This window comes from Triplophysa dalaica, chromosome 9 (genome assembly GCF_015846415.1).
Source record: "Triplophysa dalaica isolate WHDGS20190420 chromosome 9, ASM1584641v1, whole genome shotgun sequence".
In the NCBI taxonomy this organism is placed as follows: Eukaryota; Metazoa; Chordata; class Actinopteri; order Cypriniformes; family Nemacheilidae; genus Triplophysa; species Triplophysa dalaica.
In genome coordinates this window covers 1-71,567 of record NC_079550.1, presented here as the reverse complement: position 1 = coordinate 71,567, position 71,567 = coordinate 1, and the positions used below count along the sequence as shown (strand labels likewise).

Genomic DNA, 71,567 nt, shown 5'->3' with positions numbered 1-71,567 from the left:
AAGATAAAGCGACACGGAATTAGCTTTCACTGTTATGCTGATGATACTCAACTTTATATTTCCGTGAAGCCTCATGAAACTCAGCAGTTTCATCGAATAAAGGATTGCATAGCTGACTTAAAAATGTGGATGAGTAACAATTTTTTACTACTAAACTCGGACAAAACAGAAGTGTTACTTACTGGACCGAAAACTGCAATGCGTAACAACCAAGAATACTGCTTAGCGATTGACGGATGCTCCATAAAATCCTCGTCATCAGCTAAGAATCTTGGTGTTGTATTCGATAGTACTCTGTCATTTGAAAGCCATGTCGCCAACACCTGTAAAATTGCATTTTTCCATTTTAAGAATATATCCAAATTACGTCATATGCTGTCACTGTCAGATGCAGAGAAATTAATTCATGCATTCATGACATCAAGACTAGATTACTGTAATGCACTTCTAGGTGGTTGCCCTGCGGGCCTATTACAAAAACTGCAACTGGTTCAAAACGCGGCAGCTCGAGTTCTTACACGTACAAAAAAGTATGAGCATATAACCCCAGTTCTGTCAACCTTGCACTGGTTACCTATAAAGCATTGCATTAACTTTAAGATCATGCTTATTACCTATAAAGCCCTACATGGTCTAGCGCCGCAGTATTTGAATGAACTTCTATTGTATTACAGACCTCCATGTACATTATGCTCTCAGGCGTCCTGTCAGTTGGTAATACCTAGAATTTCAAAATCAAGTGCAGGTGGTAGATCCTTTTCTTATCTAGCGCCTAAACTTTGGAATATTCTTCCCTGCACGGTCCAGCAGGCAGACACACTCTGTCAGTTTATATCTAGACTAAAGACGCATCTTTTTAATCTTGCATACACTATACCTCCATAATATTAATCCTCAGAGGATTTAGGCTGCATTATTTAGATCTACCGGAACCAGGAACACATCCTACAACAAATGATGTACTTGTTGCATCAAAGAGTGCAGAACAGTACTCTACTCTCAGCCAGTCTTGTCTCTTTGTTCCAAGGTTACCGCAGCATGCAGTTCATGCCCAGACCTGATGGCAGAGCTGAGAATGGGAAGCGGTGACGTGAAAAGAGCTAAGAGGATATAGCTGGATAAAGGACGCGACAACTTTGTTTTTCCTACAACATTTAAAATGCTATTAGATTGTTAATGATAATCTTAAATCCTTAATTTTTATATTTTATTAAGCCTTGTTGTGCAAGCACTGTTGAGCCTGTGCAGAGGCAGCAGCTTTTGCCAGAGGGGAACTGGAATCCCCTGGTTGGGCCCGGGTTCCCCTGAGGTTTTTTTTCTTGATGGGGGTTTTGGGTTCCTCACCACCGTTTGCATATTGTTTTGCACTTCCTGGCCAGGGGGGCTGCTTTCGAATTCATACTTGTATTCAATGTGTCTCATGTACAGCTGCTTTGTAACAATGATAATTGTAAAAAGCGCTATATAAATAAAGTTGAGTTGAGTTGAGTTGAGTCGTAACCTGAGCGTCGTTGCGCTGTCATGTGTTGTGTTTGCATGTTGTGTAATATTACACCTACCTGATGGGATGCATATAATATCAAAGGGTGTGACAGCACAGTTTTCTCAGCCATCTGTACAATCAGAGCAGCTGCAGCCACAGCACGAAGACATGCTGGCATACCTGTGACTATGTTATCTAACTTTTTAGACAGATATGCAACTGGCCTATATGTTGAGCCATGAAGTTGCAAAAGGACCCCTAGAGCTGCACCCACTGTCTCCCTAACATGCAAGTGAAAAGGCTTAGTCTGGCAGGCACAATGCTGGTGCTGTCGTGATGGCTGCTTTCAAAGCATTGAAATGTTCATCAGCTTCCGCAGTCCACACCAATGCTGTGTTTGGCGGAGCTTTGTGATCTATCACACACCTCAGGTGCCTAATCGTGCTCTTTCGAGGCTTTAAAACCTGTTTCAGCAAGTACATTGCAAACAATTATAGATGCTTTTTCACAGTTTTTGGCAAGGGGCAGTGTATCCCGGCGGCTTTTCTAATGGCCACCGGTTTTGATTTGCATACGCAACAATTTTTGTTTTTTCCGGACCCTGGTCCCAAACCTTTTTCATGTCTTTCCATACTGCATAAGCTTTATTCATGTATGGATAATCCCATATTGGGTCTCCCTGACATTCCCTTTGCCAATAACATACACTCATCAGAAAAGGACCCTTCCCTCGGATAGGGAATATACATTTTCGGTTTTATTCCCTCCGGCCATCCTGCAAGATTGCTAACATATGGATCTGTATAAAATCCCTGATTATTTCTGTACATACAGGCGACTTTATTTATATAGCGCTTATCCGAACTACCTCGGGTCACGGGGTAAGAATGTTATCTTTTAGAATAAACATTAAATTTTTTAAATTAGATTTTATTTTTTGTGAGTAAAAAAGCCTCCTCAAAGCTAACACTTTGATCCCAAATTACAGTGTGATCAAGACTGCATATACCATTCATATTCGTGTGTTAATAATTATTTTATTAATTACTGTTGCCAGCCTAGCTGTCACAACAATGGGAAGTCGAAGCCCACTAACATGAATTGAAACCTATTCATATTCGTTAATAATTATTTTATTAATTACTGTTGCCAGCCTCGCTGTCACAACAATGGGAAGTCGAATCCCACTAACATGAATTGAAACCGATTCATATTCGTTAATAATTATTTTTTTAATTTCTGTTGCCAGCCTCGCTGTCACAACAATGGGAGAATCAACTCCCACTAACATGAATTTAAACACACAAGAATCCTACAGGGTAAGCGTTAGATTTCTGTAAGTCATAAAGAACTGTATAGAAAAACACTTACCCCTTTTAATGTAGGTCTGTGAGCGATCGTCAGTGCGCCCCAGAGGTCTTTGTTCTCTTTGGTTCAATGAGAGAAGAGTCTCCCCTCAGACGAGCCCCCGACTGTAAGAATGTAAACTTCTAATGTCCCCTTGTCTAAACAATATTCTACGGTTGAAGGGTCTAATCGACTGAACACCCAGAGTTTCAGGCCTGGAGACAAAGTTTGACACAGACACAAGTGCTTGTTCAATCAGAGTCCAAAGTTTATTGTATTAAGGACTAATACTTATAAGTTTGCATCAGGAGGCGTCATATAAAACCACCAGAGTGGAAAATCACCAGAATTTCTGTTTAGTCTTTCCTCCTGAACAATCAGATATGATTACATATTTAATATTACAATAACAAAACAATCGTCCATAGGCATCATTAGGAACCTTGATATGGAGAACAACAGATACTTATATCAACATAAGACAGCATAAGACAACTTTCACCGAGGTTAAACAACAAGAAAGTAAGGCACATCTTATGTGAATAGAAGCTAATATTAATAGGAATGAATACGAATGAATACATATGATATATGAACTTTGTATTAAACACAGATGCAATATTTGTAGAGGACAGGACAAAATCCAGATTCTCACAGATATATATTACAGTAATAGTTTACACCGCATTCTAACTAAACACGACTGCTATAAGCAATTTGTTTGTCCATACCGAACGCAAAAAAGGTGCGGGAGGCATCAATCAATCAGAAGACGCTAATCAGAACAGTTTTTCTCTGTCCACACAGCCTCGCACGCTGCATCCGAAGAGAGCACAAAGAGAGATATTATGCGTCCCGTTTGTAAAATAGAAACAGCCGTTGCTCGTCACGCAGCGCTATCACGGCTGGTTAGGACTAAACCTTTGGTTAACATAGAAAAGATACCTTTTATCAGGTGTCACATCGCGTTTGGATAGGACACGGTGTAAAGGGGTTCATTTAAACATATGGTGGTATTTTTGCTGTTTAAACTTATCAGAATGTTCCCAAAGCGTTCTGGAAAGAAAAAAAAAATGTCTGGAGATAATCAGTCAACAATGATAACTAATCAACTTAAATATGTTCCTATGCCGTGCAAAATGATAGAATATCATAACCCACAAACAACAAAGTACATAAAACTCTTGTGAAATACTTTTGAGGTCAAACAGATCTGCCATCAGTGAGCAACCACTGAATTCAAATATTGGCGCCCTGCTCGAACAAAGTATTCAACAAAGTTCAACAAAGTATTCAATAAAAGAAAAGAGTGACTGAAATCGATAATGAAACATTTACTTATTTTACTGCACTTTCGGAAGGTTAAAAAAGATAAATATACTTTGGTATCTTTTGAGCTGAAATAGGCTTACTCATATGCTAGATTTAAATGTAAAATATACTTCAAAACACGTCAATATAAGGTAATGTAATATCCAGTCGCATCTTAATTTAGGAATAATCGCATTAAACACATGAAGATAAGACTAAATAAGAAAACATGCTCTGTACTCACCTAGTGAAGCACCATGTGGAGTGAACAAACGTTCGTTGTGCGCAGGCGCGATCCGTTTTGGGCGCCATACTCTTAAAAAGCTAGCTTACATTTTATAATATGAGCTTCATAATATTTCTGATTTCCCATGATGGATGGATGGATAAATGAGTGAGTGTGTGTGCCCTGCGATGGGTTGGCACTCCATCCAGGGTGTATCCTGCCTTGATGCCCAAAGACTCCTGAGATAGGCGCAGGCTCCCCGTGACCCGAGGTAGTTCGGATAAGCGGTAGAAAATGGATGGATGGATGGATGGATGGATAATGCATTGATTGATTACTTAATAGACACTTAAAATATGATTACACAATTAATAATCTAATATTTTATCACATGCCATCAATTATTCTAATAAAGTAAATACAATATTTTCTAAGATTTATATAATAAAAAATATGTTAATTAATGTTAATGTAAATTTAATAAATATACCACTAGCCAGACTGCTCAACAAACACAGACTTTGTGCCAGGACCATCTATAAATTGTCCTCCATTTATAATTTAGAGCCATGAAAAGCTATATTTGTGCTATATTTTTGTCCCAGGTTATGTGCAGCGGTGTTTTGTCACTCACTGATGCATAAAAGAGCAAACATTGAATAGTCCATTAAGTTAAAATGTTGCTATAGGAGAAAATGATGCAGGTCTCAATCATTTGTAGTCAGGGCAGCATTACTGTAAATTCAGCCATAAACATGTTACACTGTGAACAAAGCATGGTGCACAAGATGACAGGACATGGTGCATCTGCATAGGACACGATGCCTCAAATGTCAATTTTGAGTGACACAGAGATCCTATAGAGGTCTCAACTGGAAATACTAATCGTAGACATTTACATTTTCTAGGAACATTTTCTACCATAATTATGTAGTTATTTCTTTCTTAGAAGTGTCGTTTGGCCAAGTACATGTTTTCCATACTCATAATTTGAGCTGTGCATTTCACCCATCCAAGTGCCCACACACAGCAGTGAGAGTTTATATACAGTTTTTGCAGCCATTTTTGCTGTGGTGCCCACGGAGCATGCATGCGTTATTTCCCTGTTAAATAGGAAGAACCCTCATCAGTTTCCGGTTTGCAAGACTTAAAGCAGGGAGAAATGGGAAACTGAGAAAATGTATAAATTTAGCAGATACCTTACATTGCAGCACAGCGCAGGGGTGTATAGAAGTGCTGGTCTAATTTAAGTCTCCCCAACTAGAAACTGCAGTGGGTGCTTGCGTTAAACGCAGAAGTCACACGTGCTCAAGGGCTCCTTTGGTTGTTGGAACGAGAGTGGAGGGAGTGGTGTTTATTCACTCCCCCCAATTACATTTTCTGGGGGTCCTAAGACTCACAACTTTCGGGTTACAAGTCAAACTCTTTAGCCAATGTCTATCACCTACATTTATCACCTACAAATAACATCAAAACAACGTTCTAAAAAGATTGTTCTTGAAACGTTTTCTCTTAATATTATGAAAACCTTCATCAAGTGTAGAAAAACATCAAAACAATATTACAAGAATGTTGTTCTAAGAACATTTTCCTTTAACATTACAAGAGCATTCGTTGAGTAAAAATAACATAAATATAACGTTTCTAGAATGTTGTTCTAAAGACGTTTTTTCTTAACATTAAAGGAACGTTACTCATACATTGAAAACATTATAAAAACTTCCCATAAACATTATTTTAAGAATGTTTTCCCCTAACCTTTAAATACCTTCAAAACAACGTTAGTGAAAGTTTTGGGAACATTCCCTGTTAGCTGGGTCATAGAGGAGTTATAGATTCTTTGTGGTGCCTAAAAATACAGAGCATAGAGCTGATGTCTGTAGTCATAGGACATATGTTCCCAGGATCACAAAACAGTTTTAAGTAGCACAAGAACATTTTTAGTAAATTACAAATATACATTGTATGGGTCAAAATTATACATTTTTCTTTTATTACAAAAATCATCAGGATACGAAGTGAAGATCATGTTCCATGAAGATATTTTGTAATTTTCCTACTTTTAATATTTTAAAACTTGCTCAGACTTGTTCTATTCTTACAACTCACACATCCATAGAAATCACATTTATATATGATTGTATAACAAGTCAGTGTATTTAAGTGCTGAAGTACAAGAGCTTTTGATTGTGTACAGCTGCTGCTCATCATCATCATCAGATCTTATGTGTTCTCATTGGTGAAAGAAGAACTGATGACATCACACATCAATTTACTCATTAAACTGGACATTAAAGAGCAGCTGTGTCTCATACAAACACTATTAGATTGAAGCTTTATAAGAGCACCTCATAGCACATGTCTGGTTCTTCTGAGAGCACATTATTCAACCAGAATGTATAAGTTGTTCCTCCATCTCAGAACACTCACAACATTAGAAAGTAAACTGTGGAAAATATGTGATTTCAGTGGTGTCTCAAAACACCTGGGCAGTTGGGAAGCAATGAGAGTTGCAAGGTTTCGCCATTTTGAAGTTTTACCAAAATGAGTATATTAACCAATTATATTTTCCTATTTGAGTTTATCCCAATATATATAACCAAGTAATTTTTATTTATTAATATAAAATGGTCACTTTCGTTTGGAATAATGAAACTGAGAATTAAGATCTACATGCAGCAAACTTAAACAGAAGGTGGGATGGGTCTTGTAGAGAACTAAAGCAGAAGGTGGGATGGGTCTTGTAGAGAACTAAAGCAGAAGGTGGGATGGGTCTTGTAGAGAACTAAAGCAGAAGGTGGGATGGGTCTTGTAGAGAACTAAAGCAGAAGGTGGGATGGGTCTTGTAGAGAACTAAAGCAGAAGGTGGGATGGGTCTTGTAGAGAACTAAAGCAGAAGGTGGGATGGGTCTTGTAGAGAACTAAAGCAGAAGGTGGGATGGGTCTTGTAGAGAACTAAAGCAGAAGGTGGGATGGGTCTTGTAGAGAACTAAAGCAGAAGGTGGGATGGGTCTTGTAGAGAACTAAAGCAGAAGGTGGGATGGGTCTTGTAGAGAACTAAAGCAGAAGGTGGGATGGGTCTTGTAGAGAACTAAAGAAGGTGGGATGGGTCTGCCTCATCATCCAACATTAAAGGAGGATTATCCATTATATGTAATAAATGATCACAGATAGTGTAATGTTTAGGGGTTAAAGCAAAAACAAATCCTGAGCCTGAACTTTCTTTTTGCAGGGTTATGAGAGTAGACACATATGCAGGATTATTTGTCAAACTAAAAAGAACATTTAAACATTATTTCCCTTCAAACTAACTAGTAACATGACGTTTTTGAGCTTCTCAGATAGACCTTTTATAAACTTTGATGCTATGTGTATCGACCACAGAATGACTCGAAAGAAGTGGGGGCGAAATTATAACCCACAAAACCATACTTTTATGCATTTTCGGTATGTAAAAACATATCTTAATATATCAAATTCATCATAATAAAAATCCTACTTTTTAAAAAGAAAACAAATAAGACTTTTCGCCTGTCGAGGGTGGCATTTTGAGAGCAAAATAAATTGACCAGATCTATGATGAATTTTGTACTCTTCACAACTATTTTGTGCTCTAGTAATTTGTAGTAGCATGTCGTAGTACCATGCCTGTTAGTTATTGTAGATTGGGGTATGTTAAGTAAAGCAAATGTCTCCAAAAACTCTGTCAATCCTAAAGGTCGGTTTCTATTGTGGTGTATTTCGGGGGAAAACTATGAATTTTATCACGGTCAAATACGGATAATTAATGATGATTAACTATACCTATTTTATACACTTATCGGATTCAGCAGTCCTAATAAATAGCGACAAACTAAATTCACTCGTCCAGCGAGTGATCAGCAGATTGTATATCAAATCTAAGAAATATTACTTTCCTGGCCTTGGAAACAGATAACGAAATCAAGCAGTTTAAGTGACGTTAATATGTGATAAAGAAACACAGCAACAATTCGACCGTGCAGACAAATGCAAGTTTATTGACCACACTAAAGGGAAAACAAACCGACTAACTAAGAAATAACATACAAACATGAAACGTAAAAGCAGCAAAGAAATTGAAGAAATAGACAAAGCAAAGAGTGGCAGTATTACAAACAACTATTCACATGTGCATGAACCATCGAGGACCGTCTCCTTAGCTACAAGGGTTACAGCTTAAACCGCCTATTTAGGAAATAGTTGATACTTGCATTGGTTTCCTTTTGAGTGCACTTGGACAAAGTTTTGTGCCCGTGGAAAAGTTTTCTCAGAGTCCTGATTGTTTCAAAGCAAGCGGGTGAGTCCGTCTACTTCTTTCTAAGAGCCGGGATTGGCTGACGAAGTTAGCCGAAGTAATTCTGCCGAAAGGAAAAACTGTCTCCGAAGAGAGAGACAGGTCTCAGGAGGTGTTCTTGAACTGGAATGCGCAAACACACGGAAGAGCGTCGATTGCTCCATTCACGGATGCTTTAAGCTTGGGGGTTTCACGCCCCTCCAAAGTGGGCGATCCAATGCGATGAGATGATTTTAGGCTCGAAATCAAGTTTCTTTGTTTCGCTTATTAGCTCATTTTCATTTAGGGTCACTTAGAAGTTTGGCACTGTAAAACTCTTAGAATGACATAAAATGATTATGGTATGAACACATTACTGTGCTATACATAATTTTTCAAGGAATGAAGAGAGAAACATTTAGATATAAAACTATCCAGGATTATAAGTACATTGACCTGAAGTTTGTACAAGAATGAAAATATAAACAGAATAACTAAACACACATGCTTTTGAGGTTATAGGCGAGACCGAATAACATGGGGACAAACATACAATGTGGAGATATAGAGATATATCCATTTAGACCATTCATTTTTTGATTAAGGAAAAAAACGGACAATATCAAGAGGAGATGAAAACATAGGCCACATTCCTTTTAGGCCAAATGGTCCATCGTTGGAGACGCACCCCGTCCTCCCCGTTGGGACTTCTTTGAAGGAGGTGTTAGAAACTATCCTGACCAAATGTCTGACCTGACCTGACTTAATCGAACGATGATTGTTTGGATCGTAATAGTCAAAGTGGCAGGTGGGTCTTATTGGTCCTCCGTGCTGTGGCGCACTGGCAGTGGGTCGATCTCGATGAGGCAAGTTTCCCATGCAGTGCTGCCCTCTGGGTTGTCAGACGGGCGTGGTCTGCTCCAAGGTCTCTCGGGGCGTCCTGTCGGATGCATGGTTGGAGCACCAGTGTTATCATACCGTTCCTGACTGGTGGTACAGTCCCTTGCCTCTCTGTTGACAGGCCTAGCATTGTGACATGGTTGGGAGCCCTCTAGAGTCAGCTCGGGGTATTGCTCTGAGACAGGAAGGATAACAGGAATTTTAACAGTCTTTTCAGAGGCAGTCTTGTGCTCTACATAGGTCTTATGGGCTAGATCCCGCAGCTGTTGAGTGGTCATGGTGCGGGGGCATGCCGTGACTCCTAAGTGGTGTCTCACACTAGGATGCAGGTTGCGCAGGAAAAGAGTTCTAAAGTTAAAATCCTCCTCCATCTCTGGCTCATTTCTGGCCCCAAAATAGGTTCGTCTCAGTCTGTTGTAATAGGTCTGTGGGGTTTTGAGGCGGCCCTGTTAAAGTTCCATGGCACCAACCAGTCCCTGTTCAGACTCGGGGTCTGAAAACTCCTTTATCAGAGCCTGCTGCAGTTGCTTGTAATCCCCTTTGACAGTGTCTGACTGCCGGTCCAGGAAGCTGCGCACCTCGTGGCTGGAGGTAATCCTGAGCAAGTACAGAGTGTCTCTGGTGGAAACATTTGCCATGTTTTTAAGATGAAAGTTAATATCCTGCAGGTAAGCGTGTACATCGTGTCCTCCTGGAGGGTTTGGTGTAAACGTGGGGATGTTTCTGGCTAGCTTGTCCAGGTCCTTGGGAGCCATGCTGTGGGTTGTTGAAGGGATTCCCTGAAGACGCTCCCATCCCTCAGTGGCGGTTAAGGGCTCTTGGATGCTGGCAGGTGATGTCTTAAACCAACGGCTATCAGCTTCCTCTTTCCCGGATGATGCTTGGCTGGGAAATCTGGTCCTGCTTGTCGGGGGAAGTTCAGTGGTTGCTCTTCCCCCCCTTGGTTCAGCTTGAAATTGATAGGCGTACTTTAGTTCTCTTTGCACGGTATCAAATTCAGATTGGAGTTGGTCGTGTTGCAGAGCCAAGGCTTGGGCTTCTGCTCGGGCTACTTGAAAGTGTTTCTCTTTGGCTCAGCGATGTGATGTTATTTTTGAAATTGTAGAAAATCAAATATTCTTTGAGAGGATCCTCTAAATAGTTTTATTTGGTATTGTCTCCAATAATGTTGTATCTTGAAAAGGACAAAGATCTCTCAGCAAACTTAAAAGTAAAGAAAAATTTAAAGACATATACATACTGAAACAGATGATGTAATAAGGGCTACACATCGTCTGCATTCCTCATTGACTGTAATGTATTTTTTTGTCTTTATGTTTTTGCTTATTCATTGTTGTTATTTATAACTTTTTATTAAATAATTTTTATATGTAAAAAAAAATAATTACATTTGTTTTTTAATGAGGGAGGGGGTATTGGGAGAAAATTTCTAAAACCATGAGGAACATTAGTAACGTGTTTGAAATATAATACTCTGTTCTTCCTCAATAAAAATACTATTGGAAAATAAGAACATACACACTAATCTTACTGTCCGACTGATGATATCGGTGGGTGCCTATAAAATATAATACAAAACAATACGATTTCAAGTATATATTTACAATTGAACATCTGTATGTTTACCATTTAAAATGTCAACGTGTGTCAACAAATGTCAAGGCCGGCTGGACAGGGCTTGACGACGGTCGGAAGGCCCGAATAAACACGGACTGGATCGCCGGCTGAGACACGGGCTGGATCACCAGCTGACGAATATACTGGACTGGCAACTGGGCAGAGCTCTCCGGCGGCTGCTGGACCGGACAGGGTTTGGTGCCGGCTGCTGTTCCGGACCGGGCTGGGTGGCGGCTGCTGGTCCGGACCGGGCCGGGTGCCGGCTGCAGGACCGGACCGGAACGGGCCGGCTGCAGGACCGGACCGGAACGGGCCGGGTGCCGGCTGCAGGACCGGGCCGGACGCCGGCTGCTGGGCCGGACGCCGGTTGCTGGGCCGGACGCCGGCTGCAGGACCGGACCGGGCCGGCTGCAGGACCGGACCGGGCCGGCTGCAGGACCGGGCCGGGCCGGCTGCAGGACCGGGCCAGACGCCGGCTGCTGGGCCGGACGCCGGCTGCTGGACTGGACCGGGCCGGCTGCTGGACCGGACGCCGGCTGCTGGAACGGACGCCGGCTGCTGGACCGGCCGGTTGCTGGCTGCTGGACCGGCCCGGGATTTGGTGAGGCAGCAGTTAAAAATAACTTTGAGCTCTGCTTCACCGAACTCAGTTTTCCCGGATGCAGCCACAAATTCCCGGGCGAAGTCTCTGATCCCGCGATCCCCCTGTTTAAGCCCAAAAAGTAGGCCGGCCTGGTGGGACCGCAAGGAGCTGTTCATGGCTGCCTGCTGGGTTCTGTTTGGCTTGTTCATTCTGTCATAGATCGACATGGCAGGAGAACCCAATTGCAGGCAGACAAGGCGAGACTATGGTATGGGGTAAACAGATATTTATTATACAAATAGACACTACAAAAAGACAAAACAAAACCCACGATGAGGAAAACAAGACAGGATTATATATAATTGAAAACAAGGACACGGAATAACTAGACTAGAAAAATAAAACTTGAACAACACTAGACTACACTTACTAAGACTACACAGATGCAAGGAAAAGCAGCAACAAGGGTAACAGGAACTACTTAATAAAGGTTTTACACTACAAGAGAACCAAGACAAGATACAGGGTAAAGCTACAATGAACGAGAACAGGACAATGAACACGAGGGTGTTTTAAAGAGGAGACAAACAAAGGATAATTAACCAGGAACAGGTGCTGGGGATTAAACACTAATGGGAAGGTAACAAGGAAACGAGATGGCGGGAAACACTTAAGAGACACGAGAAAGAGCACGCCAAGCCAAAATATAAACAAAGCCATGTCTTTCTCACACAAAACCCTAAGGCTATGCCATGACTCCACTGCAAGACAAGAATAAACATGACATGATAGTGGAATCATGACAACTTAAACATGGCCTACTCATCCAGCCATTCCAGGTTCAAGTTACCAAGAGTTGATCTTCTCCACATCTGCTGGTGTTTCAGTAAAGTTCGTCTGTGAGACACTAAAAAAAGGTGTGCTTATAAAGGTGTGCCAACATAAATGAAACGAATGTGGGTGATTGAAGTCTTTCTGACATTGTGTTCTGACTTGACGAAGTCTTATGTATGTGATACCTGTGCTTTCAGATGTAGTAAAGTCAGCGTGTGCATGATGCCTAGCTGTATGCGCGAGCAGGGAGATGCGGAGAGTGAGCATATATTCATCCAGGATACATTTACTCTTGGCACCTGACAGCATTGCAATCTCGTGCAAAATGTCCCCTTTCATCACATTTGTAGCAAACAAAATTGCAAATACCTATGTATAAATGTATAGGATAAAGCAATGTAAGTCGCTTTGGATAAAAGCGTCTGCTAAATGGGTAAATGTAAATAAAATATCACAAGTCTTCCTCACTTTCTGGAAATTTCCACTTAAAAGCTTTTAAAAGACAATATACTTGTTCTGATCATTCTAGTAGTCATTCAACTTTTTTTTCCCATTTAAAATACTCATGCAGTCTTTTCATGTACAATACTGTTTTTCTTTTCATCACAGCCCAGACATCCAAAACAGTTTGTTCCTTTTTAGCTAAAGTTCTTCGTGCCCAGATTGCACTTTTCATTAGCATTATCCACAGATTTATAAACTTTTTATTTACACACTTCTTTTCCCATCCAAACATCACCACTCTGTCCCATTCTATTATATTTGCATCCCACTCCTCATTCAGATCCTTAACTACTGTGTTATTACAAATTTATAAAATGTTATATCTAGGTTCCAATGTAATAGTATATAAACTAAGAAAGTTATGTACATTGCGTTTTACTTCCTGACCATTAGGCAGAGTCCCCAGTTAAAGGTGAATGCTAAACTCACGACACTGCTAAACCTTTGTCTCTATGATAATGTAAAGGTATGGACAGTACTGTCAGGCTGACTGGATTAGCACCTATGCATGAATGACACTGTTATGCTGATGAGATCGTGGCTGGGATTCCTATAGTGCATTTACATGCTATGTTTAAATCGTCTCCACCTCCATGTGTCCCGCCCGCTTGAAAGGTATAAAACTCTATATAGAACTTCTATATGAAAGAAATCCCAACGTCTCCTTGTCTCTGCTTCGACGAGATAAAGGTTTCCTACAATGCAAATTTACATTTTTTAAAAATCCCTTCACAATGTAAAAACATATGTAATAACCATTCTTCTTTTTCTTGGCACACTTTACACACAGCACTTCGTTCCATCACAATCTTATTTAAAATTACATCAGTAAAAACCACCCTATGTCTTAAAAAATATTCCAAACATTCTAACTTAATCTCCACACATTTCCCTCTCAAATTTCTCCATATACATTCTCCTTTTAGATCTTTGAATTTTTCTACCCAGTATTTATTTGTAGTTGGCTCTTTAAAGACATCATCTCTAAAAACACAATTAAACATCTTTACAGTACATTCTTTGTAAAATCGGGAGAACAAATGAATGATTTTAGTGATTTTTTTTTTCTTTTGTCTCTTTTTCAATCCATTCTTTTGGTATTGTTTTCTTTATGATTTCATATTTATTTGTTTTTTCCTGTACATTATTTTCTTCCTTAGACTCCTCCATCTCGTCTATAAAATATTGTGATTTTAAAATACCTTTTTTAAACTCATACAGAACATCTCTTAAAACTGGCTCAGATTAGAGGATTCTCGACAGATTTTACCCCAATTTCACCTCCGGAGAATCTGTGAAAAAATCGGTGCCAGAGGTTCGTCCCATATTATCACGTAATGTGAGGCGTTCACAGATCGAATCTTACACCTCCCGGTCTGCTCTGAGAGAAATCTTAGCCGGCCGATCATATCAAACATGTTTGATATTTAGGATTTTAAATCGGTGTGATGACGTTGGTACTTTCGCTACAGCCAATGAGAGACACATCTGCACGGTGACGGAGATGACTGACAGACCTTTAAAAATGTCGACCGCAAAACCTCCTGCAAGGGTACATTGTAGAGCGGAGATGGCACAACTTGTGGCAACAACATGATCGTCTTTATAATGTATCCTCAAAAACATACCACAACCGCATAGATAAGTGTAATCTTTCTTATTTCAGTAAAGAAACTGTTTTATAACAGAACTGTCTTTTATTAACTCTCAGGATGCAAGCATGAACATTAACAACTTCACTTCACTAATTCCCAGTCTGAACACTCTTAGAGGTCAGTGTAATGCTACTGACACCTAGTGGTAAGTTTCTGTACTAACATCTACAATCACACTATCACTACAATAAGGAAAAGAGCTGGGGAGAATTCACGGCGGTTTTATATGTCAGTTATTTACTAACGTGCAGCTTGTAGTTTCGTTCAATAGATTGTTATTTGGCTATAGGCAGTGAAGTGCTCAGGAATTTTAGGGGCAGTTGCTCTGACCTGAAAAAAGGGCACCCCCCCAAAAAAAACTGAAAACTAACTCACTCATATGAAGGACTGAGAAAAACAGGGTCTTTATTAAAATATATTTACACAAAGTAAAACACATGTGTAAACAGGTTCTTTGTTGTGGAAAGAAGGAGATGTGGTCGGCGTGGCTGATAGAGTATCTTTATTCAGCGATCTCAACAAAACATAAAGCAAATGTAAATAATCCTGGCACATAAACATTCACGATAATCCTCATGCTCGTATCCGTACGTCTCGGCTTCTCGCCCAGCCTCTCTTTCCCCAATCTCTCCTCGTGCTGGCTTTTGTACTCTTCTCACCAATCACTGAAATTACAGACAGGCGTTTACAATTGGACTTTGACCTACTTACTTCCCGTCGATTTCCTGTCTCTCTCTATCCAGACTCCGCTAGACCACGCCCCCCCTGCCACATACCCCCCGCCCGACTCAGGCCGGAGCCCCATCCGGCCTGCAGCTCCCCCCCCCTCTCCTGGAGAGGAAGTCGGCCACCACCATCTGGGTCCCCGGTCTGTGGACCACCTGGAACTTGAAGGGTTGTAAGGCCAGATACCAACGGGTGTGCCGTGCGTTGGTATCCTTCATGCGGTGGAGCCATTGGAGGGGTGCGTGGTCCGAACAGAGGGTGAACTCCCGCCCGAGGAGGTAATAGCGGAGGGTGAGAACGGCCCACTGGATCGCCAAGCATTCCTTCTCAATGGTGCTGTACATCGTCTCCCTCCTGGAGAGCTTGCGACTGATGTACAGCACCGGCCGCTCCGCCCCCTCCACCTCCTGGGACAGGACCGCTCCTAGCCCCCTGTCCGATGCGTCCGTCTGTAAAAGAAAGGGGAGAGAGAAATCCGGAGCGTGCAATAACGGGGCACCACACAGAGCAGCCTTAACTTGGGTGAACTCCGACCATTGGAGGGGATCTGGTGCCTCCTTTTTAGTGAGGTCCGTCAAGGGGCTGGTGAGGGTTGAATAGTCGGGAACAAACCTTCTGTAATAACCTGCCAACCCTAGGAATTGCCTCACCTCCTTTTTTGTCTTGGGACTCGGAGAGGTTGCAATTGCTGCTGTCTTATCAATTTGGGGACGCACCTGCCCGTGACCCAAGTGGAAGCCCAGATACCTGACCTCCACTCGCCCAATTGCACACTTCTTCGGGTTAGCCGTGAGCCCCGCTCCTCTCAGCGAATCCAATACCACATTGAGGGGCTGCATATGCCGCTGCCAATCATTACTATATATATATTATCATTACAAATGACAATGTCATCCAAGTAAGCAGCGGCATATGCCGCATGTGGACGTAGGATACGGTCCATGAGACGCTGAAAGGTAGCTGGGGCTCCGAATAAGCCGCACGGAAGTGTGAAAAATTTGGTGTAATCCAAACGGCGTAGTGAAAGCTGTAGTCCCGAGATCATCCTCCCTTCCTACCACCGTCGCCAGCATCACTGCGTCCGCCTCACTCCATTTTTTAAGGAGGTTGAGGTGGTATAATATATGTGCGCAGCCTCTGTCTGGTCTTACTACCTCATAATTGAGATCCCCCACTCGTCGTGTAACCACAAAGGGTCCTTGCCACTTGGCGAGTAATTTTGAGCTGGATGTTGGGAGTAATACGAGAACTTTCTCTCCCGGTGTAAATTGACGTAATCTGGCGCCCTTATTATATTGCCGGCTTTGTCTGTCCTGGGCCGGTAACAAATTCTCCATAGAGAGGCGCCCCAGGGTGTGGAGTTTTGTTTTCAGGTCCATTACATACTGAATTTCGTTCTTACTAGAGGTAGGTCCGTCCTCCCAATTTTCTCTTAGGACATCCAGCACCCCAAGGGGCTGACGTCCATATAGCAACTCGAAAGGGGAAAACCCTTAGGAGGCTTGGGGAACCTTGCGCACAGCAAATAAAAAAGGGCTCCAGCCATTTATCCCAATTTTTGGCGTCCTCGTGAACGAACTTTCGGATCATGGTTTTTAAAGTGCGGTTAAAACGTTTGACCAGTCCGTCCGTTTGTGGGTGATAGACGCTGGTTCGAATCGTTTTCACCCCGAACAACGCGTATAGTTCGTGGATTGTCCGTGACATGAACGTCGTGCCTTCATCCGTGAGAATCTCTTTCGGGATTCCCACGCGGGAGATCAACGAGGACAGTGCGTCCGCCACGCTTTTAGAGGAAATATTGCGGAGCGCCACTGCCTCGTGGTATCGGGTTGCATAGTCCAATCCAAATCGATGCCCTCGTGTGGAACGTTCTAATGGCCCGACCAGGTCCATACCAATTCGTTCGAAGGGAACCTGGATTAAAGGAAGCGGGCACAATGGTGCTTTTGGATTGGCCGGTGGGTTTACCAACTGGTATTCACGACATGCTGCACACCATCTGCGCACATTCTCATGGATGCCCGGCCAAAAGAAACGGGCCATTAAGCGCTTCAGTGTTGTGGTATGCCCCAAGTGACCTGCCATCGGATTACCATGAGCCGCCTGAAAAAGCATTTCCCGGCGGCTCTTTGGAATGACCAATTGTGTTGTATCCTTCTTTGAATGAGTGTCTTGGGTCACTCGATGCAACCTGTCTTTTATTATGGCAAAATATGGATAGGTGAGCGGCTGTGCCGGTTGGAGAGACTACCTCAACTGTATGCTTTTTTTCCCCTTAATTTAATCACCAGGGCGACTAAGGGATAACTCACCACCTCCCCGTGCACACACCTTACCTTAACCTCGTGGCCCGTATCCAATGCCGTAGTTTGAATCACGCCTGGGTGGATCGAGGTTTGGTTGCAGCCTGAATCCACCAAGGCCTGATAAGTACCCCCCTCAATACTCACAGGTATTTGGTACCACCCAGCCTGATCAAGGGCGGTCCGCGGGGCGTCAGGGATCCGGATCACCGCTCCAACCTCCATAACCGGACATGACCGGATGAGATGATCCAGGTTCCCGCACCGCCAACAGACTGGCCCAGGCCGACCTACTGCTCCGGTGATCGGAAGTAGGCCAATGGATTGGCGAGAAGAGGAGGATGTGGGAAAACGGGAGGGCTCTCTCCCTCTGGTCATTCCCCCACGCTGGAGGTTGGCCCTGATGTCCGGTAAAAACCGGGCTGCCTCGAACATGGGCCGCTGTCTGCGGTGCCAGACGAGACCTAGGAGAGGAAACAGGAAGGGAAAGGGGAATAAACGATACCTGAGATCTGCCGACCCCACAGCACGACGCCATGTGATCCTCCGCCAACTGGACGGCCTGTGTCAGCGACGTCGGCCGGTGGCAGTGGACCCACTGGGCAGTTCCTGCGGGCAGCTCCTGCAGGCAGCCTCCCCACAAACTGCTCCAGCGTCACCTTCTCCACTGTATCCTTTCGAAAAGGTCTATGAAAGCCTCCTGGTCATCCTGGGGCCCCATTTTATGGAGCAGCACGGGAGTCTGAGGGCCGGTAGCCGTTGGTGTCTCCCCTCGGGTAAGCCAGCACCGGAACAACTCGTGGTCATCCGACTGCACTTTGAAGAGCCTCTGAAACCTTACTTTCTCGTAGTAGCCTATATCCGTCTTATTATTTAGGCTAAACGTGGCAAACTCAGCCTGGATTTATGAAGATTTTAATTCATTTCATAAAACTTGATGATGATGATCGTTCGTTTGTTGTACATCACAAACTAACCTTTTCTGACAACGTTGAGTCGTCTCACCCGACAACAGCGACAATCTCCTTCTAGGACCGCTCATGCAGGCTCAGCTCAGGTGCGGGCGCATGCAGCGCTGCAGCCATGTAAACAGAGTTTGCCCTTCCCCTACTGACTTTCATTTTCGGTGCCCGAATATGGAAGTGAATGAGGCTTTGCATTGTTTTTTTATCTAGGCCTACGTGAAATTCTCCATCCATTGTACAATTTATTTATTTTATTTTTTTCCACCTTGGAAGGGCAACGTGAGTTGAGAGAATATCTGTAGATTACAGATATAAACAGTCTTTGACAAATTAAATTATGAAGGAGTCATTTATTTGTTTATGAAAAAAGGGCAAATAAAAACGTCTTGGTTACGAACGTAACCTCAGTTCCCATTCTGTCGGTCCCTCGACGTTGTGTCGAGAACGACAGATGGGGTTCGCCCTTGAGAACCAATCAACTCTGACTACTATAGAAAAGGCCAATGAAATTTGGCAAATGAAATTTGCATGCCGGGCTCCGCCCCCGGATGTCCGGCACAAAAGGAAGCCTTCATTGCAGCATTCATTTACCTCTTGTTCTTAAGAGCCTGAGAGCCTCTCACGACCGCAGCAGAATACGATACGTGTTTGTGGCATAAGGGACACAACGTCTCATTCCCTCCATCAGGGAACTGAGGTTACATACGTAACCAAGACGTTCCCTTTCTGTCGGTCTCTCGACGTTGTGTCGAGAACGACAGTTGGGGTTGCCAATGGAAAACGCCTCACCGCTGTATCGCCTCAGAATCTCTAGCGAAGCGACGGTAACAAGCCTTGGCGTGTCAGCTCGATGCTTTCGCGAAAATGTAACCTTCCAGTGTGGTGGTTGGGGGGTTCCAGAGCTTTCTTGGAGAAAGATGTGTACAGCCCTGACCAGTAACCTTTCACGGACGGGGCATTAGCTCTCTACTGGCGAGAGGCTGTCCGGCTCGGGTTTACACCGGGTGAGCGCAACTCTTAATCAGAGAAGCGCTGCAGAGGCCACCTCCTACCCGTGGGGAGGAATATGGTGGATATAGGTATGGTCTCGTCCTTGGAGGAGAACACATGGAACGTGCGGACTGAGTAGTTAACCGCGAGGTGGAGGTCCACCTGGGGAAGCTCATGGGTTACCAGGAGTGGGAACCATTCTCATGAGGATACATCAGACGGAACAGCCCACGGAGGGGGTGCTACAAACGTCCGGTTAGAGCTATCTGTGATAGTTCATATGGTATCCCGGCCTAAGGGGGAAGGCTGCTCTGCCCAGCCAGCCCCCCAGGGGGTGCTTGATTAGTGATGGATGGAATGCCTCTTCCTAACCAGTGTCTGGGTAAGAAGGGAGGTTGGTGAGGTACCAGTTTCTTAGCCATGTGTTTGGGTAAGAAGAAAAGGTAGATAGCTCACTGACCCAACCTGTTAGAGGGTGGAAAGGTGCTTTTGCAGGCATACGCCCCCCGGATGCCAGTCCTACATCTCGCCACGCAGGACGTGGGCTGACACCGGGTTTACGCGAAGGTTGTTAACCCTTGCGAAGGTGTTTGGGCGTAGCCCAACCCGCAGCTCTACAGATGTCTGCTAGAGAGGCGCTTCTGCCAGTGCCCAGGAGGTGGCTAAACTCCGTGTGGAGTGAGCCCTCACTGCCAATGGGCATGGGAGAGTCTGAGATCGGAATGCCATTGTAACGGCGTCCACGACCCAGTGTGCCAGCCTCTGTTTGGAGACAGCCTTCCCTTCTGCTGTCCACCAACAGACACGGTCAGCTGGTCAGAGCTTCATAGCTCTGCTTGCGGTCCAGCGCGTACTGGACACAACACTGATCGGGTTGGGTCATCCTCCCCTATGGGGAGCGCCTGCAAGTTCACCACTTGGCCCCGGAGGGAGTAGTGGGAACTTCTTGGGCACGCATCCGGGCCTGGGTCACGGAGGATGCTCGGTGGTCCCCTTCTCTCTTGAAGAAGGTGAGCGCCGTCAAGAGGGCCGTCTTACTCTGTGAGGAAGATCGGAACCTCCGAGGGGCTCTTGGGGGGCACTGAGGCTCCCCAGGACCAATTCAATTCAATTCAAGTTTATTTATTTTGCGCTTTTCACAATGTGTATTGTTTCAAAGCAGCTTTACAGGGGCAAACAGGAAAACAGAAAAGTTAAAACACAGCACAGTGCATGGTATTTATACAACGAGTAAGATCATTCTAATAAATAATATCGAATTTCTAATTAAATAAATAAATGAATGAATGAATGCAGTCTCCCGGTGAGCAGGCCAACACTGCCCTGCTGTCGCGAGGAACCAAAACTCCAATGATTGATTAATGGAGAAAAAACCTCGGGAGAAACCAGGCTCAACCGGGAGGGCCAGATCCCTGTGTCATAGCTGCACTCAAACTGGTGACATGTGATTTTAGTTTAGCATTTAATACCAAATATTGTAACTTCAGCATTAATAAGACAAATAGTCCATCTTTGCTCTTGGTTGGGGATGTAGTGGTCTGAGCTGGGATGGTCTGATGGTCATATTTCTCTTGGCTGGTGGTGGAATTGTCTTAGATGGAGCTGGGATGGTCAGTCAGTCTGCAGCTGTAGCTGGCGTAATCTCAAATTGGGGATGGGCATCTGTCGGTCGTCTGGACATGGTGGAACTTCTTCCTACCTTGGGATGCGGAAAGAGAATAAAGAGAATAATTAGCGTAGCTGCTGTTCATTAACTATGCATTAAGTGAAAGCTTGGCTGAAAAGATGTGTCTTTAATCTAGATTTAAATTGGGAGAGTGTGTCTGACCCTCGAATAGTATCTGGAAGGCTATTCCAGAGTTTAGGTGCTACGTATGAAAAAGCTTGTCCCCCTTTGGTGGATTTTGTTATTCTAGGTGTTGTCAAAAGTCCTAAGTTTTGAGATCTTAGAGAGCGTGATGGGTTGTAACGTGATAAAACCTCAGTTAAGTAAGTAGGTGCTAAACCGTTCAGGGCTTTGTAAATAATTAAAAGAATTTAAAAATCAATACGATACTTAATGGGTAGCCAGTGAAGCGATGATAAAACTGGGGTTATGTGATCGTATTTTCTTGACCTAGTAAGAACTCTGGCAGCTGCATTCTGAACTAACTGTAGTTTGTTTATCGATGATACAGGACAAACACTAAGTAGAGCATTACAATAGTCAAGTCTTGAGGTCACAAATGCATGAATAAGCTTTTCTGCGTCTGCAACACATAAACTATTTCGTAATTTAGCAACATTTCTAAGGTGGAAGAAGGCTGTTTTTGTGATATTTGAGATGTGATTTTTAAATGACAGGTTGCCGTCTAATATAACGCCTAGGTCTTTAACTGCATTTGTTGGAGTAACAGTGCAATTTTCAATTTGCAGGCTGTAGTCGGAGATATTCTGTTTACTTGATTTTGGTGCTGTAAGTAATATTTCCGTTTTGCTAGAGTTTAAAAGGAGGAAATGACTAGTCATCCAATGTTTTATGTCCTCGATGCACTCTGCCAGTTTGGATAGCTTAAAGGAATCATCTGGTCTTAATGAGATATATAGCAGAGTATCATCTGCATAACAGTGGAAGCTAATTCCATGTCTTCTAATAATGTTGCCAAGGGGCAGCATGTATATGGAGAAAAGCAAGGGTCCTAAAACCGATCCCTGAGGTAATCCATAATTTACTTGCGTGAGATTTGACGATTTCCCAATTAAATGACGTATTGATATCTGTCTGTTAAGTAAGATCTGAACCATTGCAGTGCCTGTCCCTGAATACAGATATAATTGTGTAAACGATCTAATAGTATTTTATGGTCTACAGTATGGAAAGCAGCACTAAGGTCAAGCAGGACTAAGAGTGAGATGTTACCTTTATCTGATGCAATAAGAAGGTCATTTGTAATTCTAACGAGCGCAGTTTCAGTGCTGTGATGCGGTCTGAAGCCAGACTGAAACTTTTCGTTCATGTCATTATTTTGTAGGAAGGTACAGAGTTGAGTTGACACTACTTTTTCTAGTATTTTAGACAAGTCAGGGAGATTTGAAATCGGTCTATAGCTTCCAAGTTCATTGGGGTCTAAGTTTTTTTTTTTTTAAAAGAGACTTAATTAGAGCCAGCTTAAAGGACCCTGGGACATGTCCTAGATTAATTGACGAGTTGATTATGTTACAAATGGGCTCAATTACAGCAGGTATTAACTCTTTTAATAAAGTAGTCGGAATGGGGTCTAATAAGCATGTCGTCGGTTTGGATGTTGCAATAATTTTAATTAAATCTTCCTGACTTATAGGAGAAAAACACTGTAGCTTTTCTTTTTGGGTGACGGTTGAAACTAATTCTTCAGACACACTTGGAGGTTTGGTTTTAGCTATGTTGTCTCGTATTATTTCGATCTTCTCAGTAAAAAACTTCATGAATTTATTGCTACCAAGATGCGGCGGAATACCCAGGTCAGGTGGAGTCTGTTTGTTTGTTAGTTTAGCAATTGTACTAAATAAAAACCTTGGATTGTTTTTGTTATTTGTTATGAGGGTACGGAAGTGCTCTGCTTTTGCTGGTTTTAGTGCCTTTTTGTAGCAGTTTTTACTCTCTTTCCATGCAATTTTAAAGACCTCTAATTGGGTTTGTTTCCATTTTCGCTCCAGTTTGCGCGTTTCTCTTTTTAGGGCGCGAGTGGTGTTACTATACCATGGTGCTATGATCTTTTCATTAATCTTTTTTGACTTCATAGGTGCAACCGCTTCTAATGTGTTAGAGAAAATAGTGCCCATGTTGCTGGTCATGTCGTCGAGCGATTCTATATTAGTTGGAAATGTTTTTAGAGGAGTCAGATCTGGCAGGTTCTTTATGAAACTATCTTTAGTAGTTGAGGTGATTGTTCTACCCTGTCGATAACGAGATATACAACTGATTTCTGCAGTGCGCAGTGTACATGTTATAAGATGGTGATCGGAAACATCGTCGCTTTGAGGTATAACATCGATATTGGTTAGGTTTAAGGCGATGAGTAGGTCTATTGATGTATTGTGTTACACCACAAGAGTCTAGCAGTTCTTTAAACGCCACAGCTAATGGATCGTTAGCAATATCTAAGTGGATATTAAAATCTCCAACAATCAGTACTTTATCGATGTTAACCAATAGATCCGATAAGAATTCTGCGAACTCGAACTGCGAATTAGTGTAAGGCCCAGGGAGTCTACACACAGTAACCAATGTAAGAGAAAGCACTGGTTTTTTACTTTTATTTGGAACAGTGATGTTCAACACAAGCACTTCAAATGATTTAAATGTATGCATTGTTCTCCGAGTAACGGTAAGAAAGTCTCTAAAGATTGTTGCGACACCACCACCTCGACCAACCGGACGTGGCTTGTGCATATAACCGTAGCTTGGTGGAGTAGACTCATTTAGACCAAAATAATCATTTGTCTTAAGCCAGGTTTCAGTAAGGCATAGTATATCAAAACTGTTGTCTGTGATCATTTCATTAACAATAACTGCCTTTGGATTTAGTGATCTAATATCAAGTAGCCCAAACTTTAGGCGTTGGTTTTGCTCATTAAATATATTGTCTTTTGGTTTAATCATGATAAGATTTTTTCTCTGATTTTAAATAAATTATTATTTGGTTGTATTATTCAGGGGACAGACACAGTCTCTATGCATTTGGAAGCAGTAACATTCTTAACAGTTGGGTGAGAGGAACACAGACTATGGTTTAAGTTTGTACTTACTAGTCAAATGGTGCGTAACGTCTTTGAGATGTTGTCAGACAGAATTTCCGCTCCAATGCTGCTGGGGTGCAGGCCGTCGGGGCGGAAGAGCCTTGGTCGCTCCCAAAACAGATCAAAATTATTTACAAAGAGCAGCTTCTGTTCAATACACCATGACATTAACCAATTATTAAGCGTAAATAGTCTACTGAACTTTTCGTTCACTGAATGAGTTCCAATTCAACTCATTCAGCTCAATGACGTCACTCTTGTGAACACTGTTGATTCTGACGGGCTTCATGTTTCAGGAACTGATCGTGTTTTTATTGCTATTAAGTCCTGATAGATCCTCCCGTCTGATATCACATCTGTCCAACTCTAACAATGTTGTGTAATCTTCCTTGATTTACTCATTTTACAGTCTGATTATCGTCACGTATTTTCATAGCAAGCGGTTGTAAAGTTATATTGAGCTTCGGCCACGATAATCTTGTAGAAATCGTCAAATATTGTGACAGGACTGCATCGAGAATACATTAAAAGACTTTATAGTGGTTTGTGTGAAGTTTACACACACTTGAGGTCGATATCAACTCATGTAGGTATGATGACATAGTAACCACTCGCGGCGTACATTCTGACTCAAAAATGTGTTCCAAACCGCATGGTACTAAAATGTGTATGTCATTCAATACAATATCTTCTCCTGGCCGCCTGGTGGGAGTATGTTTTTCCTGAATACGACTGTAACTACATCGAGTGTGAACCCCTGAAGCGTTGGACACTTCGGGACATCAGCCCTAATCTGATTTTTAAGGTCACCGCGGCTTTCAGAAAACTTGCGTTGCGTTCAACCGGTCGGTGGGCTTCATCTAAGCTTTGGACACTTCTGAAAGGTAGCTGGACCTAAATACACAGCTTTTATCTTGTTACTGACGAAATCCCATCGAGGAGAAAGTATTTTACTAAATCGCTGAAATTGGGTAGTAACATTTGTACATATGTACTGCAGGCGCTGTTCTAAAAAAAAACATTATCTGTATTCAACTCATTCTGACGGTGTTTTTCTTTACATTATTACTGATGCTATGTAGTTAAATATGTATATCATGTTTTTTTTGACATGCTTGTCAAAATTGTAACATAGTTTACATCACTTTGAATTAGATTACTGAGGACTAGCCTGTAACTCTGTCTAAATGAATAGGCTAAGAACACTTGATATGACAGTAGGCCTGGTTAAGTGCAATGTGGATATGACAAAGTAAACAAGCATAATATTATTTAGGTCTTTTTTGCATTTTTTTCCATTTAACCTCTTGCTGAATGTAGCAAATCTATGCACATCATTTAAAAGTGTTATTGGATGAATGTGATCAAAAAGTTATGCTTGTTGTCTGTTAATTTTGTTTACTCTTTTATCCAAAGTATCCTGCAACACATAAGCCATGTTGATCAGAACATTTTATGTCCATCTTTCTTTAATCATGTAGATTATGTAGATTAACAAACATGTAAAATGATTCTCCGTGTTTATAAGGCTTCTGGTGCTGCTTATGTTAGAGAAATCCAGTGTTAATCAATGTATGTACAGTTGAGGGGCCTAATAATTGATGTTATGTCTTTACAGCTAATTATGAAAAGGAGAAAGGGGCCCAACACACAGCCAGATCTAGCCAGACAGCACCTCCTGGAGAGAATGAATATTTGTTGTGTTCTTGTATGAATATGAATTAACAATTAATATTGATGTGTATTGTTGTTTTCTGAAAATAAATGTTTATGAATATGAATGAACGCTTATTAATTATAACTGTTTTCAGTGAGGTACCATGGATCTGATGCCCATTCCACCTAAAACAGTACATTTTCATGATTTCATTTGAAAGAACGAACACAATTCTACCTTCTATACAAATTTCATGCAAATAAGGAAGTTACAAGCAAAAACGTGTGAATAATAAGCATTTTCGGTCACACGACTTCTATTGTAGTTAATGTTTACTATTTGACTATATTCCTCGGTATTATAAATATCATAACTTTCGCAATCCTCAACTGATTTTCACAATTCAGGTGTCGTCGTAAAGCGAATTTTCAGCTCTGTCTAGTCATGTGATCCATTTTAAGCTTAGGGGTGTTTGGAAATTTTGTCATCATACCTAAGTCATGTTGATCACTCACCTCGCGCTGCTCTGAGCTCTTCTACTGATGTGAGATCTGACACAGATCAGACAGCGAACACAGATTCTCAATCGTATTAAAGTAAAGATGTAAGCGAGACAAACTCGAGGAGTGAACTGGTCACTGACAGAACTGTTTGCACTGATAACATCCGGCTGTGGACGCTCGAGGCTTTAATGACGTCGCTTAGAACACAAAGCAGCCAATCAGAAGCGAGAGTCGCGCTGAAACGATTGATGAGACTGTCACTTCATCTTCATCTTCACTTTGAGTTTTGCGTTTGATTCAAACATCTTTTACTCATCTTCGTGTCATTCAAAAACATAATATACTATACCACATATACATAATGTACATTTAGCACAATAAATAAGTCACTTACCGCATATTTAAGTACAAATTATTTGTAAGTTATTTGTTTTTAATGTTGTTATTTATGTATGTGCTTCATGTACAGCAATGTCCCTGTTTATATGAGTCTGTGCTTCAGTGTTAGTTTGTTCACCACTAGGCAGAGTCTTTCTGGTGTGAAAAGTTCATGAAGTTAATGAATCAATTGAGTTGACTTTACAAGTGATGATTGATCTTTAGTGATGATACCTGCTGGTGTAAAGCAAACACAACACATCTTTGTATAGAACTAATGGGGTTATGGGGTTTCTTCTTAGTATATGACTGAGTTTTCTTATATAAAAGACTACATTTAAATTTTCTAAATATTTTTCTTCTTATATAAAAGCATACATTTAAGATAGTTATAGAAGTTCATGTACTTCTCTGATTTTAACAAAGGCTATGGGCCTCATAGGATGGGCACCAAGCAGATATGGATCTCATCCACTAAGCCTTACTTGATACTAATGCTTCTCTTTAATTAAAAGACAGGACTGTGCATTGCTTTAACATGACGTATGTTTAGAACGCTGTGTAATAAGGTTCAGCTTGTGGGTAAGGAAGAGGACAAGATTGGCGAGCCTGACACAAGTTTTTATTAAACATTTGTAAAACAAAAAGAGATTCCAAAATAGCAAAGTAAATCTGTGGCGAATTCCCCAGCACACCGTAAGATTCTTTTGTCTCGGATCAGTAGTCCAGTTTTAGTTCCAGTCAGCGATCACTCCCTCTTAGATCTCCCTTGTTCAGTCTGTGAGTCTGTCTCCCTCTGTGTGTTGTTTTCCTCCTTTTATCTGGTCTCTCAAACACTCTTTTTCTATGTCTCTCTCTTTGAGAGCTTACGACTAATGAACAGTACCGGACCCTACCTCCTGGGCCAGGTTGGCACCCAGCCCCCTATCCGACGTGTCAGTCTGCAACAGAAAAGGGAGAGAAAAGTCAGGAGAGTGTAAGAGCGGCCCACCACACAGGGCAGCCGTCACTTGTGTAAACGCCTGCTGGCACTGCTCCGTCCACTGGAGGGTATCTGCTGCGTCCTTTTTAGTAAGATCAGTAAGCAGGCTGGTGAGGTCCAAATGGTTAGGTACAAAGCGCCTGTAATATCCCGCCAGCCCCAGAAACTGTCTTACCTCCTTTTTGGTCTTAGGTCTCGGTTCTCTCTCCCGAATGCGGTCGTGACCGGACCAACAGGGACCGGAGGGGCTTCGCGAATGGCCACGGGGGAAACCGGTGAGCTATTCGAAAACAATGTGTTTGGTGTTCAAAGACGAGACCTTGTTTCTCATTCACTTTATGTGACTAAACTTTATTGTATTTGTCGCTGGAAGCACAGGCTCACAGCACGTTTTCTGCTGAAAAGGGGGCAGAGACTTGCAGCTCACTTGCACTTAAAGAGACACACACACACACACACACACACCAAAACAGTGCGTTTCTCCACACATGCAAAAGTGGGAATGTAGCGCATGGTATATTAAAAGATCTGTGGTGTATTATGAGCCGAAACTTTTCAGACACATTACGTGGACCCCTATGATTTATATAACATTTGTGTAAACCTAGAAAAAAAAAATCACCCCTTTAAATATACTGATGAGCCTTGCTGGTGTCTTAGCTTGGTGGAGTCGCGCTGGAAGAGTCGCAGGTCTTGACACTCGTCGGTCGGTACACGAGGAGGGCAGATGCTTACCTCTTCTGGACGATTTCCTTGCTGACCAATTTCACGTAACTTTCTGCAGAGACCCGATGTGCTCGATGTACGGCAGCTCTTTGCTGTGCATGAGGTCTGTGTTGACCGTGTGGTGCTGGAGAAAGAATGACAAGAGTTTAAGTCATGACACGCATTTAAAGGTACAGTGTCTAGACTTTTGAAGGATTTATTTACCAAAATGTAATATATAATACAAAACTATGTTGTGTGTGGTGAAGAAATACCTTAAAAAATGAACCGAAATGTTTATATTACCTTACAATGAGCGATTTTATGTATATACACCGCAGGGACACCCTTACATGTAATTTATCAAATTGCACGGCAATGTTTCCATAGTAGCACTACATGGACAAACTGAGCGCGTTTTGTAAAACGAAGGATGCACGGGACTATGTTCTTCTTCTTCGGCTGTGTTTTGGAGGCAGCTTGCAAAGCCACTACATAGAAGGATTGGCAAAATCCTTTGATAGCTTTAGCTAATAGATGAGCTGATCATCAAGTGAAGTAGCGTTTTTCCTTGTAAATTTTTAGCACTTTGTAATTGTATCATAAGTCCGTGTTGCATGGCCGTCTGGAAATCAAGTTAGAAATCATGTTTACAATCATAATTTGCATAAATCGGGTGTAAGTTATATCATAATACTGCTTAGCTTCCACATCCTCTCTTGTGCGGTCCTCCCGGGTAACGTTAGCTCCTCTGCCTCTCCTCGCCCTGCCTGCATCTCCAACACCCCTAACCTCTCCGCCCTCTTCCTCTCCCTCTTACTACCAGTGTTAAGTCCTCTGATTGACTCTGTGATGATGAGAAAAACGTCTGCTTAGACTTTCGCGATTAGATTACAGGCCTTCAGCATTAGCAAGCCGTTTCAATATGCTGTAAATTACGAACCAAGTTACCGTGCCAAAAAATGCTAAGCAAAATAAGCGAAAAAAACACTGACACAATGTTACAAAAGTAACATTAATAATCACTATAACGATTAGAGTAAATTTAATTTATTTATTTTTCTTTGTAAATAACCCTCATCACTTGACTTGCAAAGGTTATTCTCTGCTGTCTCAGACGACATCTACATTTACATTTACATTTAGTCATTTAGCAGACGCTTTTATCCAAAGCGACTTACAGATGGGGTAGGCAATGGAAGCAATTGGGACAGCATAAGTACAACAAAAGCATAAGTGAAATCAAAAAAGAAGACTGGTCTCATATAGCCTAACACAGTATACAGAATAATTCATTCATTCATTATTATTTTTTTCTTAAAGAGTTGAGAAGAAAATAGAGTTAGAACAGATCAGTCAGATGTTGACGCAAGAGATGTGTTTTCAGACGTTTCTTAAAGATGGCTACAGAATCTGCAGATCTTGTAGCAGTGTGTAGATCGTTCCATATAGGTGGAACAGATCCGGAGAAGGTGCGCGAGAGACATTTTTTACCTTTTTGGGATGGGACCACAAGACGCAGTTCGTTTGCAGAGTGTAGGGATCTGGCGGGTACATATGTCTGCAGTAGCGAGCGAAGATAGGGTGGTGCCGAACCAGTGGTGGTCTTGTAGGCCAGTAGCAGAATCTTGAATTTTATGCGAGCGACTATAGGGAGCCAATGTAGCTTAATGAATAGAGGAGTGACGTGTGCTCTCTTCGGTTCATTAAAGATAACTCTTGCCGCAGCATTCTGGATCACCTGTAGAGGTTTGGTTGTGCAAGCTGGAAGTCCACCCAGTAGCGCATTGCAGTAGTCCAGTCTGGACAGGACCAGAGCCTGTACTAGGACTTGCGTAGCATGCTCTGATAGGAAGGGTCTAATTTTCCTAATATTGTAGAGGATGAATCTACAGGACCGGGCGGTGCTAGCAATTTGATCTGTGAAGTTGAGCTGATCATCGATCACCACTCCCAGGTTTCTTGCCTTTCTGGAAGATGTGATGGTTGATGAGCCAAGTTGAATGGAGAGGCTGTGATGAGTCTTTGTATCGGCCGGGATTGCAAGCAGTTCTGTCATTGAAACTTTCAGCTGCAGGTGATGGTCATTCATCCAGAGCGGGATGTCGGCTAGGCAAGCTGAGATGCGTGCAGAATCTTTTCGTCTGGGCGAAAAGAAAGGTAGAGTTGTGTATCATCCGCGTAGCAGTGATCGGAAAAGCCATGTTTCCGGATGACAGAGCCTAGGGATGACATGTATACAGAGAATAGCGACGGACCAAACACTGAGCCCTGAGAAACACCTGTGTCGAGATGTTGGGACTCAGACACCTCACCTCTCCAAGATACTCTAAAGGACCTACCCGAGAGGTAAGACTTGAACCATTGTAGAACCATTCTGGAGACCCCCTTAGTCTTGAGGGTGGACAGGAGAATGTGATGGTTAACGGTGTCAAAGGCGGCAGATAGATCCAGTAGGATGAGAACAGATGAGTTAGAGGAAGCTCTTTCCAGTCTTAGGGCTTCAATGACAGAGAGCAGCGCAGTTTCAGTGGAATGACCGCTCTTGAAACCAGACTGGTTGCTGTCTTGGAGGTTGTTCTGGGTGAGAAAGGATGAGAGCTGGTTACATACAACATGTTCTAGAGTTTTCGCAACAAAGGGGGGGAGGGATTCCGGTCTGTAGTTTTCTAACACTGCAGGATTAAGAGAAGGTTTTTTTAGTAGTGGGGTAATACGGGCCTCTTTGAAGAGTGTAGGAAATGTACCAGTGGTGAGAGATGAGTTGATAATGTGGGTCAGAGAGGGAACAACCGATGGGGAAATGGCCTGGAGGAGATGAGTGGGGATGGGATCTAGGGGGGCAGGTAGTCGGGTGGTTCGAAGAAATGACTTTGGAAACGTCCTCTTCAGATACGAGAGAGAACGAGGGGAGCGAGCATGTGTCTGGGGATTGGGCGTGGTCAAGAGGCAGTGGTGCAGAGAATTGATTGCTGATGGCGGTCGTTTTCTTTACAAAGAACGACGCAAAATCGTCAGCTGTTAAGTCCGATGGAGGTGTCCGATGGACATCTCTGTCCTGTGTCCGTAACTTCAGTCTGTTGTTCGCCTGTGAGACGTAGATTGCAATTATCAACACCACCGATAATGGCCGCTATCACTTACGGAACCCTTTTGTCCTGTGACGGCAACCGTAGCTTCTCTAATGGGAGGGGGGTAGCGGAGCTGTAGGTTGCAATTTCCTACATCGCCAATAGTGGCCTCTGAAACTTACACACAGAACATTTAAGCCCAATGAAGTGTCCAAATATAAAAAAACATCCGACATACTAACCTTTTCAGGCTCTTCAGGTATTTGAGTGGAGTCTGTTTGGTCGATTTGGCCTCAGTGAGCTCACAGAGATCAAGCTTTGATTTCTCCCTGTTCCTCACAGACAACAGGGACGGCCGTTGTGGGTCCATGAAGGGGAGAAAACTAGCCACATTATCTACCTGAAAAGAAAGAAAAGCATTTTCGAAACACTTTCAAATGATATTCTCACCTCCTGTTTGAAATCTTCATTCTGGAGGTCTTTCTCCAGGTACGTGGCAAAGTCTTTCAGGAGCGGATGATCCAGGGAGTGTTTCTGATACAGTCCCTTCTCTGCCATCAGCTTCCTCGCATGACTCTTCCACTGCATGTCGGGCTCGCTGAAATGTGAAAAACAAAGCATGTTATAAAAGTGCATATAAGTGAGTAGAACAACGTTCAAAACAAAGAGCTTTATTCTCACATCTGAAAGGTCACTGCAAACTTCAGAGGGCTCAGTCTCCTCAGTCTCTGCCACAGCTGGTGGTTCTGGGGTGGTGCCCGTGGACGACATTGGCGCCACTGCACCCGTCAGTGCTGGAGGAGCATCAGTCACCACCACCTCAATCCACCTTTTAGAAAGAATTGAAACAAAGCTAAATTCACAGCTCCTGCAAATCACACAAACAAAAAGCAAGACGACACATTTCTGCTTCACCAACCTGTCGATGGGACTGGAGTACAACATGATCTTTGCCAAGTGGCCAGAACTGAAGACTATGCCAGACTTCAGAATCTCCAGAGAATTGGCCTTGGCCTTCTCCACCAGCTCAGCGATGGCCTCAGATGTGTGAATGAAGCTGCAGCTTGATATAATGATCATGTGAATGGAGACATTAGCGAGTCAGAATCAGTCCAGGTCCAGGGCTGATCAAATTATGACTGATTTACGGCTCTTAAATAAATGAATTAAAAAACACTGTTAACCATTTCTGTAGACATTACAGTATTACTGGCAGTAGTTTGTTCAAAGATAACTGAACATTAAACATCAACAAATATTTATCTTGACAGAAAAAAAAAGTTTGTTACTTTCACCCATTTGAAACCCTTTTAAACTCTTGAGCTTTTATTTATTTTTGCTAGAAAACAAGACAAAAATGCTATACAAATCTTGTCAACTTACCTTTGAGAAGCCATTCTTGATTGAAGAAGAAGGTTTTCCAAAAACTGCATCAAAAGAATCTGCGTCGGATGTTCTAGCAGAAAGTGGGTGACTGGTCCTGTGGGGTCTCCTCGTTTATATCTACCTGAGAGGGAGGGTCTGAAATTGGGAGGGGCTTCATTAATCATGTCAGTTTCGAACAAGATTTAAAATGAAGTGAAATTAATTTATAGTACATATACTTGTATTTTTGTTAAAGTGACTTTTTTGTTCAAGTTTACCAAAGCAAGTGAGTGCACATGAGCCTCAGTTTCACCAGACTTTAGACCTTATGAACAAAGGGTCACCAAGTGTTGTATCAAGTTTGGTCATGATACAGCACATTATTTTTGGAGGGGTCTGTGAGTTTTTTAGCCGCCCTACCACCAAAATCCACTAGGGGGCCCATAGGCTTCCATTGGTTTTAACACTTGGTCTGAAATTTGACCACAACAGACATTGAGATGCTTTTTGTTTATTATTTTTTTAATTTTCCAATTAACAGACACATTGAAAAATACAAAAGCACAGAAACAATATAAAACAATACATTTGTATGAAACTATACTTTTGATGCACACTAATTTATGAATCAATTATCATTTGTGTATCAACTTCTCTTCAGAAATAGATTATTATTCGAGACACTGATCAGATGTGTATTCAAGAGTCTCAGAGCTTTCCAATAATATATAGTTTGTCGTGATTCGATTAGAAATTAACGCACAATATTGACGCAAACTTCGCGTTATGTTTCCCATATACGGGACAATGACAGTTAACAACAAACAAGTACAATAACCTAACACAAGAAAGATTCATAGTTCATGTTGTGCTCTTTGTGTTTTTTTATTTTCGACATTCACTAAAACAAATGATTCTTACCTTAAAGTTGTGTTGTGGGTTGTTTGTAATTCAGGCACGGGCGACGCCATGTTTGTTTACGCGGCAGCATTCTGGGAATTGTAGTACCTCCGTGCTAGTAAAGACGTTAGGTCAGCAAGTCGCTTTTTATTCAACGTATATATAATGAACTACTAAATATATTTATATATCGCGAATGTGCATTGGACTACGTGCACAAACAATGATTTACTGCGTTCCCCTCACATATCCCTACACTCCAGTTCCCAGAATGCTTTGCAGCGTAAACAAACACGGCGGCGCCCTTGAATGAAGGAATTTGAACAAATGAACAGTACAAACAGTAAAACACGAGAGAAACCAAGCGTGTAGATAAACCAGAAACAACGTCGGAGTGTCTTTAAACCCCTCCGGTTTTAAAGGAAATGGGGAACTACTTTCTTCCGCCACGAATCCAAACCCAGCATACCTCCGCTACCGAGGCCAAACAATCACTTCCTTTATATTTGCGCTGTGCTGAGAGAGACTTTTAAAAGTCAACTCACCAGGAATGTGTTAATCCCATTTCTATTCTCTTGATCGAGACCCTCGCGTCCCACTCTGTAACATTTTTAAACAATGAGTGCAGAGCGCTGTCAATCAATTGCTATAGACACCGCCAACACGTCCTCCAATTATCATGGTGTTTTTCCGCCACCTAGTGGCCATTTTCCAGTATTGAAGTTTGCGCATTGTTGTGATTTACAGGTGAAACTCGAATAATTCGAATATCGAGCAAAAGTTCATTTATTTCACTAATGCAACTTAAAAGGTGAAACTAATATATGAGATAGACTCATTACATGCAAAGCAAGATAGTTCAAGCCGTGATTTGTCATAATTGTGATGATTATGGCTTCATGAAAACCCCAAATCCACAATCTCAGAAAATGAGAATATTGTGAAAAGGTGCAATATTCTAGACTAAAAGTGTCCCACTCGAATCAGCTGATTAAGCCAAAACACCTGCAAAGGGTTCCTGAGCCTTTAAATGGTCTCTCAGTCTGGATCAGTATGAATCACAATCATGGGAAAGACTGCTGACCTGACAGTTGTGCAGAAAACCATCATTGACACCCTCCATAAGGAGGGAAAGCCTCAAAAGGTAATTGCAGAAGAAGTTGGATGTTCCCAAAGTGCTGTATCAAAGCACATTAATAGAAAGTTATGTGGAAGGGAAAAGTGTGGAAGAAAAAGGTGCACAAGCAGCCTGGAGAGGATTGTCAGGAAAAGGCCATTCACAAGTGTTGGGGACTTTCACAAGGACTGGACTGAGGCTGGAGTCAGTGCATCAAGAGCCACCACACACAGACGGATCCTGGACATGGGCTTCCAATGTCGTATTCCTCTTGTCAATGTAAGGTGGTGAAATATGTGAGAAAAGAAGAACCACCAACCACCCACTGGCCCAATGGCGGAGTCCAAGTGGCATGGCGAAGGCATGCGCACGTTCTGTCTTTCCAGCGCTCTGGGTTGTTATAGTTAATGTTATTTTAACTTTGCATAACTTATCTGACTCCAAAAGATAAAAAGGAAACCTTGTTGAATGATATTATTTGTATATGATTATTATACGTGATAATAATCATGCAATTTTGGTCAATGTTTGATTCTTCTGCCTTATTGTAAATTACACTCCTTCATCCGATTCATGCTTAGAGTCTCGCGCCGGCCGTTACACGCGGATCTCACGGACACAAACTCGTCAGTCTTGGTCACTGCCAGAGGTTCTATGACTAGTAATACTCAGAAAGCATTATTTTATCTAGTTCCCTTAGACTATAAAAACTTAATCAAAGTAATGATTGTTTCTAACCAGAGGTCATGTCCACTCCATAGAGATAAATAGACCAATCTTACTTCCTCTGATGGTAGCTTTGTATAATCATGCCATAGTTTCCTATGTACACTTAGTTAGAATAATATTCCAATAACCAGAGGTTTGAGACTTTTCTCATTTAGATTGGTCAGACAACATATGTGCTGTTCTAAAGGGAAACATTGGCCCCTACGGTCTAAGTACACTTAACTAATGCCAAGTAGTTAGCCGGAGCTCTAAAATCTCAGCTGGCGTGCCCCAATACTCCACCTAATAGAGGATTTTAGTCCGTCACTAACCTGAACGTAGATTTGCGCTAACAAAGGATATAGTGTGATCTACTAAAGTTCATAAACTCAGAATATTGCAGAACAAACTCAAACATGGCAATTTATTAGTCAGGTAAATGTCTCTTGCCAATTACAATTCAATTCAGAGAATAAAAAAAAAAAAACATCAATTCCTCAAAGATTAGTCTACGAGTCTAAGACGCATACCTGACAGTAGAAAAAGATGCGATCGGAAAAAACACAGTTCTGTGTGTCTGAAGGCACCATGAGGTTCATCTTAGTAAGAATGCCCCAGAACATTTGACCAGCTTCCCTTAAATACTCAGACCAAAATATCCTTCCTCTCTGACATCCATGTCTGCAGGATAGTTAGATCTATCAGTTTTGGCATATGAACAATATGGAACACTACTATGTTATCATTTGGATCTATAACAAGATAGTCAAATCTATCATATCTATCATACCGAGTGGTGACATCTGACTTATCAATGTGTTCAAATCTTTGGTAAACTATTTGTCTTTGGAAAAACTACATTTTTCATCATGAGATTGACAATTGCAAGAATTGCCCATAACCATGATGGCCAACCAAAGAATATTGGGTTATAATCAACTCAGTAGGGGAGAGTGGGGTAAAGCGAAACATCGGGTAATGTGAGACACCCCCTGTATCTAGGCAACGGAACACATTTGTGGTCATGTGACCATTATGTTTTTGAGCAAAATTCCCCTTGGCCATGAAGAAGAAGACCTCATGCTGCTGTGGTAAGCATGTTTTTTTCACAAAAATATATTTTTTGCTGGTAAAAGTAAATTTTCTTGCTGTCAACTTAATCAACTGTTGTGCCAAAGCAAATTGATTCAGGTAGAAAAACTTATATCATACATGTTGATGAACTACCAACATATAAAACCTTGTGATGATGCTAGCTGAAGATTAGCCTGAATTTCTAAGAGAGATAGTTTTTTTCTAAAATATGGCGGTGGGGTAAAGTGAGACAAATGCTGTGGGGTAAAGTGAGACATGAGGCACAAGTTCAGTTTAGTCTAAAACATATGTTAATGTAATATTACATTACATATGTTTTATTTTTAATGTCATAAACACTGCAGAAAAACCACCATGCCAAGGCAATACACCAGGAAGACAACCTGGGGTAAAACACCCCTTGAGGAGATGGAGAGTGCAGCCGCTGAGGTCAAGGAAGGAAAGAAGTCTCTAAGAGCAGCTGCAAGGGATAGAAATATTGATAAGTCAAGCCTCCTAAGATTTATTAAGAAAAAAGAGAAAGGGGAAGTAAAATCAGTAGCCTGGGGTGCAGTAGCTGAGGCAAAGAGAATATTCACAGATGAGATGGAGGAGGAGCTTGCCAAACACTTGAAACAACTCGCTGAACAGTTCCATGGCCTTCCTCCAATTAAGTGCCGTCAACTGGCATTTGAATACGCAGAGAAAAATTATATACCTGTCCCTGCCAATTGGACAAAGACACAATGTGCAGGTAGGCTAGGGTGTGCAAGAGATCACATGATTCTGTAGGTTAACTAAGGCCAACTGATCTTGCCACAAAGCTAAATCGTATTGATAATAATGAATTGTTTACTCTAGGTGAAGATTGGTTTGGCAGCTTCCTAGCACGCCGCCATCTCTCTGTCCGAACTCCAGAGGCAACATCCCTGGGAAGGGCTACAGCCTTCAATAAAACTACAGTCGGGGAGTTCTTTGACAATCTGGCTGTGTGTGCAGTGAATGCTACTGGGAATGCCATACCTCCCATGTTTATCTTCCCCAGAGTTAAGTTTAAGGACTGCTTCATTATAGGAGCACCCCCAGGAGCCAAAGGTACCTCCACCAGAACGGGATGGATGAATGAAGACACCTGGGCTGAGTTCCTTGAACACCTGATACAGCACACTAACTGCAACCCTGACCATCCCATGCTGCTAATCCTGGATAATCTTAAGGCTCACATCTCACTCAAGGCAGTAGAAATGGCCAAGAGCAACGGTATTGTTCTGCTCACCCTCCCACTCCACACGTCCCATCGCATGCAGCCTCTCGATGTGACCGTGTATGGCCCATTCAAGATCCAATACAGCCGAGCTCTTGATGGGTGGATGAGATCAAACCCTGGTAAAACAGTCTCGATTTACCAGATTGCAGGACTTGTGAATGAGGCCTTCATGTCAGCAGTGACACCACCCAACATCATTTCTGGATTTAGGTCCACTGGGATTTTCCCATATAACCGAGAAATTTTCCCTGATGAAGCGTTTGCACCATCTATGGTGTCAGACCGGCCAAACCCTGAGCTGCACCCTGCCACTGCAGATGATCCACCCCCTGCAGATGATTTGGATGGTCCACCCCCTGCAGATGATCCCCCTTCAGATGAACCACCCGCTGCATATAATTCACTTGCGGATGCTAATCCTTCCACTGCGCATGGTTCACATGGATGTGCCTCGCCAGCTGACTAAGATGTGCAATGTGTTCCCAGCCAACCTGGATATGTGTCTCCTCGTGAAATCCTACCACTTCCCAAATTTCCCCCCAGAAAACAAACCAAACGAAAGCGTGTGAAGACAGCCATCCTAACTTATACTCCTGAGAAGCAGGCAATTGAAAAGGCTTATAAAGAAAGACAAAAGAAACTGGCAGGGGAAAAGAAAAATAGAAAAAAAGAAAAGGGAAAACTGAAAAAGAAAGCAACCAAAAAGAAAATCATAGTTAGCAGCTCTGAGGAGAGTGATGTCCCTGTCCCAATTGATAATGTGTCTGACGAAGAGAGCTCTGAGGATGAGAGAAGTGATTCAGGGAACACAGATCTGTCCGTGGGTGACTTTGTCATATTTAACTTTGCAACCAAACACAGGAGCGTCCGTTACATTGGCATGGTTGAGAAAGTTGAGGATCATGAAATACTTGCACAATTTCTCAGAAGAATCCAGGCAAACACGAAAGTGTGGGAGAGACCCACGTTTGCTGTAAAGGAAAATGATGTGGCACATGTTCCTAAAAGTGATGTGGTGAAGAAGCTGCCACAACCTAAAAGGCCTGGAGGAACCACACGGAGAGAGCAACTCTTCATCTTTCCCTGTAACCTTCAGGGCTGGAATGTAGAGTAGACCTAGTTGTAGAGTTGTAGACAGCAGGCTGGTGTTCTAATCCAGGTGGGTCTAGTCCTGTGTTCCAGGCTGTTCTAGTTGGTTCTGATTGTCTTTTGGACAATCCTGGACACTAGCTGGCTCTAAGGGTCCTTTGTTCTGACCCCCAGACTGCGTTCTAATCTAACTGGTTCTATCTGTCATTTGAATGTTAATTAAAACATTTTGAATTATATTATGTTGTATTTGATTTGTTCAGAGTTACTGTACTTTCAAGTTACTTATTTTTTCAAAATAATGTGCTTAACTGACCAATCGCCATGATTCTGTTACTAGTCCAACATTACTTCTGGAATGTGTGGTTGTCAAACTAGCTGTCAGGATTCTAACTGTTACAACATGTGTTGTTATGGTAGTTTCAGAGTGGAAAAAGTTAGTGGATCAGTTTACCCCCAGCTGGTTCACTTTACCCCCTTGATTTTTCTGGTCTGTCTCAGTTTACCCTTAAGCTGGGGTAAAGTGAGACACAAGACCACTTTTTTAAAAACAATCATATTTTCACTGCCCTTCGTCCTGAATACATTCTGGTAATTTCCATTGCTAGGAAACATCCTGAATTAATGGGAAATGTGTAAATTTTACTAATATATCATTTTAGCTCGCTTAGAGGGGAGCAAATGTAAAAAACGTCTCACTTTACCCCTCTCTCTCCTTCGCCCAAAGGGGTCTAAAGAGAGACTTTTGCTCTTTAAGGCCAAAGGATTCAAAGTTATAACCAGTTGTACACTTGTCAGGACCAATAGATGGATCTGTGTCTAGTCTTCAATTACATATGTGTTTTGTATCATTTTTTATCATTCGTTGTGAAATTAGTAAGAATTGAAATAATGAAATCATGAAATCTAGCACATGTGGTATGGAAGGATAGTAACATTTCTAAATATTGCTTCAAAACAAACTTTTAGTGTATATTTAAGATTGGGACATTAACAAATGAATCAACAGATGAAAAAACACACACAAAACCAGAATTTACAATGCCACCAAAGAGCAAAACAACAAACATATAGCTGTAAAATCTTTTATCTCACCAGTGCTTGTCAGCAACTCATTGACACTTCACAAATCAGTGTCACTGTTCAATATGTAGGTGATTGTTCAAAGGTACACTAAACATTATTATTAAATGTGTTTTAATATGGATGAACTTGAGCTAAATTGTATGATTCTGGATAGGTGGGGGTCAATGTGGTCTGTAAAAATCAAAATTTGTTTTTGCTCGGTTAATGAAGTGTCTCTGCTCACATCATCATAGGAGTCGGAGACAATGTAGTTATTGTTGTGGGGTTTCTTACCATCTATATAAACATCTGTTATTTTCTGATTTGTTACATTTTATTTCATTTTATTTATTTATATAGCACAAATAACCTAATGTTGACAACTGTGCTGTTCAAGGGTGAAAGAAAAAAAACAATTCAACGTGAATAAATAAATAAAAAATCATCCTTGCTGTGTATGATGAATGTAAAATGTATTTTGAACGCATTGTTTATAAGCAATCAGAACAATATGGCCACACTTTAGAATGCTACCCATTTGTTACACATGTACTAATGATGAGTAGATGTAATCACTTGGTGTGACCAGGAAGTTGAATAGATTTACATATACATGTATTTAAGAACCAATAAAGATGAGGGTGTGGCCACACTGAGTCACATGACCAGGAAGTTGAATAGATTTACATATACATGTATTTAAGAACCAATAAAGATGAGGGTGTTGCCACACTCAGTCACATGACCAGGAAGTTAAATCAAATATTTCAGAAAATTATATAAAATTAACAAAGCCAGCTTCCTATGTAAAACTTTGTGTACCATGTGTGAAAATCGATTGTGAATACTGATAGATCTGGATAGAAACGGTTTCTTGTTTATTTCATTTTATTATTCTATTTCATTTATCACATTTATTACAATATTCATCATATGTATTCATTCCTTTATTTTATTATTCACTTCTATTCATATCATGTGCTCTTTATTTTCCTGTTGTTTAACCTGGGAGTTGTATTGTGTCTTATGCTGATATGAGTATCCGTTGGTCTCCATCTCAAGGTTCATAATAATGTCATGAGACAATGTTTTGATACTGTAATCTTGAATGTTAAAAACACATATTGAATCTGTTTCTAGTCAGACGAAGTTTGGCAGAGCTTGACTGAGCATCAACGCACAACTGAGATTATTCAATAAATCATTTGTCTGTCTATTTAACATCACTTCGTCTCCTGCCTGCTGTTCTTCCCTTCAGCTCTATATCTCCCTGTTGTTTGGGTTAAAGGATTGACTCACAACGGAGTTGATATCTCCAGGTGTAATTTGTTCCTGACGGAGAGAGATCTAGTGAACCTGGACTCAAAGTTTAGATCTATAAGATCTACAAGCCATATCTCATAGTTGGATCTAACAATACAATACAATACAAGTGGTGTGGCAGCGCTGGGTCACATGAACAGGAAGTTAAAAAGATATCAATATTTTCAAAATCACAAAAAAATCTTTGTTTCCTGTGTGACAAATGTTTGTGAACATATTCCAGTGGGTGTGGCAACACTTGGTCACATGACCAGTAAATTAGATATAATTTTATTATTTCAAATTTTTTAATACAATCAACAAACACTGATTTTCGTATTCACGTTTTCATCTGTCGTTTGTGAGTCGTCTGTTGACAAGGACAGTCTTAAGAAGATTACTGCTGATTCCCTGTGTGACACTGTCTATTATACCCATGCCACCCATAAAATACATTATATGACATGTTGTGTTGCAATTTTTGGTGAAATCAATCAAATTTCATGGAGTTGGTCAGCTTTGTGTCAGTCAGTGTCCGTTACAGCTCTTGGCTTTTTGTGTACAATGTATTTGAATCTACCTCACTTCCTGTCCAGATGGCACACGTTTCCTTCGGGATGAGATTCACCAGCTAGGGAATCACCTGGAGCTCAAGGAGAAGGAAATGGGCAAGGGGAGGAAAGCCAACGAGGAGCTATGATGCACTTTCAACCTCTTACCTCTTTTTGGGGGTTCTGCAAATGGTCAGAAAACGTTGAATATTAATATCAATGTTATGGCAAAAGCTAATACAAATTTAAAAGCAATATCCATGTTAAGCATTGATAACTTAATGTATTCATTCCTCATCTGCATCTCTCAGCTGACTCTCCGTGCTGAAGAGGAAGAGGAGAAGAACAGAAGACTCAAAAGAGAAGTAAGTCCAGCCCTTTGTGAGCCTGCAAACGAAAATCTTACATTTTTAGGGTTGAAACCTTTTGTAATTGTGAGGATTTTTATTCTTCTTCTCATAATTTTTCTGCCCTTAAACTGATCATGCAGCCCAAACCGTACGGCCGACAGAGTTTAGACTAAGTTGACTGAAGTTGTCTCAGCAACAAGAGCTTTTTTGGTTAATATTTAACTGTCTGATATCATTTGAGTTTTCATTATTTACTGATGTATATTTAAATATTTTATATGCTGTGAATATATTTTATATACAGAGAATGAAAGATGTGAATGAGCTTTGTTCATTTTGAAAGACTGCTTAATTCAGTTGGATATTGTGGGCTGAAAAGTTACTTGAAAATGATAAAAAAAGCTTTATTTGATCAAAAAACATTTCTATTTGGTTGAATAAAAGTAATGTTTTAGACAATGTAATAATTGTAATAATTTTTATGTCAAACTCAAAGTCCATTTGGTTAATCCACTTAAAGGTACGGTGTGTGTACAAGATCAGGATGGCACCACCTCCGCCTCATTTTGAGCCTGGAAAAACCCTGTATCCGTCTGTATTTTAAATGCAGGCTTTTTAGAAAATGTGACACAGAAGTTATTTTATAACTCATGAATCTATAATTCACCTTTCATTTGATATCAAGTTATACATTTAAATGAACCTCAAGATTAGAGACAATAACCCAGTTTATACCTGGAAATCCCAAGAAGCCACGTGATTGGCTGAACAGTGTTGTTTATTTCACTTTCAGGTGACATCACTTCCTGTTTACATTTAAATGAACCTTAAGGTTATTTAATAACTTTGTTTATATTTGAGAATTCTAAGCACCCACGTGATTGGCTGAACAGTGTTGTTTATTTCGCTTTCAGGTGACATCACTTCCTGTTTACATTTAAATGAACCTTAAGGTTATTTAATAACTTTGTTTATATTTGAGAATTCTAAGCACCCACATGATTGGCTGAACAGTGTTGTTTATTTCACTTTCAGGTGACATCACTTCCTGTTAACATTTAAATGAACCTTAAGGTTATTTAATAACTTTGTTTATATTTGAGAATTCTAAGCACCCACGTGATTGGCTGAACAGTGTTCTAAAATACTGTGTCGTTTTGCTGGAAGCCACCACACTCAAAACCTAAAAGCACACTGAAGAAAGAGCATACAGCATCTTCTCTGAGATATCCCTTGAGATTTTACAAACAATCACTACTTTTCTCTGAGCAGTTTACTTTCAACACCATGAAGGTATGTTAATCCAACCTTGTGGTAACATAAAAAATACTAAGGCACTTAAAAAAAAGATATATCCCCTTGATCAATCTGTACTCAATCTGTCGCTTCACTTTTAAAGCGAAGTGCAGATGGTAACTTCTCTGGTCCAGGCTATAACCTGAGAAAGAGCAGAAAACCTTCGAGCCCTCTGAAGGATCCCAACCTGTCTGACAACCTTGCAGTGATAGCACATGCAGTCAGCTTGGACCACAAGTACAGCTCCAAGTCTGGTAGCTCTCACTCGACACATAAACAACTAAAGGGCATAAAGCTAGAGAACCACTTCTTTAAAAACGCAGCTGTAATTCCTGAGTTATCTCCAGTACATACAAACACTCCAACACAAGCCCATGTTGTAGCACATACAGTCAGCTTGGACCACAACTACATCTCTAAGTCTGGCAGCTCTCACTCGAAACAACTAAAGGGCATGAAGCTAGAGAACCACTTCTTTAATAACGCAGCTGTAATTCCTGAGTTTTGCCCAGAACTTACAAAGACTCACACCGTAGCCCATCTGGTGCAGACCAGCCCAGAGGAACCTCTTTTAATCCATGGGAACAGCACAGAAGACCATCAAAGAATGTCTCGTGCTGTGGTGGATTCTATGTTAAAGAAATCCTCTGGCAAGCCTCTTAACTACAGCCTACAGTTAGGGCTTTGTGTGAAGCAACGCCTCTGGAAAACTCTAAACTGCCCCACCATGCTTGAAGAAGAGCAGCCTGATGGACTCATCCAAGTTAAAGAGATGTTCTCCAGACCAAGCCTAAAGAGATCTGCCCCTCGTATAAATGTGGACATTAGTGGTGAACCCCTGCCATACGCACCACAGAGGAAGAGACCCTGCCTGTGACATCCATGCAGATCCTAGATTATATTTAGTGTCTATAATGTACATAGTTCTTGAATAAATGTTTGTTCCTTATAACTATGAATCTGTCTTATTTATATTCAACCTTCTCATACAATTTCATGCAATTGCAACTTAACTACTTGTTGGAATATTCGATTAAAAAAAAGATTCAAAATCAATAAAATCACTTTACAAATACATTGAAAATAGTCAAGTAGCTTATCATAAAGTATGTATTTGTGTGAAAGAGGTAAAAAACACAATTTAATTACTCTTATGAATTTTAGGTGAACTGTCTTTTGCGCACAGACAAGATGAAAGAAAATGTCAAATTAAAAGAAATAAAGAAATGGACAAAGATGCAAAAAGAGACTATTATAATTAGTACAATTATGCATTAAAGGGATAATCCAACCAAAAATGAATAAATGAGGATGAAACATCTGATTTCCCTTCATCATCCTTCTCCAAGTAAAATCCTGTAACTCTGTCTTACTTGTCAGATCTGATACAGAATGGACATTTAATTTCAGTGACACTGACACCACAAAAATCACAAGAAACAAGGCAATCTGGGGAAGCACCTAAGAATGGCACACATGGATTAATGAAGAAACCTGTCCTGTGCGCTTTTGTTTCATGAGATTTCTTCTGTTCTTCTGTAAACATATCAAGTGCATATTTCTCACGAGAACATCCCCAGGTAATAAAGTCTGATGTAAATGTGTATGATTGGGGATAGCGTACACTGTTGATCAAGCTCTGAGCTGGTGGATTGGGATCAGTACAACATACACTTTTCATTTTAGATGCTGTGATTCGACCAGCACGAAACTGAAACCAGTTTAGAAGAAGCTTGATCCCTTATAGCTATTGCTCTTCAGATACTGAAATCTTTCAATGATTACAAATGGACAATACATCACTGTAGTCCGTGTGAAGTGTCCCCTCATGCCGCAGTTCAGTCAACACCAGGGGAAAGTTTTCACTCATTGGTTTGGGAATAAAGTGGTCTGAATAAGGCTCAATCAGGGATAAATTGCAGAGTTTGAGTCAGTTGTGCTGAGAGTGTTGAATAATGATGATAATTCATCTCTGGTAGGAGGCTGTGTTCTACTTTCTTTAACAGTAGAACTGTCACTTTCTTTTTCAAATGACTGCACATAACCAGATCATTCACTCTAGCAGCTATTTTACTTTATATTTCTTTGCTGCAAACCAGGCAATCTCTCGACATTCCTTGTACTCCACTTTTGACTAGGGATACTCCGATCCGATATTTGTATTCCTTGTTATGGATGGGCAACCGCTGTCCGTCATAGTGAACAATGGCTTCACTAAATTTGTGAATCATCGTTCGTTATTTTGTTTTACAGGGAAAGGAAATTAATGTTAAGTCGAGCCTGATGTCTTACACAGCAATGCACACAGTTTATTAAGTAATTGTGCACTTTAAAAATGTTACCTTAGTATCGGATCGGTACTCTGTATCGGCCGATACTGAATCTCAGGTATTGGAATCGGAAGAAAAAAAGGTGGATCGGAGCATCCCTACTTTTGACATTCCAGTAGGTAACATCCAATGCGTCTTTTCCTGCGTCACTGTCTTTGAGTCCCTCAACTTCACTGTTGCTTCAATCAGAAACAACAAATCAGCGACATGTGTGCACGTCTCCCCCAGGCCAGCCATACAAGTACAGTGGGCTCCAAGAATCCTTCCAGACTTTCCTGCAATCGTATTCACTGAGAATGAAGTACCTGGACACAGTCTAGTTTCAGTTCAAGAGCCACACATCTCTCCTCTTGGTAGTGGGGATCCTGTGAGTCAAGTTTATGTTTGAAGGCCATTACAACGCAAACAGATACAGACAGACAGACAGACAGACAGACATACACAGGACAGACAGACATACACAGACAGACAGACAGACAGACATACACAGACAGACAGACATACACAGACAGACAGACAGACTGTATAAAGAGAGGTTGTGAGAGTTAGTCACAGGCAGGCAACTTCAGAGACTAATTATATATGAACAGTTACACATGTTTATTATTGCACAGGCTTAGGAAGGCTAAAGGCCCAAATGCATCAGTGTGAAGTGTTTTAGTTATGTTTAATAGTGATGATGGCCAAGAAGTGAATAAAAGACTTTTATCTTTTTTTGGACCAGAAGAAGTGCCTTGAATTTATTTCTATAAATCGAGTTATCTTATATTGAAATTAGCTAGCCCCGTTCAGCAAGCCTAATTTCTTGTTATTGTATTATTAGCATTTTCTTACGGAAAAGTGTCTCTATTGATAAAGCAAACAGCACGATTACAGCGTCCGAAACATAGCAGAGGGCGCGCGTGCCTGTAACCATGGACTGCACGTACGCGCGAAGGAAGTGACGTCAGCCTCTCCTGTATATATATTGCCGAAAGGGCCACGCCAGTTTCGTGGACGGTATGCACCAAAACAGTTTTATTAACCTTTATTAGAATCGACATTTGCGGGTCCGAAATGGTTCATTATAAACACTTTTGCCCAAAAACGAACTCTAAAGACATTAGTTTTACGATAAACTGATGAAAACATCGCCGACCGGCGCCCTCCGAAGCCCCGCCTCATTAGCTAGTCAGAGCAACAGCCAATGGCGAGTCGCCATAGGCAGATCAGAGAATACGACCATAATTCACACATTGTTAGTAATACTTTTGCAAACAATCACATAATAACCTATTTTGACATTATGACGTGAAATGTGGAGGACTTTGGAGACATGAATGTGCCTAAAATGTCATAAACATAACGCAGCACTTAATTGAATGGGTATCGATGCTTCGTTTGTTTGTTTGTTTGTTTTTGAGCATCTTCACAAAACCGTCTTACGGTGTGCAATGGGAGAGATTAAGAGAAAAGTGTCTCTATTGATAAAGCAAACAGCACGATTACAGCGTCCGAAACATAGCAGAGCGAGCGCGTGCCTGTAACCATGGACTGCACGTACGCGCGAACGCGCGAAGGGTGTGACGTCAGCCTCTCCTGTATATATATTGCCGAAAGGGCCACGCCAGTTTCGTGGACGGTATGCACCAAAACAGTTTTATTAACCTTTATTAGAATCGACATTTGCGGGTCCGAAATGGTTCATTATAAACACTTTTGCCCAAAAACGAACTCTAAAGACATTAGTTTTACGATAAACTGATGAAAACATCGCCGACCGGCGCCCTCCGAAGCCCCGCCTCATTAGCTAGTCAGAGCAACAGCCAATGGCAAGTCGCCATAGGCAGATCACAGAATACGACCATAATTCACACATTGTTAGTAATACTTTTGCAAACAATCACATAATAACCTATTTTGACATTATGACGTGAAATGTGGAGGACTTTGGAGACATGAATGTGCCTAAAATGTCATAAACATAAAGCAGCACTTAATTGAATGGGTATCGATGCTTCGTTTGTTTGTTTGTTTGTTTTTGAGCATCTTCACAAAACCGTTTTACGGTGTGCAATGGGAGAGATTAAGAGAAAAGTGTCTCTATTGATAAAGCAAACAGCACGATTACAGCGTCCAAAACATAGCAGAGGGCGCGCGTGCCTGTAACCATGGACTGCACGTACGCGCGAAGGAAGTGACGTCAGCCTCTGCTGTATATATATTGCCGAAAGGGCCACGCCAGTTTCGTGGACGGTATGCACCAAAACAGTTTTATTAACCTTCATTAGAATCGACATTTGCGGGTCCGAAATGGTTCATTATAAACACTTTTGCCCAAAAACGAACTCTAAAGACATTAGTTTTACGATAAACTGATGAAAACATCGCCGACCGGCGCCCTCCGAAGCCCCGCCTCATTAGCTAGTCAGAGCAACAGCCAATGGCAAGTCGCCATAGGCAGATCACAGAATACGACCATAATTCACACATTGTTAGTAATACTTTTGCAAACAATCACATAATAACCTATTTTGACATTATGACGTGAAATGTGGAGGACTTTGGAGACATGAATGTGCCTAAAATGTCATAAACATAACGCAGCACTTAATTGAATGGGTATCGATGCTTCGTTTGTTTGTTTGTTTGTTTTTGAGCATCTTCACAAAACCGTTTTACGGTGTGCAATGGGAGAGATTAAGAGAAAAGTGTCTCTATTGATAAAGCAAACAGCACGATTACAGCGTCCAAAACATAGCAGAGGGCGCGCGTGCCTGTAACCATGGACTGCACGTACGCGCGAAGGAAGTGACGTCAGCCTCTGCTGTATATGTATTGCCGAAAGGGCCACGCCAGTTTCGTGGACGGTATGCACCAAAACAGTTTTATTAACCTTCATTAGAATCGACATTTGCGGGTCCGAAATGGTTCATTATAAACACTTTTGCCCAAAAACGAACTCTAAAGACATTAGTTTTACGATAAACTGATGAAAACATCGCCGACCGGCGCCCTCCGAAGCCCCGCCTCATTAGCTAGTCAGAGCAACAGCCAATGGCAAGTCGCCATAGGCAGATCACAGAATACGACCATAATTCACACATTGTTAGTAATACTTTTGCAAACAATCACATAATAACCTATTTTGACATTATGACGTGAAATGTGGAGGACTTTGGAGACATGAATGTGCCTAAAATGTCATAAACATAACGCAGCACTTAATTGAATGGGTATCGATGCTTCGTTTGTTTGTTTGTTTGTTTGTTTTTGAGCATCTTCACAAAACCGTTTTACGGTGTGCAATGGGAGAGATTAAGAGAAAAGTGTCTCTATTGATAAAGCAAACAGCACGATTACAGCTTCCGAAACATAGCAGAGGGCGCGCGTGCCTGTAACCATGGACTGCACGTACGCGCGAAGGAAGTGACGTCAGCCTCTCCTGTATATATATTGCCGAAAGGGCCACGCCAGTTTCGTGGACGGTATGCACCAAAACAGTTTTATTAACCTTTATTAGAATCGACATTTGCGGGTCCGAAATGGTTCATTATAAACACTTTTGCCCAAATACGAACTCTAAAGACATTAGTTTTATGATAAACTGATGAAAACATTGCCGACCGGCGCCCTCCGAAGCCCCGCCTCATTAGCTAGTCAGAGCAACAGCCAATGGCGAGTCGCCATAGGCAGATCAGAGAATACGACCATAATTCACACATTGTTAGTAATACTTTTGCAAACAATCACATAATAACCTATTTTGACATTATGACGTGAAATGTGAAGGACTTTGGAGACATGAATGTGCCTAAAATGTCATAAACATAACGCAGCACTTAATTGAATGGGTATCGATGCTTCGTTTGTTTGTTTGTTTGTTTTTGAGCATCTTCACAAAACCGTCTTACGGTGTGCAATGGGAGAGATTAAGAGAAAAGTGTCTCTATTGATAAAGCAAACAGCACGATTACAGCGTCCGAAACATAGCAGAGGGCGCGCGTGCCTGTAACCATGGACTGCACGTACGCGCGAAGGAAGTGACGTCAGCCTCTCCTGTATATATATTGCCGAAAGGGCCACGCCAGTTTCGTGGACGGTATGCACCAAAACAGTTTTATTAACCTTTATTAGAATCGACATTTGCGGGTCCGAAATGGTTCATTATAAACACTTTTGCCCAAAAACGAACTCTAAAGACATTAGTTTTACGATAAACTGATGAAAACATCGCCGACCGGCGCCCTCCGAAGCCCCGCCTCATTAGCTAGTCAGAGCAACAGCCAATGGCGAGTCGCCATAGGCAGATCAGAGAATACGACCATAATTCACACATTGTTAGTAATACTTTTGCAAACAATCACATAATAACCTATTTTGACATTATGACGTGAAATGTGGAGGACTTTGGAGACATGAATGTGCCTAAAATGTCATAAACATAACGCAGCACTTAATTGAATGGGTATCGATGCTTCGTTTGTTTGTTTGTTTGTTTGTTTTTGAGCATCTTCACAAAACCGTCTTACGGTGTGCAATGGGAGAGATTAAGAGAAAAGTGTCTCTATTGATAAAGCAAACAGCACGATTACAGCGTCCGAAACATAGCAGAGGGCGCGCGTGCCTGTAACCATGGACTGCACGTACGCGCGAAGGAAGTGACGTCAGCCTCTCCTGTATATATATTGCCGAAAGGGCCACGCCAGTTTCGTGGACGGTATGCACCAAAACAGTTTTATTAACCTTTATTAGAATCGACATTTGCGGGTCCGAAATGGTTCATTATAAACACTTTTGCCCAAAAACGAACTCTAAAGACATTAGTTTTACGATAAACTGATGAAAACATCGCCGACCGGCGCCCTCCGAAGCCCCGCCTCATTAGCTAGTCAGAGCAACAGCCAATGGCGAGTCGCCATAGGCAGATCAGAGAATACGACCATAATTCACACATTGTTAGTAATACTTTTGCAAACAATCACATAATAACCTATTTTGACATTATGACGTGAAATGTGGAGGACTTTGGAGACATGAATGTGCCTAAAATGTCATAAACATAACGCAGCACTTAATTGAATGGGTATCGATGCTTCGTTTGTTTGTTTGTTTGTTTTTGAGCATCTTCACAAAACCGTCTTACGGTGTGCAATGGGAGAGATTAAGAGAAAAGTGTCTCTATTGATAAAGCAAACAGCACGATTACAGCGTCCGAAACATAGCAGAGCGAGCGCGTGCCTGTAACCATGGACTGCACGTACGCGCGAACGCGCGAAGGGTGTGACGTCAGCCTCTCCTGTATATATATTGCCGAAAGGGCCACGCCAGTTTCGTGGACGGTATGCACCAAAACAGTTTTATTAACCTTTATTAGAATCGACATTTGCGGGTCCGAAATGGTTCATTATAAACACTTTTGCCCAAAAACGAACTCTAAAGACATTAGTTTTACGATAAACTGATGAAAACATCGCCGACCGGCGCCCTCCGAAGCCCCGCCTCATTAGCTAGTCAGAGCAACAGCCAATGGCAAGTCGCCATAGGCAGATCACAGAATACGACCATAATTCACACATTGTTAGTAATACTTTTGCAAACAATCACATAATAACCTATTTTGACATTATGACGTGAAATGTGGAGGACTTTGGAGACATGAATGTGCCTAAAATGTCATAAACATAACGCAGCACTTAATTGAATGGGTATCGATGCTTCGTTTGTTTGTTTGTTTGTTTTTGAGCATCTTCACAAAACCGTTTTACGGTGTGCAATGGGAGAGATTAAGAGAAAAGTGTCTCTATTGATAAAGCAAACAGCACGATTACAGCGTCCAAAACATAGCAGAGGGCGCGCGTGCCTGTAACCATGGACTGCACGTACGCGCGAAGGAAGTGACGTCAGCCTCTGCTGTATATATATTGCCGAAAGGGCCACGCCAGTTTCGTGGACGGTATGCACCAAAAGAGTTTTATTAACCTTCATTAGAATCGACATTTGCGGGTCCGAAATGGTTCATTATAAACACTTTTGCCCAAAAACGAACTCTAAAGACATTAGTTTTACGATAAACTGATGAAAACATCGCCGACCGGCGCCCTCCGAAGCCCCGCCTCATTAGCTAGTCAGAGCAACAGCCAATGGCAAGTCGCCATAGGCAGATCACAGAATACGACCATAATTCACACATTGTTAGTAATACTTTTGCAAACAATCACATAATAACCTATTTTGACATTATGACGTGAAATGTGGAGGACTTTGGAGACATGAATGTGCCTAAAATGTCATAAACATAACGCAGCACTTAATTGAATGGGTATCGATGCTTCGTTTGTTTGTTTGTTTGTTTTTGAGCATCTTCACAAAACCGTTTTACGGTGTGCAATGGGAGAGATTAAGAGAAAAGTGTCTCTATTGATAAAGCAAACAGCACGATTACAGCGTCCAAAACATAGCAGAGGGCGCGCGTGCCTGTAACCATGGACTGCACGTACGCGCGAAGGAAGTGACGTCAGCCTCTGCTGTATATGTATTGCCGAAAGGGCCACGCCAGTCTCGTGGACGGTATGCACCAAAACAGTTTTATTAACCTTCATTAGAATCGACATTTGCGGGTCCGAAATGGTTCATTATAAACACTTTTGCCCAAAAACGAACTCTAAAGACATTAGTTTTACGATAAACTGATGAAAACATCGCCGACCGGCGCCCTCCGAAGCCCCGCCTCATTAGCTAGTCAGAGCAACAGCCAATGGCAAGTCGCCATAGGCAGATCACAGAATACGACCATAATTCACACATTGTTAGTAATACTTTTGCAAACAATCACATAATAACCTATTTTGACATTATGACGTGAAATGTGGAGGACTTTGGAGACATGAATGTGCCTAAAATGTCATAAACATAACGCAGCACTTAATTGAATGGGTATCGATGCTTCGTTTGTTTGTTTGTTTGTTTTTGAGCATCTTCACAAAACCGTTTTACGGTGTGCAATGGGAGAGATTAAGAGAAAAGTGTCTCTATTGATAAAGCAAACAGCACGATTACAGCGTCCGAAACATAGCAGAGGGCGCGCGTGCCTGTAACCATGGACTGCACGTACGCGCGAAGGAAGTGACGTCAGCCTCTGCTGTATATATATTGCCGAAAGGGCCACGCCAGTTTCGTGGACGGTATGCACCAAAACAGTTTTATTAACGTTCATTAGAATCGACATTTGCGGGTCCGAAATGGTTCATTATAAACACTTTTGCCCAAATACGAACTCTAAAGACATTAGTTTTACGATAAACTGATGAAAACATCGCCGACCGGCGCCCTCCGAAGCCCCGCCTCATTAGCTAGTCAGAGCAACAGCCAATGGCGAGTCGCCATAGGCAGATCACAGAATACGACCATAATTCACACATTGTTAGTAATACTTTTGCAAACAATCACATAATAACCTATTTTGACATTATGACGTGAAATGTGGAGGACTTTGGAGACATGAATGTGCCTAAAATGTCATAAACATAACGCAGCACTTAATTGAATGGGTATCGATGCTTCGTTTGTTTGTTTGTTTGTTTTTGAGCATCTTCACAAAACCGTCTTACGGTGTGCAATGGGAGAGATTAAGAGAAAAGTGTCTCTATTGATAAAGCAAACAGCACGATTACAGCGTCCGAAACATAGCAGAGCGAGCGCGTGCCTGTAACCATGGACTGCACGTACGCGCGAAGGAAGTGACGTCAGCCTCTCCTGTATATATATTGCCGAAAGGGCCACGCCAGTTTCGTGGACGGTATGCACCAAAACAGTTTTATTAACCTTTATTAGAATCGACATTTGCGGGTCCGAAATGGTTCATTATAAACACTTTTGCCCAAATACGAACTCTAAAGACATTAGTTTTATGATAAACTGATGAAAACATCGCCGACCGGCGCCCTCCGAAGCCCCGCCTCATTAGCTAGTCAGAGCAACAGCCAATGGCGAGTCGCCATAGGCAGATCAGAGAATACGACCATAATTCACACATTGTTAGTAATACTTTTGCAAACAATCACATAATAACCTATTTTGACATTATGACGTGAAATGTGGAGGACTTTGGAGACATGAATGTGCCTAAAATGTCATAAACATAACGCAGCACTTAATTGAATGGGTATCGATGCTTCGTTTGTTTGTTTTTTGAGCATTTTCACAAAACCGTCTTACGGTGTGCAATGGGAGAGATTAAGAGAAAAGTGTCTCTATTGATAAAGCAAACAGCACGATTACAGCGTCCGAAACATAGCAGAGCGAGCGCGTGCCTGTAGAAAGTCCAGCACGAGCGCACGAAGTGAGTGACGTCATCCGCTGCTGTATTTATACTGCCGGACGGCCACGCCAGTTTCGGGGTCGTCTTAGCATGTGTGAGAAATGTTTTAGGGACCTCTAATCAAATCTTTCAAATTGCATTTTACCACTCTAGCTGCATTTAATTATAAGAATAACACTAATTTCATTTGTCTTATACACTAAGCCTAACTTGATACTAATGCTTCTACTCAATCAAAAGACAGGACTGTGCATTACTTTAACACAATGTACATTTAAAACACAGCTTTAGAATTTTAATGACTTGTTCAATAAAAAAACATCAGCAACACTGAATATAATTAGTAGAGCTTTAGTTGTGTTCAAAGTAGTCAAGAGTTTCATTTAGTGAAATGTAAATATGTATCTTGTTAGAATATTTGATTGTGTATGTATATGACATGAATCTGTGTGGCTACTGTCTGTTTTTTCCTGTTCTTGTTCACTTCTTCAGTGGACTCTGATCATGGACAGCAGGTGTCATCACTAAAGATCAATCATCACTTGTAAAGTAAACTCAGTTGATTCATTAACTTCATGAATAAATTCACATTTCACACCAGAAAGACTCTGCTTCAGTCTTAGTATGTACACCCGTAGGTTTGCATATTTACACCAGCGGGTGTAAATTTGACACCAGGGACATTGCTGCGCACAGGCACTGGTTTGTTCATTATTACTTTTTCTAACAAACTCACGGACAAAGAAAATAACACTTAACCATGAGCTCATTGTTTGGTTAAACTCTGAAACTGCAGTACGTCATATACCGTCTGATAAACCCAAGAAAGATGTCTGGTAAAGAAGATAACAATGGTGTTTAACTACCTGCTAATATTTTTTCTTTTAAAAGTTCTAAGAAGCGCTCGCCACAATTAAATTCTTATATGGTGGTCCGGAAATATAACTAGTGAGCGCAACCCGGTTGAAATATGATGCTAACAACCCAGAAGAGGGACGGGCTAACAAAAGGGTGATATCATGTGAAACCTGATTGGCGGACACTTGCTTCTAAATTCTCTAAGAAACAGCATGAAAGTTCTGTATAAAGTATGGAGTCAAATATGTATTTGTTGGACATCTTCAGATAAACTCTTGTGTGTCTCATCTTTGCTTGCTCGAGCAAATAAAGATTGAGCTTCTATGAAGCTGGCTTCTTGGTCTTCGTGATTTCTTTCTGCATTGAACAACTGATCTTTACATTTACAATAAGTCAATTAGCAGACGCTGTTATCCAAAGCGACTTACAAGTTGGGTAAACACTGGGACGACAAAAAGCATAAGAGCAATAAAAACATCTCTCAAAGCCTACTACAGTGTACAGAGCCAAGTTTAGTTTATCTAAGCTTTCACAACATTAGTCAGAGCAACAGCCAATGACGAGTCGCCATAGGCAGATCAAGCAATACGATCATAATCACACATTGTTCGTAGTACTTTTGCAGACAATCACACAATGACCTATTCTGACATTATAACGTGAAATGTGGAGGAGTTTGGAGACATGAATGAACCTGAAGTTTCGTAAACATAAGGCAGCACTGAATTGAATGGGTCGACGCTTCGTTTGATTGTTTTTGAGCATTTTTACTAAACCGTCTTATGGTGTTACATGGGAAAGATTAAGAGAAAAATGTCTCAATCGAAAAAGCAAAGAGCACGATGACAGTGACCGAGACAGAGCAGAGCGCGCCTGTATCCAAGGCAACACGAGGGACGGAAGCAAGTGACATCATCCGCACGTAATCCAACCAATGACTTGATTTTCTTTTGGAAATCGAAAACTGTGCTTCTGGTTCAGATCTAATAAAAACAATAGACATACATGTAAGAATATTGATAACAATTCAATTGTGTTGAGATGATACAACCATGCTTACCCAGATTCACCAGCCAGCTGGCCCAGCAGTTTGCGAGCAAATATCACATCCTTCAGTGTCTTCATGTGGTAATGCTTGTCTGCTGTGGCGGTGGAATGTGTGTGGTAATCTGCCACGAAATCCCTTTCTGAGTCACCCTGAGATTTGGCGGCAGTCTCAAACACCTTCCTCGCCATCTGACTGGTGACCGGCTTCACTCCATATCTAAATAGAAATATGTAAACAACATGTTATTACAAGACCTGGGACTAAGAGAAGTTCATTTCAGAGAATTGACGTGAAGCCGTTTGATGTCATTGGAGGCGTTGAAGATCGGCCTCCCTGTGCTGGAAATGAAGGAGCGGTCTAGTCCTTCTGCCTCATCCCATGTTCTCTTCTGTGTTTGGCCGTTGAGAAGTTCTGGCCTGATCCCTTCATAGTAAGCACCAAACAACTATTGGCAGAAGACAAACACGAATAAAGATCAAGTTCTGTTTTTTTTCTGGTAGATAAAGACAACGTACATGAATCTGATGAACTTGTGCTCTCGTGGCCGGTCGCTGCACAGATAGAGCAAGAGAAAGACAAGCTGCGTGGGTAAAGCAAAACCTCACGCTCGCGGGCTGTACCGCTGTTCCAATTGTCCTACCCTGTCAGATTTTCCAGAGCGCAGGGCAAAACTTTCATTTTAATTTAATCTAAACCACATCAACAAAATAAACAGGTAGGATGATTTCACAATGCAAAATACGCTGTCAGATAGTCCTACCATCTAAAAATAAACACATCATATGCATTTATATCATAAATACCCTGTCAGATTATCCTACCAGCATAAAGGAAACATGTAGGATTAATTTACAGCGCAACACCCAATCAAAGTGTACTATAGGTGTATTGTATAGGTTAGTGTATTTTCATTGTTAAATCATTCTTTTATCTATCATATTCCCGTAGCAGTATAAAATAAACAGGCAGAATTATTTTATAGAGCAAAAAGAATGACGTAACATTGATGTGCGCATGGCGGGTTGGATAATCTGATGGGTAGGATGAAATTTCAGAACTGCAACATTTTTCTACTGTATAAAAGCGTTATGGTTTATCTACATGCTTTACCTGACGAAAGAAGTCACTGCAACACTGGTTTGTGCGTGTGTGTGTGCACACACTTGGCTGTTCCAGAAGGAATTCCCTCCCGATCCGTATCCGCAGATTGATCGTCTCCGAAGGTTGCATGAAGTCAAACACACCCGATATTATCAGATATTGTGATGATTTTAAAGTCGATTATCCATAAAAAAATGTCAACACATCGCCCAGCCCTAGCCGTTACACAATGCAGACACTACAAAGATACTCGACCACTCCCGGCCGCTGGAGATGTTAAAGGATAACCACTGCCATTGTGTCCTCAAACGCTCTCTTCGGGAAGACCTTCAACAATGACGGCAAGGAAGTCTCTCTTGGCCTTCTCCAGCACAGTCCAGCAGTTGCTTGGTGTAAGCTGCCCTGGCTTCGTCAGCAAATCGTCCCTTTTTAGAAAGATAAAAGTGTATTAAATAACTTGCTCGCGCATATCTGTTATATGATCTGATCAAATTGGTTCAAAAGATTACATTTACATTTAGTCATTTAGTAGACGCTTTTATCCAAAGAAACTTACAGAGAGTTCAGGAGCAATACGCAATGATGTCATACAGGAGCAATAATACAACAGGTGCTAATACAAAGTTAAGAGTTTCAATAAAAGCTAGACCAAAACATGTTGAGAGAAAGAGAGAGAGAGGGTTAGTTGTTTTCCTATTTGTCTGTCAAGTATTCAAAGAAGAGATGAGGTTTAAGTCGTTTTTTGCATGTTGTGAGAGATGTGGTTGACCGGAGGGATCTTGATGGGGTGTAGGAGTGTAGGAAGCTGTAAAAGTATGCCATCAGCTGGAGGTGATGCTCTTTCATCCCTGAGGGACCCCAGTGATCATGTGGTAAGCAGTGGACGGCGAGCCCCTCCATGAAACCCTGAAGGATCTGCCGGAGAGGTAGGATTTGAACCAGCGGAGAGGAGTGTCTGAGATTCCTAGAGATGACAGGGTTGCTAGCAGTATCTGGTGATTGACAGTGTCAAACGCTGCAGATAGGTCTAGCAGAAATAGGACTGAGGATTTCCATTGATTGGTTGAAAGCTGCCCTTAACAGTGTTTTTGCAATAAGTGGGAGGAGAGCAACAGAGGTGTAGAAGGGGAGGTGTGAATGGGACGTGCGTGAGAGTGAGCGCATTGTGCCTTGCGTCTTGGGTGAGAAGACTGTCTGCGGTGGATCCGGTGAACGGATGTTTCTCCAACACACATTGGCTCAGTAAGTCAGGACTGGATTACATAGAGAGGTGAGCTCAACTCAGCAGCTCCGTTGGCTACAGCACGGACAGAAGACAGACGAAGGTATCAAGCTCTAACTCTGTATTTCGTACTCACAGGACTGGACTTCATAGAGAGGTGAGCTCAATCACCCAAACAATCTGCGGGGTTCCCACACTCGTGTGTGTACACAGCAAAAGACTCCAGTCCACCCGTGAAAATATCAGCACAACACTGCAATCACTCCAAACCTCAATGAATAAGGCAGTATTCGGGCTCAAATGGACACCTTAGTAAATGGAGATGTAATCATTCCTCCTCCTCCTTCAGTCCTTATACTTCTTACTGCCTCTCCCGCTGTTTCTTTCCCCTCTCTCGCACCCCACTGTTTCTCTCCTCCCTCTCAATCTCCCTCTTCTCCAATGTCAGCGTCTTTAATGCTTCTCCGCCCCAATCCTCGTTCAGGGTTTTCTCCTTCACACGTGCCGGTGATTTCGCTCAATCAATTCTAGCTGCGCTTCCGCCTCGTTCGTGCGTCCGGACATTACATGGTGTTACACCGGAAATGTCCCTCCATAGCAACAACTCCAAAGAAAAAGGTTCCGGCCCTGGTGACCCTGTGACATTAGTCTACAATTAAATGAAAGCAAAGGTATGTTAAAGGGGTTATTTCATGAAAAACAGACTTTTTCCATGTTAAAATGCTAAAATCCGGTCTCTTGTGCCTCTGCAGACTCAGAAAACATGTAATGATGTAAAAAGTCGTTCTTATTACTATATTTCCGCCACTTGATCTGAATGTGTCCACCCATTGCGCCGCCGCCATTTTTGTTTTCGCGTGTGTGAATCTTTGCCAAGTGGCCAGAACTGAAGACTATGCCAGACTGCAGAATCTCCAGAGAATTGGCCTTGGCCTTCTCCACCAGCTCAGCGATGGCCTCAGATGTGTGAATGAAGCTGCAGCTTGATATAATGATCATGTGAATGGAGACATTAGCGAGTCAGAATCAGTCCAGGGCCAGGGCTGATCAAATTATGACTGATTTACGGCTCTTAAATAAATGAATTAAAAAACACTGTTAACCATTTCTGTAGACATTACAGTATTACTGGCAGTAGTTTGTTCAAAGATAACTGAACATTAAACATCGACAAATATTTATCTTGACAGAAAAAAAAAGTTTGTTACTTTCACCCCTTTGAAACCCTTTTAAACTCTTGAGCTTTTATTTATTTTTGCTAGAAAACAAGACAAAAATGCTATACAAATCTTGTCAACTTACCTTTGAGAAGCCATTCTTGATTGAAGAAGAAGGTTTTCCAAAAACTGCATCAAAAGAATCTGCGTCGGATGTTCTAGCAGAAAGTGGGTGACTGGTCCTGTGGGGTCTCCTCGTTTATATCTACCTGAGAGGGAGGGTCTGAAATTGGGAGGGGCTTCATCAATCATGTCAGTTTCAAACAAGATTTTAAATAAAGTGAAATTAATTTATAGTACATATACTTGTATTTTTGTTAAAGTGACTTTTTTGTTCAAGTTTACCAAAGCAAGTGAGTGCACATGAGCCTCAGTTTCACCAGACTTTAGACCTTATGAACAAAGGGTCACCAAGTGTTGTATCAAGTTTGGTCATGATACAGCACATTATTTTTGGAGGGGTCTGTGAGTTTTTTTAGCCGCCCTACCACCAAAATCCACTAGGGGGCCCATAGGCTTCCATTGGTTTTAACACTTGGTCTGAAATTTGACCACAACAGACATTGAGATGCTTTTTGTTTATTATTTTTTTAATTTTCCAATTAACAGACACATTGAAAAATACAAAAGCACAGAAACAATATAAAACGATACATTTGTATGAAACTATACTTTTGATGCACACTAATTTATGAATCAATTATCATTTGTGTATCAACTTCTCTTCAGAAATAGATTATTATTCGAGAGACTGATCAGATGTGTATTCAAGAGTCTCAGAGCTTTCCAATAATATATAGTTTGTCGTGATTCGATTAGAAATTAACGCACAATATTGACGCAAACTTCGCGTTATGTTTCCCATATACGGGACAATGACGGTTAACAACAAACAAGTACAATAACCTAACACAAGAAAGATTCATAGTTCATGTTGTGCTCTTTGTGTTTTTTTATTTTCGACATTCACTAAAACAAATGATTCTTACCTTAAAGTTGTGTTGTGGGTTGTTTGTAATTCAGGCACGGGCAACGCCATGTTTGTTTACGCGGCAGCATTCTGGGAATTGTAGTACCTCCGTGCTAGTAAAGACGTTAGGTCAGCAAGTCGCTTTTTATTCAACGTATATATAATGAACTACTAAATATATTTATATATCGCGAATGTGCATTGGACTACGTGCACAAACAATGATTTACTGCGTTCCCCTCACATATCCCTACACTCCAGTTCCCAGAATGCTTTGCAGCGTAAACAAACACGGCGGCGCCCTTGAATGAAGGAATTTGAACGAATGAACAGTTCAAACAGTAAAACACGAGAGAAACTTTCGATATTTTATTTATTGGGGAATGCAGCTGATGCCCCTTTCTGACAAGAACCCAGACTAGTGATGTTGAAATTAAGCTTTTCCCTCAAGTGTATCATAAAATGGTTCATTACTCGAAGCTTTTCAAAACTGTTCACAACAGCGCCATCTCGTGGTCAAATGTGGAAACGCGGTCTGTGTGTCAATTTTGGTTAAAATTTATTTACATTTTAATGAATGTGTTTCGATCGGCAGATCCATTTATTCATAGAAACCTTTTTCTTAGTCCTGTATGTTCATGTGTGAGGCTCATGTAGACATACATGACAATTTATTTCTGTATTAATACAATATCGCTCGAGCAGGAGTGCGTGTAGTGTTTTTATATCATCATGGCTGTGATTAGGCCAGAGGCACGAGGCAATCACAGTCACGCAGATATAAGAACACAACATACACGAGCGATATTGCATGAATACATCAGTTCGACCGCACAAGTGTGTAGATAAACTAGAAACAACGTCGGTGTGTCTTTAAACCCCTCCGGTTTTAAAGGAAATGGGGAACTACTTTCTTCCGCCACGAATCCAAACCCAGCATACCTCCGCTACCGTGGCCAAACAATCACTTCCTTTATATTTGCGCTGTGCTGAGAGAGACTTTTAAAAGTCAACTCACCAGGAATGTGTTAATCCCATTTCTATTCTCTTGATCGAGACCCTCGCGTCCCACTCTGTAACATTTTTAAACAATGAGTGCAGAGCGCTGTCAATCAATTGCTATAGACACCGCCAACACGTCCTCCAATTATCATGGTGTTTTTCCGCCACCTAGTGGCCATTTTCCAGTATTGAAGTTTGCGCAGTGTTGTGATTTACAGGTGAAACTCGAATAATTCGAACATCGAGCAAAAGTTCATTTATTTCACTAATGCAACTTAAAAGGTGAAACTAATATATGAGATAGACTCATTACATGCAAAGCAAGATAGTTCAAGCCGTGATTTGTCATAAATCTGATGATTATGGCTTTCAGCTCATGAAAACCCCAAATCCACAATCTCAGAAAATGAGAATATTACATGCAAACAATAAAACAAGGATTGTACATAGAACAATATCGGACCTCTGAAAAGTATAAGCATGCATATGTACTCAGTTCTTGGTTTGAGCCCCTTTTGCAGCAATTGCTGCCTCAATGCGGCGTGGCATGGAAGCTATCAGCCTGTGGCACTGCTGAGGTGTTATGGAAGACCAGGATGCATCAATAGCGGCCTTCAGCTCTTCTGCATTGTTCGGTCTCATGTCTCTCATCTTTCTCTTGGCAATGCCCCATAGATTCTAACCATTAGTGAAATAAATGAACTTTTGCACGATATTCGATTTATTCGAGTTTCACCTGTAGATCTCATTTATCATACAGCAGTAGCCTATTTTCAGTTCACAACGCCAACAATCTTTGCTTGGAGAAAGATATGCCTGTAAGTTTTTTTTACTATCTGTAAGCTTTCATATTACTTGCTAACATAATATTGATTCTTGGAAGTTAAACTGTGATCGATACAATGATAATGAAAGAAAGTCCTTTTGCCCAAACGTATTAATGTGCAGGTAGTAATTTCATAGCTTGTTTATTGTATGCTAGTTTTACAAAAAAAAAGAGAGAAAGCTTACATCCTGGAAAGGATAAACTGCTTCCTGTGTTTGTTTGCTAGCAATCTAACTTCTTCAGAGTAGCACAGTTGCGAGGACAGTGTAGTATGAGATATTTTAGTGGCGGACTGATACAAACAGTCAGTGAAGCGGTTCAACGGTCAGTTCCTGTGATGATCCTGGGGGAATATCTCACAGCTATCAGCCAATCAGAATCGAGAACTGATTTATAAAATTGTATAACTGCCACGTGTGAACTGGGGACTTGACATTTTATTCTGTGGGTAATAGAAAAATGTAAAGATTTCTAAGAAGGAACAGGAACATTGTTCAACAGTGCGAGGTTACTTCTGAATTATTTCCTGCTTTTGCTGCCTTTGGAATATTCTTCCATACTTGACAGTTGTAGTCCCAATTCACTACTGAAGCGAAAAAGACAATCGAGACCTGCGTGAGTCAAGTGTTCGTGAATCTCTTGAATCAGAATATGAAGCAGTTACGTGGGTATGTGTAAAAACAAAGCTGATGTGCTCAGTGAGTGCGCACCTAACCTTGAGTGAAGGAAGCGCGTACGTTCCGGACGATTGAGTCACCGATGACCACAGCGTTGCATTACGTCTCACAGAGGGCGGCAAAGCGGTTCCTAGCCGGGTTCTCGAAGACCGGTGGCGGTGGTGGGGGAGAGGTCATCGCTCCGGTCCTGGTTTGCGCCTTTCGCTGTGTGTGTGCCGGTGCAGGAGTGAAGTTCATTGGGGCTCGTCGTGTTCTTGAAGCCTGGGCTCTGTGCAGAGAAACACGTGGAGTAGAAGTGGTAGGAGTATTACAATCACGATAAAAACTTACCGCCGTTTTGTGAGCGTAAGCCCTGGATGTTTCCAGCGCTGTTTGAAGTGCGAACGTTTCCTCATCTGCACTCAGAGGCGCACACACACGTCTGAAACATAAACCATTGGTGATGTAATGATGAGAACAGTGAGTTAAGCAGTAAGGGCAATATTCAGTAAATAAAGCCTGATAATGCTAACAGCCTGAGGGCTAATATAGGGATGGATTGTTCGACACCACGTGTCGACACATGTATCGAATTTTCGACAAACTAGTGCTTCATAACAGTGTTCCGGAGCATTGCTTGAAATGAGTCTGTCACGTGACCTGAGGAAACAAAGCGTTGTTACCTCACCGACACATCATGAAGGGATCAAACTCAAAGCATGTCGATTGTACTGTCCCATAGGAATATGTTATAATTATTTATTTAATTGATATTATTTTACGTAATGTATTGCTAATTAAAGTACTACTATGTCAAAAAGTAAATTGCAGGATTAACACCGTTCCCAAAAAGTATAAAAGTGTTTCATCAACCAAACCACAAACTGGTTTCCTGGGTTCTCTGCAGCTTACACGTGTGGTAAAAGTGTGTTTGATCTATAAATGGAGAATGCACGCAAGAGACCCCGTTCTAAAGTGTGGGAACACTTCAGTCTCCAAACTCCTAATAAAGTGTCACGTCTGATATGCTAGCAAACTTTGTCTTATTCCTATAATACATCCTCAATGCTTCGTCACAAACATCCAAACGCTCTGGGCAACGATACTCAAACAACAGAGCACCAGTCTGCACCATCTGGGGAGAGGGTAAAATACATATTAATAATAAAGACATCTCCTTTGGGACAAAAAAAAAGTTATATTTCCTTCAACAAATGAGTAATAAATGAATTAAAATGCAATAAAGTCACCCGTTTTGAGTTTCGATTTTCATATTCTATTTCATTTTTTTGTGTTATAAAAGATTACACTATCTAAGAACACTGAGTATTTTAGTATCCATTAGTTTGGTGGGTTAATCTAATGTGTTTAAGGTTCCCTTTCGAGAGCGGTCACTTCGACATTGCGGAGAACCGCATATGAAACTCCTCCCCTTTTTCACTTTTCCTGAAGTCTGATTGGATTACGCCAGTAAAAAAACTGGCCAATTGTCACAAGAATGCAACAGTTTGCAAATACTGAAGAATCCAGACAGTATACATTCAATTCAATTCAAGTTTATTTATATAAATGCAACCCAGAAAGTCCCTCTCACCGAAAACCGTGCAGGTTCAACCCGGTCCCACTCCACGATCGACACCAGAAAACAGAGAAACATCCAGGAAAAATAGTAATGGCATGTTGTAACTTTATTCATCTGTTGTCCGACATCCACCACAAAACAAGACCAAACCAGACTCACACAGCCCCAGCAGATGAATCCCCTCACTCCCCACAACACCCACCCAACAACCTCCAATCAGGGCCACCGAATGCAGCAATAACTTCAATCTGCTGACATGTGATGTAAATTTAGCATTAAATACCAAATATTGTAACTTCAGCATTAATGTGACAAGTAGTCCGTCTTTTGCTCTTGGTTGGGGATGTAGTGGTCTGAGCTGGGACGGTCCGATGGTCGTATTTCTATTGGGTGGTGGTGGAATTGCCTTAGATGGAGCTGGGATGGTCAGTCAGTCTGCAGCTGTAGCTGGCGTAATCTCTAGGTGGGGATGAGCATATGTTGATCATCTGGACCTGGCGGAATTTCTTCCTACCTCAGGATGGGCATCCCGAGGCCAAGGCAGAAGGAGAAAAATTAGCGTAGCTGCTGTTCATTAACTATGCATTAAGTGAAAGCTTGGATGAAAAGATGTGTCTTTAATCTAGATTTAAATTGGGAGAGTGTGTCTGACCCTCGAATAGTATCAGGAAGGCTATTCCAGAGTTTAGGTGCTACGTATGAGAAAGCTCGACCCCCTTTATTGGATTTAGTTATCCTAGGTGTCATCAAAAGTCCTGAGTTTTGACATCGTAGAGCGTGTGATGGGTTGTTATTTGATAAAAGCTTGGTTAAGTAAGTAGGGGCTAAACCATATAAAGATTTGTAATTAATTAAAAGAATTTTAAAATCAATACGATACTTAATGGGTAGCCAGTGAAGCGATGATAAAACTGATCGTATTTTCTTGACCTAGTAAGAACTCTGGTAGCAGCATTCTGGACTAACTGTAGTTTGTTTATTGATGATACAGGACAAACACTAAGTAGAGCATTACAATAGTCAAGTCTTGAGGTCACAAATGCATGAATAAGCTTTTCTGCGTCAGCAACACATAAAATATTTCGTAATTTGGCAACATTTCTAAGGTGGAAGAAGGCTGTTTTTGTGATATTTGAGATGTGATTTTTAAATGACAGGTTGCCGTCTTATAAACGCCTAGATCTTAAACTGTATTTGTTGGAGAAACAGTGCAGCTTTCAATTTGAAGGCTGTAATCGGAGTTATTCTGTTTACTTGATTTTGGTGCTATAAGTAATATTTCTGTTTTGCTAGAGTTTAAAAGGAGGAAATTACTAGTCATCCAATGTTTTATGTCCTCGATGCACTCTGCCAGTTTGGATAGCTTAAAGGAATCATCTGGTCTTAATGAGATATATAGCCGAGTATCACCTGCATAACAGTTGAAGCTAATTCCATGTCTTCTAATAATGTTGCCAAGGGGCAGCATGTATATGGAGAAAAGCAAGGGTCCTAAAACCGATCCCTGAGGTATTCCATAATTTACTTGCGTGAGATTTGACGATTTCCCATTTAAATGGACGTATTGATATCTGTCTGTTAAGTAAGATCTGAACCATTGCAGTGCCTGTCCCTGAATACAGATATAATTGTGTAAACGATCTAATAGTATTTTATGGTCTACAGTATGGAAAGCAGCACTAAGGTCAAGCAGGACTAAGAGTGAGATGTTACCTTTATCTGATGTAATAAGGAGGTCATTTGTAATTCTAACGAGCACAGTTTCAGTGCTGTGGTCTGAAGCCAGACTGAAACTTTTCGTTCATGTCATTATTTTGTTGGAAGGTACACAGTTGAGTTGACACTACTTTTTCTAGTATTTTAGACAAGTAAGGGAGATTTGAAATCTGTCTATAGCTTCCAAGTTCGTTGGGGTCTATATTTGTTTTTTTGACAAAAGGCTTGATTACAGCCAGTTTAAAGGGTCCTGGGACATGTCCTAGATTGATTGACGAGTTAATAATGTTATAAATGGGCTCATTTGCAACAGGTAGTAACTCTTTTAATAAAGTAGTCGGAATGGGGTCTAATAAGCATGTCGTCGGTTTGGATGTTGCAATAAGTTTAATTAAATCTTCCTGACTTATAGGAGAAAAACACTCTAGCTTTTCTTTGTGGGTGATGGTCAATATTAATTCTTCAGACACACTTGTAGGTTTGGTTTTAGCTATGTTTTCTCGTATTTTTTCGACTTTCTTTGCAAAAAATGTCATGAATTCATTTCTACCAAGGTGCGGCGGAATAACCAGGTCAGGTAGAGTCTGTTTGTTTGTTAGTTTAGCAATTGTACTAAATAAAAACCTTGGATTGTTTTTGTCAGTTTCTATGAGGTTATGGAGGTGCTCTGCTTTTTGTAGCAGTTTGTACTCTCTTTCCATGCAATTTTAAAGACCTCTAATTGGGTTTGTTTCCATTTGCGCTCAAGTTTACGTGTTTCTCTTTTTAGGGCGCGAGTGGTGCTATTGTACCATGCTGCTATGATCTTTTCATTAATCTTTTTTGACTTCATAGGTGCGACCGCTTCTAATGTGTTAGAGAAAATAGTGCCCATGTTGCTGGTCATGTCGTCGAGCGATTCTATATTAGTTGGAAATGTTATTAGAGGAGTCAGATCTGGCAGGTTCTTTATGAAACTATCTTTAGTAGTTGAGGTGATTGTTCTACCCTGTCGATAACGAGATATACAACTGATTTCTGCAGTGAGCAGTGTACATAATAAAAGATGGTGATCGGTAATATCGTTGCTTTGAGCTATAATATCGATATTGGTTAGATCGGCTCTGTGAGATATAATCAAGTCTAGGGTATGATTAAGGCGATGAGTAGGTCTATTGATGTATTGTGTTACACCACAAGAGTCTAGCAGTTCTTTAAACGCCACAGCTAATGGATCGTTAGCAATATCTAAGTGGATATTAAAATCTCCAACAATCAGTACTTTATCGATGTTAACCAATAGGTCCGATAAGAATTCTGCGAACTCTATCAGAAAATTAGTGTAAGGCCCAGGGAGTCTACACACAGTAACCAATGTAAGAGAAAGCACTGGTTTTTTACTTTTATTTGGAACAATTATGTTCAACGCAACCACTTCAAATGATTTAAATCTACGCTTTGTTCTCTGAGTAACGGTAAGAAAGTCTCTAAAGATTGTTGCGACACCACCACCTCGACCAACCGGACGTGGCTTGTGCATATAACCGTAGCTTGGTGGAGTAGACTCATTTAGACCAAAATAATCATTTGGCTTAAGCCAGGTTTCAGTAAGGCATAGTATATCAAAACTGTTGTCTGTGATCATTTCATTAACAATAACTGCCTTTGGATTTAGTGATCTAATGAGCAAAACCAACGGCCAAAGTATGGGCTACTTAATATTAAATATATTGTCTTTTAGTTTAATCACAATAAGGTTTTTTATCTGACTTTTACATAAATGATTATTTGGTTGTATTATTCGGGGGACAGACACAGTCTCTATGCATTTGGAAGCAGTAACATTCTTAACAGTTGGGTGAGAGGAACACAGACCATGGTTTAAGTTTGTACTTACTAGTCAAATGGTGCGTAACGTCTTTGAGATGTTGTCAGACAGAATTTCCGCTCCAATGCTGCTGGGGTGCAGGCCGTCGGGGCGGAAAAGCCTTGGTCGCTCCCAAAACGGATCAAAATTATTTACAAAGAGCAGCTTCTATTCAATACACCATGACATTAACCAATTATTAAGCGTAAATAGTCTACTGAACTTTTCGTTCCCTCGTCTGTAAGTAGGAAGCGGCCCTGATCCTGGCTGTGGGCGATGCGTACAGTATCGACAAGGCTCCTGAAGTCCCTCTTCAGGATCTCCGACTGCAGCATTCTCACATCATTCACCCCCGCGTGCAGTACTATGGCTCCCACTCTTTCGTCGTCCTTCAGAATCGCATTTACCTGCGTAGAGACATCACTCAAGGTAAGGTGCGCACTCAATGTTTTCCTGGTGAAGGAAGCGTGTACGTTCCGGACGACTGAGTCTCCGATGACCACAGCGTTGCATTTCGTCTCGCAGTGGGCGGCAAAGCGGCTACTGGTAGGGATCTCGAAGACCGGTGGCGGCGGTGGGGGAGAGGTCATCGCTCGGGTCCTGGATTTCGCCTTCCGCCGTGTGGTTGCCGGTGCAGGAGTGAATTTCATTTGGGCTCATCGTGTTCTTGAAGCCTGGGCTTTGTGTATAGAAACACGCGGAGTAGAAGTGGTAGGAGTATTACAATCATGTCGAAAACTTACCGCGGTTTTGCGAGCGTCAGCCCGGGATGTTTCCAGTGTCGCTTTACGTTCTCGCAGATGTGTTTGCCTCTCGAGTAGATCGTGGATCTGCTTCTCCAATGCTTCCAGTTCTGACTGAAGTGCGAAGAAAGATTCATCATCTGCACTCAGAGGTAACGTTAAACACATATCTGAATCATTAGCCATTAGTGGTGTCATAATGAGAACAGTGAGTTGAGCAGTAAGGGCAATATTCAGAAACTAAAGGCTGGGAATGCATACAGCCTGTGGGCTAATAGCGAATGATCGTATAAAACAAGTTGATCTGTGCGCTATATGACGATTTGGGTATGGGATACATCTAAGGATACGTTTTACCCTCTGTGAATTATCAACTTGGAACATAAATCTTAAGATATAACAGGAATAAACAATATTTTTAGAAAAGTTTGACGGAGCTCGGTCTCAAACCACACGCTCGCAGCAAACAGGAAGTGATGAGGTTCAGGTGCGGGTGCAATCTTAACAGAAAGGTTGGTGAGTGCTCATAGTAATGTACCCATGGAGTTTGCAAGGAAACCAAGGACACTGAGAGAAATTGATAGGTGGAAGGCAACAGAGTTCAGGCAGTTTTTACTGTATACCGGACCGGTCATGTTAAAAGATCTCCTCAGCACAGAAGTGTACAAAAACTTCATGTTGTTTTTTGTGGGAATTTTCATCCTTTGTAACAACATTTTAATACAACATTAATGTGATTATACCAATGACATACAGGTTCTATTTGTCACCCACTTTGGTCAGCTGTATGGTCCAAAATTCCTGTCCTACAATGCACACTGCCTTGTACACCTTGCAGATGATGCAAAACAGCATGACATCCTGGACATATTCAGCGCTTTCAAATACGAGAATCACCTGTACAAACTGAAAAGACTTCTGAGGAAACCAACGTACCCCCTGAGTCAAATAGTCAGAAGATTCTCTGAAATGCAAAGTTGCTGAACAAAAACTCACAAAACCAGACCATACGCGTTGAGAAAACAGCATGCAACTGGTCCTATCTCTGCAAATGTTCATGAAGCAGCACAATGCAAAGAATTAAGAACAAGCTCTTACACTTTCAAGCTGTATCAGGCAAACAGTCTCGTTTACATCATTGGTAAAGCTGCTAAGCTGAAGAACATCATTTTATTCAGGGATGACATTTATGTTGCCTACAATACCTTCAACCACCAGGAATCCTTTTTTGACTATCCCCTACCATCCTCTACTCCACTGGTTCTCAACCGGTGGGGCGCGCCCCCCCGGGGGGGCGCGGACACTCTCCCGGGGGGGCGCGAGTAGACTACAGGATGGGAGAGAAAAAAAAAACTGAAAAAATATTTTTTTTAACATTTTTTTTATCACTAAACTACTTTCATAAAAAGTTATAGTTGTGTATATACATAACTCCTGAATAAAAATTAAAATGTGTTTGGACTGATTTAAAAAAAAAGAGTTTTGAACAAATTTGATTGGTTTGTGGATAGTGAGCGCAAATGCAGGTGAAAAGCGGTTTTATTAAGCGAGTCATTGAGTCGTTCATTCAAACGATTCGTTCAAACGGCCGATTCATCAAGAATGAGACAGATGTTTGTGCATGGGTCATTGAATCCATGACTCAATCGATTCGTTCAAAACACTGAATCATTCAAAACAAGATTGATTGTTGCTGTGAGATGCGCTATGCTGTGATCTTTGTTTGGATTCATCGGATCTATTTTCGCTGCTAAAATAGACCAAAACAGTCATTATTTTGTCAAAAATGTAAGTGACTTAAAATTAATAACTTGTTTGTTGAACTGTCATATGAAATCAATGTCACATTTTCAATCGTGAGGTGATGGTAAATTAAGTGACGGTCAATTGTCAGCTCTCTTGGTCGTCAGGTCGTGTGATGCATGTTGCTGAACTGCATTCAAAAGTTATAAATATAAAATCACCACATTTAACTGCACTATGTCAATTTAGTTTATTTGTGTGTGCTGCGCTCATAGACTTTAGAAAACGGCGCTCATTTGTTTGATTTCTCCTCGAGAAGCTGCGCAAGCCTCAAAAGTCCGAAACTGTCTTATTCGTTTTTTCATATTCGTCATTTGGTGGCTCTCAATTGTCAAAAACAACCCTCAAAATAATTGCTACGGATGCGAAAAATGCAGAAAATTGAACCATCAGAATTAATTTTTATGACGGGCGGAAGTTTCAGAGATTGCAAACATATAAAACCTGAGGTCCTATTTAGTTATATATA

General features: G+C 41.4%; 4 protein-coding genes and 1 long non-coding RNA gene across 47 annotated transcripts; 2 read left to right on the top strand and 3 right to left on the bottom strand.

The window, feature by feature from the left end:
- Positions 1-25,950: 25,950 nt before the first annotated feature.
- LOC130428419 (uncharacterized) lies at positions 25,951-34,401 on the bottom strand. 18 transcript variants are annotated; one of them, XR_008907461.1, is made up of 8 exons: positions 34,082-34,401; positions 33,179-33,316; positions 32,715-32,852; positions 32,477-32,624; positions 32,038-32,393; positions 31,869-31,972; positions 28,642-29,571; positions 25,951-28,299 (listed from the first exon to the last, which is right to left on the bottom strand). XR_008907461.1 is itself a non-coding variant. In XM_056756428.1 (7 exons), the coding sequence occupies exons 3-7, from the start codon at positions 31,087-31,089 to the stop codon at positions 27,930-27,932; spliced, it is 942 nt and encodes a 313-aa protein (XP_056612406.1). In that variant the 5' UTR covers positions 31,090-31,304; positions 31,869-31,972; positions 32,038-32,251; the 3' UTR covers positions 25,951-27,929. The 18 variants fall into 18 exon arrangements, 8 of the variants coding, with proteins under 8 accessions (XP_056612406.1, XP_056612409.1, XP_056612408.1 ...); XR_008907460.1 differs by having other exon boundaries at positions 32,715-32,858; positions 34,082-34,367; XM_056756428.1 differs by lacking the exons at positions 32,477-32,624; positions 32,715-32,852; positions 33,179-33,316; positions 34,082-34,401 and adding exons at positions 30,219-30,868; positions 31,067-31,304 and having other exon boundaries at positions 25,951-27,978; positions 28,195-28,299; positions 28,755-28,869; positions 32,038-32,251.
- Positions 34,402-36,956: 2,555 nt separating this feature from the next.
- LOC130428956 (uncharacterized) lies at positions 36,957-38,713 on the top strand. The gene is made up of 3 exons (XM_056757262.1): positions 36,957-36,976; positions 37,325-37,713; positions 37,821-38,713. The coding sequence occupies exons 2-3, from the start codon at positions 37,335-37,337 to the stop codon at positions 38,690-38,692; spliced, it is 1,251 nt and encodes a 416-aa protein (XP_056613240.1). The 5' UTR covers positions 36,957-36,976; positions 37,325-37,334; the 3' UTR covers positions 38,693-38,713.
- Positions 38,714-42,118: 3,405 nt separating this feature from the next.
- On the top strand, positions 42,119-44,831 carry LOC130428257 (uncharacterized). The gene is made up of 2 exons (XM_056756112.1): positions 42,119-43,876; positions 43,983-44,831. The coding sequence occupies exons 1-2, from the start codon at positions 43,871-43,873 to the stop codon at positions 44,754-44,756; spliced, it is 780 nt and encodes a 259-aa protein (XP_056612090.1). The 5' UTR covers positions 42,119-43,870; the 3' UTR covers positions 44,757-44,831.
- A 142-nt stretch (positions 44,832-44,973) lies between these two features.
- Positions 44,974-46,673, bottom strand: LOC130428259 (uncharacterized). The gene is made up of 2 exons (XR_008907431.1): positions 46,515-46,673; positions 44,974-46,388 (listed from the first exon to the last, which is right to left on the bottom strand). It is a non-coding gene; the product is annotated as an uncharacterized LOC130428259 (long non-coding RNA).
- An 8,170-nt stretch (positions 46,674-54,843) lies between these two features.
- LOC130428256 (uncharacterized) lies at positions 54,844-71,550 on the bottom strand. 26 transcript variants are annotated; one of them, XR_008907424.1, is made up of 10 exons: positions 70,070-70,490; positions 69,296-69,409; positions 68,583-68,959; positions 63,468-65,554; positions 60,040-60,177; positions 59,532-59,719; positions 58,072-59,386; positions 57,525-57,940; positions 56,427-56,859; positions 54,844-56,349 (listed from the first exon to the last, which is right to left on the bottom strand). XR_008907424.1 is itself a non-coding variant. In XM_056756111.1 (2 exons), exons 1-2 carry the CDS (start codon positions 56,600-56,602, stop codon positions 56,169-56,171), a joined length of 357 nt encoding a protein of 118 aa, XP_056612089.1. In that variant the 5' UTR covers positions 56,603-56,923; the 3' UTR covers positions 55,593-56,168. The 26 variants fall into 26 exon arrangements, 1 of the variants encoding a protein (XP_056612089.1); XR_008907412.1 differs by lacking the exons at positions 68,583-68,959; positions 69,296-69,409; positions 70,070-70,490 and adding an exon at positions 61,943-63,338 and having other exon boundaries at positions 63,468-63,697; positions 63,760-63,850; positions 65,003-68,576; XR_008907422.1 differs by adding an exon at positions 70,501-71,550 and having other exon boundaries at positions 68,583-70,340.
- Between the last annotated feature and the right edge of the window lie 17 nt (positions 71,551-71,567).

Bases quoted from the DNA above. Each gene is read 5' to 3' on its own strand.
- LOC130428419 (XM_056756428.1), bottom strand. From the start codon at position 31,089: ATGGTTCAAGTCTTACCTCTCGG. The intron at 28,870-30,218 runs GTAAAAAATGTC...TTCTTTCTCCAG, and splicing joins TGTGGTCCCATCCCAAAAAG to CACCACACGGTCAACACAGA. The intron at 27,979-28,194 runs GTAAGACAGTTT...TTTCTGTTGCAG, and splicing joins GACCTAAGACCAAAAAGGAG to ACTGACACGTCGGATAGGGG.
- LOC130428956 (XM_056757262.1), top strand. From the start codon at position 37,335: ATGCCAAGGCAATACACCAGGAAGACAACCTGGGGTAAAACACCCCTT. The intron at 37,714-37,820 runs GTAGGCTAGGGT...TGTTTACTCTAG, and splicing joins GACAAAGACACAATGTGCAG to GTGAAGATTGGTTTGGCAGC.
- LOC130428256 (XM_056756111.1), bottom strand. From the start codon at position 56,602: ATGGCGAGGAAGGTGTTTGAGACTGCCGCCAAATCTCAGGGTGACTCA. The intron at 56,350-56,426 runs GTAAGCATGGTT...TGTTTTTATTAG, and splicing joins CAGCTGGCTGGTGAATCTGG to ATCTGAACCAGAAGCACAGT.